Source organism: Lytechinus variegatus, chromosome 6, assembly GCF_018143015.1.
Source record: "Lytechinus variegatus isolate NC3 chromosome 6, Lvar_3.0, whole genome shotgun sequence".
Classification (NCBI taxonomy): domain Eukaryota; kingdom Metazoa; phylum Echinodermata; class Echinoidea; order Temnopleuroida; family Toxopneustidae; genus Lytechinus; species Lytechinus variegatus.
Window position 1 is genome coordinate 18,128,497 of NC_054745.1, and position 72,089 is coordinate 18,200,585.

General features: G+C 37.1%; 1 protein-coding gene and 1 pseudogene across 1 annotated transcript; both read right to left on the bottom strand.

The window, feature by feature from the left end:
• Positions 1-1,359: 1,359 nt before the first annotated feature.
• LOC121417120 (dual specificity protein phosphatase 3-like) lies at positions 1,360-20,200 on the bottom strand. The gene is made up of 5 exons (XM_041610701.1): positions 20,113-20,200; positions 14,533-14,677; positions 13,621-13,732; positions 3,876-3,990; positions 1,360-2,736 (listed from the first exon to the last, which is right to left on the bottom strand). The coding sequence occupies exons 2-5, from the start codon at positions 14,655-14,657 to the stop codon at positions 2,546-2,548; spliced, it is 543 nt and encodes a 180-aa protein (XP_041466635.1). The 5' UTR covers positions 14,658-14,677; positions 20,113-20,200; the 3' UTR covers positions 1,360-2,545.
• A 39,436-nt stretch (positions 20,201-59,636) lies between these two features.
• LOC121417121 lies at positions 59,637-65,606 on the bottom strand (annotated as a pseudogene).
• Positions 65,607-72,089: the final 6,483 nt, after the last annotated feature.

A 72,089-nucleotide genomic window follows, 5' to 3' on the forward strand; every position in this document is an offset into this window, starting at 1 on the left:
ACCTGAAACGCGCACAGGATGTTCAGTGATACTTGATTACTCTAATGTCCAAGTTTAATGAGCTAGACCAATAAACTTTCAAAGTTATGATGGTACTTCAAAAGACACCCCCAATTCGGCCAAAGTTCATTGACCCTAAATGACCTTTGACCTTGGTCATGTGACGTGAAACTCATGCAGGATGTTCAGTGATACTTGATTAACCTTATGTCCAAGTTTCATGAACTAGGTCCATATATTTTCTAAGTTATGATGACATTTCAAAAACTTAACCTCAGGTTAAGATTTCGATGTTGATTCCTCCAACATGGTCTAAGTTCATTGACCCTAAATGACCTTGACCTTGGTCATGTGACATGAAACTCTAATAGGATGTTCAGTAATACTTGATTAACCTTATGGCCAAGTTTTATTAACTAGGTCCATATACTTTCTAAGTTATGACGTCATTTCAAAAACTTAACCTCAGGTTAAAATTTGATGTTGACGCCGTCGGAAAAGCGGCGCCTATAGTCTCACTCTGATTCGCAGGTGAGACAAAAAGGAGGACAGAAAACTTTCAAGAAATAAATGAATGCAAGAGTATATCATAGAAAATATTTTGAACAAACATGGCATAATAGATGTTGCTGGCTATCCATAGTTGTGATTGATCGGATCAATCTCAACTCTATGTAAGACGGGGCCCTGATCTAGCAATTAGTACCTATGAGGGGCAACAAGGGCCCATTCTTACAAAGAGCTGTGATTGATCCGATTAACCCCATATATATATGGAAGTCCATCAATGCCATAATTTATCATACAAAAAAATGGCACAATGTCCATTTTAAATATAGAGAAGCATACTGAATTGCCAGAACAATGATGCACGCTTAATATATTTCATATTAAAGCTTGTGTATAGTTTTGGTAAATCCACCAAAATGCACCTATCACTGTTCCAATTCATTGCTAGCTAATATGAATGGATATGCCCTATAACAGTTATGATGTGGAGGATATGAAATGAAAATGTGTTTTACAGGATAAATTTTGCGATTTTACATGGAAATTTAACTTGATCGGGTCACCCGATCAAATTAAAATATCTGTGTGTTTTTGTCTTCCAATTAAATCCTATTCCAAATCATGGAATGGGCTGAAACTTTCAAGATATGTTCTTTGTAACTTTTGGATATCTAATCACTAAATTTATAAGATAAGTGCTTGAATGCCCATTTTTTAATTTAAACAAGCATCGCCGAGAGGGCGCTATATATCCAAGATTTGAATATTTGAAATTTTCTCAGAGAAGTGCAGTTGGAAAAATATCTAACGGTCTCTACGCTTCAGTAAGACTGTCATATTAGATATTCGATTATCAATCACATTATTGACCCTTAACCAAAGCTATACACAGGCTTTAAGAAAAATGTTTTTAACAGAACTTTGCATTTTTAGATGATGGCGTTGCTGGCTTTCCATAGTGGTGGTTGATCGGATCGATCGTAACTGTTTGTAAGGAGGGACCCAGTTGTGTGTAAACTTGTGCCTAGCTTATGAACAGTTTATGAAACACATTCCAGGAGAGCATAAAATGATGACTTGCTGGACGTTACATCTGACAAGTCATGTTTTATCTGAGTTACCATAGCAACAGTACTTCTTGGTCTTAGCCAATCAAAATCAAGGACAAAATTTTCTATGAAATGCTCCCTGAGTATGTTAATTGTAGTCAGTTCACGAAGGGGTGGGGCTGATAATAGTCCCCCCCCACTGGTTGGAATCCCAAGGCAAGACAGCATATTAGAAGGCAAGGTATTTGCACAAAATTCCCAAGTTATTGTCGATAATAACGTCTACTGAAGAAATGTTCAAATTTCTTGAGATTTCTTTGTCATTTTAAATCACTTTGTCATAATCGCTTTATCATAATGGGCTTGCTATACTATGATGTAAAATATAAATTGTTTTTTTCCATGATTTTTATTTGTAAAGGACAACAAAACATTCTATTGTACTTTGGCAAAAGGAAGCATGTTACAATAGTATCAATTGCTGTAAATTGGCAATGTGCGCTTGTCATTTACACAGGCCTCAATGAAATTTAACAGCGCATTTTCTCCAATATCTTTCCATAGATGTCACTGTGGCCTTGACCTTTGACCTTTTGGCCTAAAAATTGATATGCTTCCTGGGATTCATGCTAGTATCATACATCAGGCAGCCTAGGTTAAGTTAAACTGAAGTAACAGATGGACGGACATCGATCGTGATACCCTAATACGTCCCATCTAGGACGGTCATTTAAAATTTTAGTTAACATCTCCAGACAGTGATGAATGAATTAAGCACCAAATATGCTGCTATTGCGAATTTGAATTTCTTCTCTTTAAGACTTTTGGCATGATTGGCAATCCAACTTTCGACCATGCTTACGAAATCTGATTTCAGAATACATGCCACTTCATATACACATGACTTGCAAGTTGCTGTCTGACCATCTTTTTCCCCATTTAATATTACAAAAGTGAATAAAAAAATGACAGATTTCCTCTTACATCTAAAGTGGATACAGCTTTGTGTTAAGCTGACATAATTGTTTTAAGAAACCTTCATTCGGTCCGATGGGTCGTTTCCTTCGGACAGTCCTTGTGGCTTCCTGAGCGGTCATTCCTCGTCTGATCATGAGGTACGCTATGGCCACCGTCGCTGACCGACTGAAACCAGCTACACAATGGACAAGAACCTTGCCTAAGGAATGACACATAGAGGAGGATCGAGTTAAAGATAATTATTACCAAGTCTTACTGGCATATACACGTATACCTAAATTTGTTATCATTATAGACATAATAAATAATAATAATATAGCATTTGTATAGCGCACTTAGCCACCTTGCTAGGTGCTCAAGGCGTTCCTACATTACCCCGGCTTAGCTGGTCTACAGCTTTTTGAGGAATCACTTCCTACCGGTACCCATTCACCTCACCTGGGTTGAGTGCAGCACAGTGTGGGTGTATTTCTTGCTGAAGGAAAACTTGCCATGGCTTGGAATCGAACCCACGTCCTTTAGATTGAAAGACGAGAGTCTTAACGACTAGGCCACAGGCAAAACAAAAAAAATTGTATACATAGGCTTCTGCATTGGTTGATATTTTAAGCCTTTGGTGAATGTGAATTTCTTTACTTTAGTGATCAATCAGTCTCCATTGAAATATCATGGCTGGTCACCATTCATAAAAAATAAAATGTAATTGCCTAAATTCACAAAAGTGGTTTTTAAAAACATCTGTTGATCCCATGGGTAATGCAGATTTCCTGTATACATTACCGGTAGGCTTATTTACTGCGTACATAAAAAAAATGTCCAATGCTGATACGCGATTTTGTCACAGTGCGCAAAAGTGATGCCTGTTGCCATGGTTATCCACGTTTTTTTATGAGTCCACTGTTTTGAAGTAATGAGTCCATTCTTCAAACAGTGGACTCATGAATAAAATACATGTAGCATACTTAGTCTTAACAACAGGCATCAATTTGGCGCACTGTGACAGAAGCACGTATCAGCATTGGACATTTTTAATAGTACGTGGAAATTTATATAGGAAATCTACATAAACCATGGGTTTAACCAGCTTTGTAAATTCGGGCCAATGTCTTTGTGCGACTAAATCCTCAGTCTGATCCCCTCTTAACTCTTTCTATGCTTTATTAAGCATCCAACCATTTGTACATTTTCATGGGAGATCCATATTGTTAAAGCATTGCTTTTGGTGAAACTCCTTTTATTCCATATGCTTTCTTTTTACTGTACTTTTCTTAAAAATTGCATACTTTGCACTAGCTCTGACTGGAAACGAAATAAATAGAAAAGAATTTTGAAAAATACCATTTTCTTGTTTGAGGGCTTGATCAATGAAGCTGACTGCTTCTTTAAAATGTTTCTTGATGTTTGCTTCAGGTTCATCATTCACTGGAAGGCCACAGTACTTGATGTTGACATCCTGAAAGAGAAGGAATAATAATAACAATAATAGTCAGTTCTTGCAAAGTCACATAATCACATCATTGGCGGCGGAAGCCAATAAATTTAGGGGGTGTCCACCTGAAATTTTGGGATGGACACATGTAAAAAATAGGACAAGCGGCCAAAAAATTTTGACAAGCAAAAAAAAAAAAAGGTCATCAACCTAAATTTTAGGGGGGGACAACACACGTTTCAGGTGGGGCCACGTGAATTTAGGGGGGGATGCAGGAAAAAATTGACAAGCAAAAAAAAAAAAAAAAAGGTTATCCAAAAAAAAATTTAGGGGGGACACGTCCCCCCCCCCCCCCCCGCTTCCGCCGCCTATGAATCACATTATGAATAACGTCTCTATGCTCTTCCAAAGGATATTATTACCCTGGCTGTAGCTCAAGCGGCTTTCACGCACTCGGCATTTCAAGGAATAAAGTCCTGCCAGGTACCCATTCACCTCACCTGGGTTGAGTGCAGCACAATGTGGATTAGTTCCTTGCTGAAGGAAACTACGCTATGGCTGGGATTTGAACCTACGACCCTCTGTTTCAAAGTCCAGAGACTAATCCACTGGGAACACAGCTCTGGGACGATTAGATTGGAATGTTGCACTAGATTAGACGAGGGCCCCGTCTTCCAAAGAATTGCATTTGATGCGGTCAACTCTATGGAAAGCAACGTAACCTTCCAACATGCATGTTTATTCACAATATTTTCTTGATTAGAGGTATACATTGCTTTCTTGACAATTAAGTGAGGTACACTGTACTGCTTACCGTATCTTTCTTCTCAAAGTACATTGTGCAAATTTTCTGTAGAAAAAAATTAGGACTTGACGGATTTTCACATTGTTGAAATCGATCGGATCAATCGTAACTCTTTGCAAGATGGGGCAGTGATTAGATGAGATTAAATGGGGGAAAGGCATACAATGTAGATGGGATTTGTTAGATTCAATTGCTTTGATAGAATCATCAATCATAATAGTTTGATTTTTTTAATTGATAAATAGGATGTGAAACAATAGATTAGAGTACCAGATGGACTTGATTTGATTGCTTTGATATACCGCTTTTGTACATGTAGTTATCTTCAAAGGGCGCTGCAGCCTATCTTGGAGATGAAACTGCAAAAAACTAAGATGCAAGGATTTTCTTCTTTTTTTTGGGGGGGGTGGGGGGTGGGTAGGAGGTTCCTTTCCACATCATCTTCTTACATGTACATCTGCAAAATTTGATAGCTTTAGCATCACAGTGAATGGGGATTTTCAGAGACTCTTTTGTCATTTTTTAAAGCATTTCAGGAGCAAAACCGGTCCAAGCCCCTATGTAATTTTTTCCCTGATGTACATTATATGGAGTGAGGGGTATTGTCTAAGTTGTTTCACAAGAAAATTTCAAGCTGTCAAGCGAAACTGCCTTTATTATGATTTGGGAGTTTATTCCATTCAGGGATGGATCGCTGGGAAAAGGCAAACTTGACGATATTACCTCTTGGAAGGTATGTCTAAAAGCTTGTGATTTTTCCTGGTGACAGTGGTGCTTACTACTACTTTTAATAGTATAACATCATAGATATTACGACCCTTTTTCATACATATTAAATACACAAGGAGCCTGTTGCATAAAACTTTTTACCTGAGAAAACTCTGGTAAAAAATGAAAACTAAGGTTAGTCTGATTTCCGCCATTGACTTTAGCACAGGCCAACAACTCCGGTAAAAACAACCTGAGTTTTCTCAGGTAAAAAAGTTTTATGCAACGGGCCCAAGGTGACAAAAAATACAGATTCAAATTTTTTAACAATGAATGAAAAGAAAAGGGAGTCTGTCTGTCAGATCTTGGGACTGAAATTCCCAGTCTGGTAATAGATTTGGTTCTGTTTGAAATGAAAGTAGTTACCACTTGCAATAATCACACAATCATTCAATATCTATATGTAACATAAATTTAATTCAGAGCGACCAGCTCTATAGATGTACATATAATTAAAGAAATTGAATAATCAGAATTAAATCATGAATCACATGCATATCAACATAACATCAAACTGTATTCAGCAGTTAACATCAGCATGAATTAACCTATACTGAATATGTTGCAATAGGTATCTAATGAGAGTGATTTATTTATATTTAATCAAGGCCTAATAATTCGGCATCCAAACGTGACAATATTCTTGGTTATTAATTCCACCAATTAAGTTTCATCAAAAGAGGGTTTATACTTGGATGAATACCTACACTGGACCGTAGTATATCTAATCTGGTTATAATTTAAATAGTTCAGAATAAGGACCCCTTCGACATCGTCAATGACTATCGTTGGTCCGATGAATATAGTCGTCTAAGAGCGAGCTGCGGTGGCTTCGACGACGCGAAGTAAAGCGAGCGAACTCTCAACGAAAAGCCAGTCCAGAATCGCGGACGAAATGATGAGGGCTGAGAGCCACAGTACGAAGATTGCTACGATGAATCACTAGTCACGAACTCTGAGTTCAAGGATGAAGTACGAGCCCAGCTCGTCCAGTTCTTTGGAACAGTCGTGCTTGGTGAGATGAGGGCAGATGTGGTGGCTTTACCTGGCCTGTGCTGCCTGGATCCAGCCTGCCAACGATGGGGATTAAGACTCCGCTGTGCCTGCACTACACAGCCTGCAACATACACCCAAAGTAATGGCCTACGAGAACCACACCCTCACACTCCGAGTTAAGACCAAATGTGGAAGGGTCTTCCTCTCCCGAGAATCAAACGATTTCTGATTTGCTTTTACTCAAACACCACTCCATCTTGACTCTCACAAAGACAAAGTCATTAACATTCTCAATATTCCTCTGCTTTACTCTTCCACGCTGAACATATCCAATTAAAACTACTTAACTATCCAAGCTTTAATTTCACCTATTCAAAACTCCCATCTCAAACATTCTCAACAATCTTTTCCTCTCATACATAAAAACAAACATCTATAGAATTTTAGAGACCCATTGAACTTAACAAAATATATCAAGTTAAATGACCCAATGCTCATGACCTAAGCTTGTCAAGAAGTCAAAATAAAATTCTAATCCTTACACCCCAGCGGGTTTGATCACTTACTTAAAGATACAGTTGATTGACTCTGGGACTATGGCAAGAGTCAACCACCCAAATTCCTTTTATTATATACAAGCTGAATGGTTACTAGGGGTTAACACTAAATAGACTTACAGTCACATTGTGACATATCTCCCCTTCCTTCAAGAAATTTCTATAATTTTTGGAGTGAGTTTCTCCGAACCTGGAAGGAAAATCAAACAATTAATATATATATACAAATATAACTGTATTTACAAGAAAACCAAAAACACTCATCCTGGTTTCTGCTTCATGTAGAATCATTATCCGGTATCCTACTTAGGTAGTCTGCACCGACGTTCTCTACACTTTTGATCGCTGTGATGGTGAACCGGAACGGCTGTAGTAGCAGAGCCCATCTCAGGATCCTTGCGTTTGCCACCTTCGACTTGGCAATACATTTCAGAGGTTGGTGATCCGTTTCTAGGTGGAAGTGCTTGCCATAGAGATACGGTTCAAACTTCAGAACTCCCCATACAACCGCTAAGCACTCACGTTCCATGACTGAGTAGCCTTGCTCTCTTGGAAGTAGCTTCTTGCTGGCATAGGCGATCGGAAACTTCTTACCTTCTGTTTCCTGAAGCAAGATTGCCCCGAGGCCATTATCTGAAGCATCGGTCCTCAAGATGAAAGGGTGATCTAGGTCTGGAAGATGGAGGATGGGTTCTCTAGCGAGCTTCATCTTCAAGGTATTGAAGGCTGCCTCTTCTGCATCTCCCCATTTCACGAGAAGTGGTTCCCCCTTCTTCGTTCGATCAGTCAAGGGTACTGCTATGGCTGCAAAATTCGGAATGAATCGCCTGTAATAACCTACAAGACCTAGAAAGGATCGAAGTTGCTTTTTGGTCTTCGGTCTTTGAGCTTCTTGCACTGCTTCGACTTTGTCTTGCACTGGCAGAAGCTCTCCTTGACCTACTCGATGACCAAGAAATTCGATACTTACACATCCGATTGTACACTTCGTTGGTCTGGCCGTCAAGTTGGCCTTCTTCAGTCTCTCGAATACCTCCCGGAGGGTATCCAAATGTTCCTCAAAACTTACCGTGTGAATCAAAATATCATCAATGAAGTTGTCTACATACTTCAATCCACGGAGTAGATCTCTCATAATCCGACTAAAACTTGCTGGAGCGTTAACTAGCCCAAAAGGCATGCTTCGAAATTGGTACAAACCTTCTGGTGTCACAAATGCCGTCAACTCCTTGGCTTCTTCTGTTAGGGGTACCTGCCAATAACCTTTGGTTAAATCAATTTTAGTGAAATACTTGGCCCTAGACAATTTAGCAAATATTTCTTCCTGATCGGGAATTGGTTCTGCATCAGTTATGGTGACTTGGTTTAATTTGCGATAATCACAACAAAACCTAATAGACCCATCTTTCTTTTTTACCATAACAACAGGGGATGCGTAAGGGGAATTGGACGGTTCCACTATCCCTAAATCCATCATCTTTTGAACCTCTTCGTTCACCTTACCTCGCAGAGCATGTGGCAATGGATACGGCTTACTCTTAATGGGCTCCTTAGTGACAAGTTTAATGTCGTGCTTACCTAGGTTTGTCGATCCCGGCATATCTGTCAAGACTTCTTCATACTCATGTAAAAGAGAGTTGACTTTCTCTTGCTGGTCATCATCCAGTTGTGGACTGATTTGCACATCGTTGAGTGATTCTGTAGGGTTAAGATTAGGGAGATGAAGAATGTCTTTTCTTACCGAAGGGTCCACATCTTCACTCTCTCCTTCACAATCCTGGGATACGTCCTCGTCCACTACAGAGACACAAACAACATCAAACACTCCCGCACTTACCTCTTCTCTCCTGTAATATTTCTTCAGAAGGTTTGCGTGAAATGTCTTCGTCTTCCCGTCCAAATCGATTTTGTAGTCGAGAGGTCCTACCTTCTGCACCACCTTGAAAGGTCCTTTCCAGTGCATCAACAACTTGTTGTTGTCGCTTGGAAGTAGAAGAAGAACTTCGTCGTCGACTTCAAATTTTCGCTCCTTGGCTTTCTTGTTGTACTGTCTTCTGTATGTCTCTGCTGATTTGCTGAGATTCTGCTGGGCAAGTTGACACGTTGACTCCAGCCTCTCCTTCAGATCCAGTACGTATTGGTAAGTAGTCTTGGTATCTGGCTCGTCAACCTCACCCGTCCAGAGCTCTTGAAGAATAGCAAGAGGGCCTCGAACTGCTCTCCCATACAGGAGTTCAAAGGGTGAGAAGCCTGTGCTCTCCTGCACTGAATCTCTGTAAGCAAACAAGAGGGGGTTAAGATACCTTTCCCAATCCTTGGGTCTTTCTTCACACATTTTGCGGAGCATGGACTTCAAGGTACCATTGAAGCGTTCAACTAGCCCATTGCAAGCAGGATGATAGGGTGTAGTAGTCATCTGCCGGATGGAGAGTAGACGACTCACTTCCTTCATCAGCTCTGATGTGAATTGGCTGCCACGGTCTGTCAACACCTCTCGTGGTATCCCTACCCTGGAGTAGATGTCCATCAGTGCCTCCGCAACCGTCTGTGCGTCAATACGGCGAAGCGCTACTGCTTCTGGGTAACGAGTAGCATAATCTACAACAGTTAGTATGAATCGGTTACCTTTACCACTAGCCGGCTCTATCGGTCCAACCAAGTCCATCGCCACACGTCTGAAAGGTTCATCGATGAGAGGGGTTGATCCCAGAGGTACCTTCGTGACCTTTCCCTTCGGCGAAGTACGTTGACATGGCCCACATGACCGACAATACCGGACTACATCTGCATGCATACCTGGCCAGAAGAAATGCATCAAGATCTTTTCACAGGTCTTCTTATTCCCTAGATGACCACCTAGAATCGACTCATGAGCCAGTTTTAAGACTTGATTTCTGAACTTGGTGGGCACGACAACTTGTAACAGAACATCTGACCCTGGGGTTGCATCCATGTATTCCCTATAGAGTACATCCTTCTTAAAGAAAAAGCAAGATGAATTTCCACCCTTACTTATCTTCTTTTCTCCTTTCTCAGCGGCTTTCCTAGAGGCATCCAACGAGCTGTCTTCCTTCTGGGCCTGGATGAGATTATCCACTGACACAATGTCTTCTAGTGGCTTGGGTACAGGAAGAGGAGGCCTTGTCCGTCCCGCCTGCCGCTTCTGCCCTCTTGTCTCCACTGCACTGCCTTGATGATCTCCTGGCGTCCAGTCTCCGTCTGGATCAGCTGGTTGCCTCGCTCCAGGAATATTACCTAATACAAGATCATAAACAGGGGTTGGTACACATAGAGCTTCTACCTTACCCTTGAAGTATGGAGTATCTATGTCGATTTTGGCACGTCGGAAGTTTCTCAGCGTCCGGTCGACGAGCAAACACGTCAGCCTATCTCCAAAGAACTGCTCTTCACGCACCAACTCATATCGGACGATGACTGTTGTGCAACCACTGTCGCGAAGAACATCCACGGGCTTCCCATTCACCAATCCATCGACGACTGGCATCTCCACTTCTGATCCACTCGCCACTGCCGATAGTACCGGTAGAATGTCACCAGATGCCAACTTCACTCCGCTTCCATCTTCTGTGAGATTCTCCTGCACGATTAGACTCAAACTCTTGTGGTTGAAGTGTCCGGCCATCTCTCTAGTGTCGGTAGGTCCTGCTGCAGCATCATCTCCAGCTGATGTGTCTTCTGCTGACCTGCCTGCGACAACACTGGCTCCCATCTCTCGACGACCTTTCTTGTTTGGACAATTAAAAGAGATATGTCCAAATTTATTACAATTGAAACACTTCTTGTCATCAAATTTGGACTTACCTGGTTTTTCAACCTTAGTGTGATTAATTGCATTGTTATTACTCTTATTCACATTAGGATTTCCATTTTTAGAACTGGACTGATGGGCTTTATTCATTCTCCTCATTCTCATATCTGCATGGGCTTCATTGAATTGATCAGCTAGGGAGGGGAGGGGCGGAATACTAGGCTTATGTGAATGCCCTGCACGTGAAACATTTTCTGTCCCATTATTTTTCCTTAACTCTTCAAGTTTAATCCGTTTATCTAATAACTCTGATTCTTTTTTCCTAGCTTCATCCCGTTGAGCTATTATATAAGATTCTGCCTTCCTAGCTTCAATCTCGGCATTCCTAGCTGCAACCTCAGCACTCCTTGCTGCTGCTCTTTCATCTCTAGCTTCTCGCACACATCCATCAACATATGCTCTCAATTTATCACCCTCTAAACCAAACTTCTCTCCTTGTGCAATGAACTTGTCTCTCTCCATACTGTAGGCCACTCCACAGGTTTAGTTACAAACTTACCATATGCAGACAGTTACGCAGCGCAATGAAGTCCCGATGCACACAGCACTGGCACATACAGGCGTACACGCAGTAAAGCCTCCTTGCCCTGACCTCCACATGCACCACTGTCTTTCACAACCTTGGACCTACAACAACTTTGTAAAAACAACCAAATGGAAAAGAGATCAAAATATCATTATCAGATCTACATACAAGTATAATTACAATCAATGATAACAATCATTTCATTATTAACCTAACCTATCAAATGGACAAGAGGGTCCCATCGTGGTCGCCAAAATGTCAGATCTTGGGACTGAAATTCCCAGTCTGGTAATAGATTTGGTTCTGTTTGAAATGAAAGTAGTTACCACTTGCAATAATCACACAATCATTCAATATCTATATGTAACATAAATTTAATTCAGAGCGACCAGCTCTATAGATGTACATATAATTAAAGAAATTGAATAATCAGAATTAAATCATGAATCACATGCATATCAACATAACATCAAACTGTATTCAGCAGTTAACATCAGCATGAATTAACCTATATTGAATATGTTGCAATAGGTATCTAATGAGAGTGATTTATATTTAATCAAGGCCTAATAATTCGGCATCCAAACGTGACAATATTCTTGGTTATTAATTCCACCAATTAAGTTTCATCAAAAGAGGGTTTATACTTGGATGAATACCTACACTGGACCGTAGTATATCTAATCTGGTTATAATTTAAATAGTTCAGAATAAGGACCCCTTCGACATCGTCAATGACTATCGTTGGTCCGATGAATATAGTCGTCTAAGAGCGAGCTGCGGTGGCTTCGACGACGCGAAGTAAAGCGAGCGAACTCTCAACGAAAAGCCAGTCCAGAATCGCGGACGAAATGATGAGGGCTGAGAGCCACAGTACGAAGATTGCTACGATGAATCACTAGTCACGAACTCTGAGTTCAAGGATGAAGTACGAGCCCAGCTCGTCCAGTTCTTTGGAACAGTCGTGCCTGGTGAGATGAGGGCAGATGTGGTGGCTTTACCTGGCCTGTGCTGCCTGGATCCAGCCTGCCAACGATGGGGATTAAGACTCCGCTGTGCCTGCACTACACAGCCTGCAACATACACCCAAAGTAATGGCCTACGAGAACCACACCCTCACACTCCGAGTTAAGACCAAATGTGGAAGGGTCTTCCTCTCCCGAGAATCAAACGATTTCTGATTTGCTTTTACTCAAACACCACTCCATCTTGACTCTCACAAAGACAAAGTCATTAACATTCTCAATATTCCTCTGCTTTACTCTTCCACGCTGAACATATCCAATTAAAACTACTTAACTATCCAAGCTTTAATTTCACCTATTCAAAACTCCCATCTCAAACATTCTCAACAATCTTTTCCTCTCATACATAAAAACAAACATCTATAGAATTTTAGAGACCCATTGAACTTAACAAAATATATCAAGTTAAATGACCCAATGCTCATGACCTAAGCTTGTCGAGAAGTCAAAATAAAATTCTAATCCTTACACCCCAGCGGTTTTGATCACTTACTTAAAGATACAGTTGATTGACTCTGGGACTATGGCAAGAGTCAACCACCCAAATTCCTTTTATTATATACAAGCTGAATGGTTACTAGGGGTTAACACTAAATAGACTTACAGTCACATTGTGACACTGTCAACAAGCCCTCCAATACAGGTAAACCCGGTGCTCATGAGTAAATGAACAAAATGCACTTCACTCCCTCATGCTGAATGTAGACACTGATATCTCCGTTTTCAAACTCTATCGAAATGGACCAATTTGAACAGAGGATTGTACTACATGTATGATTATGTTTCGGGCAACATCATTAGATGCCTGTTAAGGTGGTCGCTGATGTCTCCATTTTCAAACTCTATCATAATGGACCAACTTGAACAGAGGCTGGTTTTATGATTATGTTTCAGGCAACACCATTAGAATCATAAATAGCTCGAGCTGCTAGATGAGCTTGGTGCATTCATGGAATAACTCCTGCTGGTACCCATTCACCTTACCTGGGTTGAGCGCAGCACAATGTAGGTACTGTAAATTTCTTGCTGAAGGAAAAGATGTAATGATTGGGATTCGAACCCACGTCCCTCTGGTTGATAGACGAGGGTTGTAACCACCTGACCACGGCCCATCCACACAGAAAGAAGAGTAATATTTGAATTCAAACCTGATAATATCTTTGATCTGTATCTACATTGAAGACCTCAATCCCTTGGGCACAATTCAAAACATGGGTGATACCTAAAGCTTTTAGTTTATCCTTGTCTGTGGCTGTCTGGCTGGAGAAAAAAATATGAAAAAAAAATGAACTGGGTATCATCATTGTGGTATTATTCAGAATTTCAGAGGTTGAAGAATGTAGTTGCAGCAAAGTCATTGAAATCTAGGTTAATTGTCACCCTATTATCATAAATCTTGATCTGATAACATTTTAAACTGAAATCTTAGCTGAACACTGACAATACTTATAATTACAAACACAGAAAAGCAAGTATAAACTTGAAATTGTATTAAACTTGCCCGAAAAATGCCTGACAATTATTAAAAGGAATTCTGTGTTTATTTTGCTAATATCTCAGCAATTACACATTTTCTTCCAGAGCCGCACGTGGTACATATTTTTAATAATACATAATACATACAATGTAGCAAAGTCAGAAAATGGAAACTGGGGGGGGGGTGTTTCACAAAGATTTATTAAATTTGACTTACATGTACATGTAGATGCCAAGTTGCATACATCATAAAAGGCATGACTGCATTGGTCAGATCATGCCAAAAGAATGCGCACTAAATACCTCGGTCACATTTGCTCTATGGCGGTCATACGGCAAGTCGAAAACAAGACGTTTTAACAATTTCTGTACCTGCTACATAATTATAGGTGGTTTGAATAAAAATGAATAAAATGGCCGTTTTCAACTCGCCGTACGGCCGCCGTAGAGCAAATGTGACTGAGGCATAAATACTGTGTATTGATCAATACGATTGCGCGTTGCATATACGCATCAGTATTTAAGTGCAACTCTAAACTTATACATATATCTTTGTGAAATACTAAAATGCTAAGAAAACGTACCGTCCTCCAACGAACACACGGTCATAGACTTCATCTTCATTGTTGGTTGGGAAACTGAATGCACCTTTTCGGTCTTCACAGATCAATATGAGCTCTCGAGGCGTACAAGACACCTTGCTACCCATTACTAGAGCACTCCAAAACCCTGTAAAACAAGAGATCGGTCAGATATCACTATCTGTTTTAGAGGCACAGATGACACTTTACTAACCATTAAAAGAGCTACATGTATCCACAACTCTGTTAAAAAAAAAGATTGGTCAGATACATGTATCAGTATCTGTTTTAGAGTTATGGATGAGACCTTGGCCTTGCTACCCATTACTAGAGCACTCCACAACCATGTAAAACAAGATTGGTCGGATATCAGTACAGAGAAATGCATGACACTGTTGTATAATGCAATTTAATGTAATTACATCTGGATATAAGACTACACCTCACCAGATACGATACTGGGTTGTGTGGTAATAAAATGGTTTCACGTATAACAATCCTCAATGCGTCTTCTGTTGGCTTACCAAGTTTACAGTGAAAGAAAGGACGTTTACCCAAACACCTTGCTACCTTTTAAAAGAGCTCTCCACAACCCTGTAAAACAGGAGACTGGTCAGATATCAGTATCTATTTTAGAGGCATGCATGACACCTAACTCCCCATTATTATGACAAGAGCTCTCCAAGACCGAACCCAGGGAGCTTTATGAATTGCACTTGCCTCGAATGTATGGATGGTGCATCGCGACAAAGAATCCTGACATCGAGGCACAAACTGGACCATCAAAATAAAGGAAAAGTTCTGTCACGTTCGTTCTCCTTCTTTAAAAATTGAAAACAAAATGGCCAATCGATACCGAGCGCAAACGCGATAGAGGTCTGACTTTTCCTTTTTTTGTTGGTCCCATTTGTGCCTCAATGTCAGTGTTCTGTGTCACAATAGAACTTCATGAGGCTTCATCCATATAATTGAGGTAAGTGCATAATCTATATTCCCCCAATTTATTTGGAGTGCTATTGCGACCCCATTCTACCCCATTTTGGAGAATACCATGTGTGCCTAGTAGGCCTGGGACGATTGTCATTTTTAGTTTTTTACCATTCGATTATTTCCTGAAAAAATGATCGAATTATTTGATTGTCAGGAATCACGTCTTTTAAGTCACATTAGTTGACCTACTTTATGGTGACCCCCCCTGAAGAAATCTCCATCAAGTCACATGTTTAGAATAAATGAAAGTAGGCCCTTTTCCCCCTTTTCCATGATATTTATATCATGAGATTAAAACTTTCGGTTTATTGTTCCAATGAAAATCTTTCCTAAATCAATGCTGGTACTCTGGTATTATGCATGCATCCTTCCAAGTGCCACACCCCTGCATATGAATGAATCAGCCAAGATCAGCCGAGTCCAAAGTCCTAAGCCCAAAGATGTAAATATCTCATTCATAAGGTGTTCTTTGAGACTGACCCCAGGTGGAGCATTTCACTTGAACAATTTCATCCCTCGCCCACACCATGTCCCCGCCCCCACTTGTGGCACTGCCCACGATGCTACGCATGTATTTAAAAAAAATATTTTGCAAAACATTTAATTTGAAATACCTTTCAAAATTACGATTTTTTTTATCATTTGAACCTACATGTACATGTATAACTGGGTCTATTTTTGGAGATTAGTCGAGAAAGTACTGGTGAAGACGGGCGCATGTTGGAATGTAGTTTTCATTGTGTGAGGGGGATATAAAAAAGGTTGCATTATTGTTTTGAAACATGAAAGGAATTCTCTGGCTCCCACCCCTATCTTTCTCTCTCCCTCTCTCTCTCTCTCTCCCTCACACACACAGATGGGGGAGGGGTCAATTTATTTCTGAAGTCATGACCTTCAGAGATGCCAACTTTTGGAAATCAGAATTAGGGAGGATTTGCAACTGCGACCAAATTATGTGCGCGTTGCCTTGCGGCCGGGGTCCTAGATGCTCTCTGACCCTTATTTTGAGGCATTTCACATGTTTTTAAATAAACAGTGTTCCCACTTTTTTAACATAAAAAATATCAAATATGCATTTTTACATTAAAAAAAAATAATGAGGGGACAAAAGAAGTACCTGTTCAACAATAATAATGAGGAATTATCACTATCAGCTATAGGAAGGTTATGTTCCACTATAAATCCAGTAAAGAAAAGCTCAGCGCTGGTCCCTTGCTTGGTGAAATAAAGACAACAGGGTACTAGTGGAGCTCGAAGATCTTGTCTTCGCAATGTCCGTAGGCCTATGCCATGTATGCCGTTTGCTCCCGAATGTTAAGTGCTTCCGAATTATCATCACGACCTCCGTGCTCAACTGAAATATCCACGCTGCAAATTGTGCAAAATGCATGGTAAATTCCTCTTTCCGACTTCCGAACACCCAGGTACTTCTGAGACCATTTCTTGGTCTTCTTTTGTTGATTTTCCGCCATTTCGTGTCAATATCAACCCATCAATACGCCGAAATCACACACCGATATTCCACCGCACGACTCGACAAATCCAGCGGCCGCGAACGCACACGCCTCGCGAAGCTAGCCGGGCCTACCGGCCTGGTGCACAGTGGACTCCCGTTGGTCATATCACATGCACCAGCTTTTCGCTGCTCCTTATTTGTCTACCTTTCACACAGAATTTAGTAGCAGCGAACGTAATGGAGTTACTACATGCTAAAGTTAGCAGACGATACATGTCCTTCCAATCCAATTTGATCAATGCAAAAAAATTGTAATTTCGGGAGGATAAGGATGGTAATCGTAAGGGCGGGAGTTGGGATGTATTTTCGGGAGCCTCCCGATGAAATTGGGAGGGTTGGCATCTCTGGACCTTTCCTGATAAGGGAACCACGTGCCTTCTTCTTTGCTTCCCAAAAAGTTTCATTGGCTATCCGAAGGTCCAATCAGCTCAAGTGAGCTGGTTGTGTGTTCACTTATTGTTTTGTGCACGCAGATGATGAACTTATTTTGTGCATCGAGGGCAAGGTCGGGTGGGATTAAAATTTTCGGAGCGCTTTCATGTTGGTGTGTAACTGTGAATGTGATACAATCATTGATAATTTTTGAAAAATTACCTCGGTAACATAATTTTTAAAACTGTATGAAGTATTCAAAAACCGTTGTCATCATTGTTTTCTTGTCATTTTGTTATTACTTGAGTATTCGAGTTATCCCAATGTCATAATCGTAATCTGCCGAACTTTCGATTAGTGTAAATTTTCCTAAACAATTGGTGATTGGTGCATGCCAATCGAACCATTCGATCAATCGATGTTTACTCCCAGGCCTAGTGCCTAGTATCACACGGACGAGTCCTGGGCTCCCTGGGTTAATCAAGACCGAGCAAAATAAAGAGATTTGTCACAGAAAAGTGTCAGTTCTTGAGGCATGCACAATTAACACCTACATGATAACTACCCATTACAAGAGCTCGCTAGAACTCTGTAAAATGAGAAATTGTTCACAGACAAACTGTTCACAGACCTTCTGTGTTAGTAGCTAAAATTAAGCTATGACACGCATGTAGTGGGCGGTAATATCATGCCGCCCTCTATATGCCTGTCATAGCTTAGCTTAAACCTTGAAATAAGCGGGCGCTGAGCGCAAATTCGCGCTCATAAAGCCATCAATTGCGCCCATAAAGCCCAAAAATTTTGACGACTGGGCGCAAATATTTTCCTGGTAATTGCACCCGCCGTGAGTGAACAGTGAAGCCATATCATACATGTAATTTAAATATCTGAAAAGCCAAAATCAAGTAACTTTCAATTTACGATAAGCACAGTTTCAAATTGCCAAGTGCGTCTTTTTTTCAGTACCATAAAAAGTGAGCTACGTCCGTCTTTTTTTTCTGTAATACATGTACGCGCGTGCTTCCGGTAGTGATAACAGTTTTCCATATACTTCCCCATGTGCGATTTCTAATGCACACATTTCCAGTTGGGATATCACAATTCTGTGATATAGTAATTCAAATTGCGCAGGAGATAAATCCCTGTTCACAGCACATACCATGTGCGAGTCTTTTATCCTCACGGTCGCCGACTTTGCTTGTCAAAACGGAGCCTTAACAATCCAAAATCACTTAGCTTATAGTTATTTAGCTTTTTAATTTCTTTTAGCTAAAAAAAATGTAAACATCAGTAAGTTACATCCCATCTTCTCATAATTTATGGATTTGGCAAAGTATGGTACTAGTGTGACCCAATTCACGCGTGAGCTAATTTTACACACTGGCGAATAACCTCAATTATCTAATTAATATTTTGAAAAACTGATATCACCAAGAGAAAGAGCGACTTCAAATTACCCAGTGTTAATTCTTTTTTTAATGTTTAATGACAATATTATTATTGGCAAAACATTGGCAAATTCATTACCTTCTCGACAAGCATCAAGAATTCGCCAGTTTGCAAGCGGAAGTCTCCAAATAGTAAGTAAAATGTGATACCAACCAAACATATGGCATTTTAACCTCCATTGGCATTGCGTACAATTATGGTTACCTTTGTCTGCTTGATTTTTTTCTAAAGCCTTGCAAAACTAGTCTTGAGGACTTCATGAGCAAATTTTTTATGATTTTGATATTGTTATTTACTCACGGAGTCTTGTCAAGACTCTGTGATAAGAGCGAAGTTGGCTCAGTCTGTAACGCGTCTGCCATCGAACCAAAGATCATGGGTTCGTGTCCACCCCAGGTGGCCGGATGCGTTGTGTGTAAACGTCTCTCCCCTGTTCCAGACCATAGATGCAGACTATGTTACAAGGAAAACACTCCGTCCCTCGGATAGGACGTTAAATGGAGAGTCACCACCTTTGCACGTTAAGAACCCACTGCACTATTCAAATAAGAGTAGCCTAGGGGAAACCCTGGTTTAGTGCCTAGTGGTCCACCTGCAACCCCCAATTGAATCAGGTATCGAGAGCTGGTGAGCAGATCTTTCTCCATGACCATGCCATCAACACATGCGCAATTCCTGCCCGTTAGGCTCTTCTTACTGTGGGGCGTTGGGCAGTACCAAAAGAATAAGGGCTGAAGGCATCCTATCTGAGTGTGGAGAAGTGTTAGTCCAGAAGTCGAGGAAAATTCCCTGGCTTCAGTTCAACTTCTTATTATTAACATTAAAAGTCTAATGCCAATGGTCCATTTACAGACCAAAATTTTATACTTAACGGCAACGCTAGGCTTATGCGTGTCTGTAAGGGACTAGTTCCCACCCCCCAAAAAAAAATATATATATATATATATTTAGGCTAAGACTAGGCCTATGAGCTATGAGTGGTCGGGATCGGGGGGTCGTCTACTCACGCCACGCCAAGCGCGCCGTATTGCAAAGAACGGGGTCGCGATCAAATTCAGCGGGGCATGCAGGGCTGGCTGAACAAGACCTCCCGTCACCGATCACTCGGCCGAGATTTGCCGAATGGAAGCACCGACTCCGGAGAGCAGGCCGCAGGCGAGATAAAACTAGATCTAGATAACTTATTGACCATGTTGACTGCATATCTTTATCCTAAGATGTCATCTCTCAATAGAAACTCACCAGGCACCACTCACCTTTTTACTTAAGAAAAATTCAATGTCAGATCATAATGAGGTGCGAAAGAAGTCCTCGTGAGCAAGATCAAAAAACTATTGCTCTATCGTAAACGTCAGACACTTATAATCGATTATCAATGTCTGCCAGTTGTCTGCTCTGGGGTCCGTTGCAGAAAGAATTGCGTTTAAACGCAAGTCAAAAAATCAATCGCAAGTCCCAAATGCGCGCTGTTGATTGGTTGAAAATCAAGTTTCGCATGATTTTTAGAGTTGCGATTGATTGCAACTCTTTCTGCAACGGGCCCCCGTAAAGACGGGTTCTCGTATAAATCATTCGTAGTTTAATTTAGATTTTATAGAATTAGGAGTGGGCTATAAATGGGTGATTTTTGGTTTTACCGTGGGAAAAGTTTTTTTGTGTTCCTTTTACCTTATCTCAACATGAAATGGCAATATTTTTTGTCTCGGGTCCGAGAAAAAAGTGTGCCGGGCCAAAATCCAAAATGGCCGCAAAATCCCAGGACCAAAATCCAGTTGAAACCAATTAGAGCAAAACCAATTGAAACCAGTTGACCAACTGGTTTCAATAGGGAAATTGGAACAACTGGTTCCAATTGAAAACCAGTTGCCAACTGGTTCCAGTTAAAACCAATGTGTGCAACTGGAACCAGTTGGCTATTGGTTTCAATTGGTTTTCAATTGGTTCCAGTTGTTCCAATTTCCCTATTAAAACCAGTTGAATCCAATTGGAGGCAACTGGTTTCAATTGGTTCCAGTTGAAACCAATTGGAGGCAACTGGTTTTCAACTGGAACCAGTTGAAACCAATTGGTTTCCAACTGGATCCAATTGGAACTTCCAGTTGGAATGAACTTAATTAGTTACAAATTAATTAGCATTTGCACTAACTATTGCTCATGCCAACACAGAAGCAGTGTTATTTGTCTATTAATACCAAATAGTGTAAAGGGCATTGATAAAATACAGACTTCCATATGTATATATTCATATTGGAGTTCTTCAAATATATGTATTTTTATTTGATGTAATTTGGTAACAGTTAGTGGTGTACTAATTATCTTTGAATCTGTTTTAATTATAATCTATAACATTTATGAACATGGTTTTCACTGCTAAGTATTGGAAACACTTATCTGAAAAAAGTGTGGAACTTCAAATTGAAAAAAATTAAATAGATACATTGTAAATTACGATGAATCTGATAAAACATTGATCTGTGCACACTGGCAGAAAATATGCAAATTAATTGGATCAAATCAATTGGATCCAGTTGGGTAACTGGAAAATTTCCAATTGGAAATCATTTCCAGTTACCCAACTGGATCCAGTTAGGATTTCCAGTTACCCAACTGGTTCCAGTTTTATTTCCAGTTACCCAACTGGTTCCAATTAGAATTCAGTTACCCATCTTTCCAGTTACCCAACTGGTTCCATTTAGGATTTCCAGTTACCCAACTGGTTCCAGTTAGAAATCATTTCCAGTTGGAAGTCATTTCCAGTTACCCAACTGGTTCCAGTTAGGATTTCCAGTTGCCCAACTGGTTCCAGTTAGGATTTCCAGTTACCCAACTGGTTCCAGTTAGAAATCATTTCCAGTTGGAAGTCATTTCCAGTTACCCAACTGGTTCCAGTTAGGATTTCCAGTTACCCAACTGGTTCCAGTTAGAAATCATTTCCAGTTGGAAGTCATTTCCAGTTACGCAACTGGTTCCAGTTAGGATTTCCAGTTGCCCAACTGGATCCAGTTAGGATTTCCAGTTACCCAACTGGTTCCAGTTAGAAATCATTTCCAGTTGGAAGTCATTTCCAGTTACCCAACTGGTTCCAGTTAGGATTTCCAGTTGCCCAACTGGATCCAGTTAGGATTTCCAGTTACCCAACTGGTTCAAGTTAGAAATCATTTCCAGTTGGAAGTCATATCCATTTACCCAACTGGTTCCAGTTAGGATTTCCAGTTACCCAACTGGTTCCAGTTAGAAATCATTTCCAGTTGGAAGTCATTTCCAGTTACCCAACTGGTTCCAGTTAGGATTTCCAGTTGCCCAACTGGATCCAGTTAGGATTTCCAGTTACCCAACTGGTTCAAGTTAGAAATCATTTCCAGTTGGAAGTCATATCCATTTACCCAACTGGTTCCAGTTAGGATTTCCAGTTGCCCAACTGGTTTCAATTGGTTTCAACTGGAAATTGTTAAATTCCAGTTAAAACCAATTGAAACCAGTTGGAAATCCAACTGGTTTCAATTGGATTTTGGTCCTGGGAAACCCCCCCAAAATCACAGTTATGGCCACAACTTCTTTATTTGGTGGTCTTTTTCTGTGGTTTTGGTGTCTATTCGTATGTTTTAGGGGGCAGGCAATTTGTTTTTCCTATAATTAGCACTTTTAAACCATTATTTGTAGAGTTAAAAGGTAATTATACCTAAATTTTCCAATTTTTATAGCCTTTTTTCAGCCAAATGTAGGTTTTATCGTCCCAGAGTTCTTGGATATTAGATGGTACGAGGTCAACAATAGCAAGCAGCTTTATAGAGCTATATTGCTTTTATTCCTCTACTATGGGTTTTACGGATATTTGTGAAATATATCTTATTAAATAAAAATGTTAATTATCCATAGGGGCAATACAGTATACAATGTACTGTTACTGTACACACTACACTGCATATTTCCATGCATTGACCACCATGACATATGACAAGGCCTGTATATAAACTATAGTGTCATAGAAATAAGCTCTTAAGGTTTAAAATTAGATTGTGAATTGTGAATTTGATTGCTTGTCAGCTGATGTACATGATGAAACCAACAACGTAAATTGCACATAAAATATCACATACATGTATCATACGTACATCACATATCTACATGTAGCTATATCTTCTTCATTTGGAGGCTTTTTTACCTGGTTGTGTCTAACTGGCCTATGTTTATGGGGTCAGGCAACTATATAATCATGATAACGTTGATCAACAGCCAATCAGAACCAAGGATTCCATGTAAGTTACCATTAAGTTAACATAATGGTAAATTTATGCAACAGGGCCCAGAATATCTACAGTTTAAATGCCATGATGTGGGGTTAATTAGCTTTCTCCGCCCCCTGAATTAGCATATTTGACAAAACATGTCCTCAGTTTCCGTGAGACAAAACATATCTTCAATTCCTGAGGCATCTAATTCTAAACCTAAGAGCTCATTTCTACATGTATAACACTATAGTTTATACATGCCTTGTCATGGTGGCCAATGCATGTATGCAGTGCAGTATGTACAGTACATTGTATACTGTATAGCCCCTATGGATAATTAACATTTTTTTAAATTTAAGATATATTTCACAAATATCCGTAAAACCCATAGTAGAGGAATAAAAGCGATATAGCTCTATGAAGCTGCTTGCTATTGTTGACCTCGTACCATCTAATATCCAAGAACCCCATGACGATAAAATCTACTTTTTGGCTGAAAAAAGGCTATAAAAATTGAAAAATTTAGGTATAATTACCTTTTAACTCTACAAATAATGGTTTAAAAGTACTAATTATAGGAAAAACAAATTGCCTGCCCCCAAATACATATGAATAGACACCAAAACCAAAGAAAAAGACCACCAAATAAAGAAGTTGTGGCCAAAACTGTGATTTTGGGTGGTTTTGGCGGCCATTTTGGATTTTGGCCCGGCACACTTTTTTCTCGGACCCGAGACAAAAAATATTGTCATTTCATGTTGAGATACATTACAAGGAATAAAAAAAAACTGTTCCCATATTGAAATTACAAAAAAAGTATTTTTGACCCATGTATAGCCCACTCCTAATATAATTGTCAAATTAAATTTAGAATTATTGAATAGAAGTACCGGTACTCTATTGACAGGCATTTTTAAGATCTATATGACACTGAAATTCAATTACTTCTTATTATTTAATAATTTTATGTTTAAAAAAATCACCTTTTAGAGGTAGAGTAAAGTTTCTGCATATTGGACAAATTTTGATCTTGTAGTTATGTACGAGTCTTGTGCTGTGAAACTATAGAGCTAATAGCTGTATGGTAAAACGACATGTCACAAGTTGTTGTTACAGGTGCTTTAGACGGGATCTATGTCCAGTGCTAGTCAAATAGGATCATAGTAAGAAACGGCTTATGTCGAAAGGGTGGGTGCTGTCGCGTTAGGGTGCGTCAACGCGAACGCGAAGATTCGTCCAAAGCCCCCCCCCCCCCCCGGTTTGGCCGAAAGGGTGCGTTGGGAGCGCCACGTCGCGTCGCGTTCACTGGAACGCGCCCTTTCGTCCAAAGCCCCCCCCCCCCCGGTTTGGACGAAAGGGTGTGATTAATAATAATGAATAATTAAATACAAATATTTATAAGAAAGCTGAATATAAGGTATTTTGTCAAACATTGCCAATTTGCACGTAAAATAGTGGATTTTCAATCATTTAAAGCATTTACAATTTGAGGAAAAGAAAGAAAAGTTCAACTAAGAATAATAATGATAATAATAATAATAATAATAATGATAATAAAATCAGATACCCACCCTTGCAATAAGCCACTTGGCGTGAAAATTATTATCATTATTATAAGTATTATTATTATTATTGTTATTATTTTTATTATTATAAGTATTATTATTATTATTACTAGTATACAAACAACACGCACATATTATTATTATTATTATACACACAACACGCACACATGCACAACAGACACATCTCACAAAATATACTGAGGCAGGGTCTCAAGTGTAAAATATAGTAAGGTAGGGTCTGAAGAGTTAAACGTTGTGAATGCTGACCCGACATCAATTTTGGCCTTGCCTTTCCAGGACACATCTGCCGTAAGTTTTATAATTTGGGGGACACCAAATATCTCCAGGTATACTAATGTTTTCCTTTGTAATAAATACACACCTGCTAAATATAAAATTGAAGGTAAGTTACTTTTATTTATTTGAAAGAACCTTGAAATCAGTCATAATTTTTACATGTATCAATATTATACCATAAAACATTTCCACCGAAAAAATCCTCATGCAGCATGCCGTCATTGTTTTTTTTACCTTAAAAAGAATGTTTATGCCATATGATGATTTATGTTCCTATGCAAATTTCACATATCACTCGTCTTTTTTGTTTGTTCAGCTTTCTTATAAATATTTGTATTTATTTATTCATTATTATTAATCACACCCTTTCGTCCAAACCGGGGGGGGCTTTGGACGAAAGGGCGCGTTCCAGTGAACGCGACGCGACGTGGCGCCCCCAACGCACCCTTTCGGCCAAACCGGGGGGGCTTTGGACGAATCTTCGCGTTCGCGTTGACGCACCCTAACGCGACAGCACCCACCCTTTCGAAATAAGCCGTACGAAACTAATCGCCGGAATGTTACCGCCGATAGGATCCCCAGTCACAGAGTCACTGATCCCGCGGGGGAGGGGGCTCATACCATGAAAATATTTGTTGGAGGTTTTCTCCGACTCAATTCCAAGTTCATCCAAATCTGGCGGAATACCACTTACACATTTTGTGCATACTATAGTTAGCTATCATTTAATGATGACACGTGTTAGCTTATTATTGCTATAGCACATTTAAGTAAAGCATATTTTATTCATTAGTGTTAGTTGAAAATCTGGGCAACACCAATAGAGATGAATACTAATTTCTCTATGGCAACACCATATTCAATTAGTGTAATTTTTCATTAGATAATGAAATTTTTAGCATTTTTCTCTGTGAATTTTATTATAGTACTTATTTAGACATAAATATTCTCTGCCCGGAGTATCTCTTTATAATTCAGATCGCAACGAATCCGCGTGCCTGCACTGGGCTTTACACGTTAGCGATTGTTGTTTTATAAAAACGTATCAAGATCGTCGTTGAATGCGCATTTTGCTCAATATACTGACTACAAACCAATCAGAATTGTTCTTTCATATAGGAAAATGTAAAAAAAACTCACAAAAGTATGGTTGATCGATCAAGAAAATTCACTCAATTTTTAATCGATCATCAACTCAACAAACTATACTATAGGAAGGCAGGTTCTAGCATAGTTTGATTTAGATTTTACACTATCAATAGGCTTGTTCCAATACGATTTAAATGGAAAATAAATTCGCAATGGTTTTTATGCACACTATCTGATTATTGGCCTTCATTTTTGGAAAAAAACTATTGATAAAAAAATTACCTGTTATTATTTAATAAAGTTCCGTATATTAAAAATATACATCCCTCTTAGCCTCACATTTGTCTGACAAATCATCGCGATTTGGAAATTTTGACTACGACTCCTTTCTTTCAATTGCGAGCCGTTATTACCTCCTTTGGTTGATTTGCACAAGTGACTTCTCCATATTATTAGGTCTCACGGGCCTATTAACATCGGGAAAGCAAGAGATATTCATTCGAGCCAACCCATTGCTATTTTCTTTATTTTAATATGGCTGATTGACAAAGTGGATGCATATGATTGTCCATCTAACACTGATTCTATTTTTGGTAATTACTGAACTTCCTTTTCCCAAATTGGGAAGAAATATCACCAATTTTGGACTATATTTCGACTGGCGGAAGGATTAGGGCTATTTTGCTGTTTGAGGTGATGAATCTGCTCCCCCCGACGGTGTCTTCAAACACGCCAATTTATTTTTAAAATGAGCCGGTCGAGGGACCGTTTTCTGGTCAGATATGGATTGCCAGATATATATCCTATCCACTGGTAGTAAACATTCGACCCCCGAATTTCATCCTTATTTTTTATGATTTTTTTAAAGTGCCAATTTAACACACGAGTCTATGGGGAATGAATTAGGCCTGTGAGACCATTAGGCCAATATCAAAGTTTTACATAGCAAGATGAAGAAATTGAATAGACGAAATATTGTTATCTTACGTTTTAAGGCGCGTATCATTCAAGTATGAATATTCACGCGTAATTCGTGTTTATTGTGTGCGTGTATTTGAGTTTTGTCAGACGTGTATCAATCAGATATGATCATTTACGTCTGGGACCGACCATTAACGTCACCATCCGAAAGACGTGACCAGGGCTCGAACCTCTGCATCAAATAGAATTGTGTTTCATAAACCTATTCGTAATTTCTTACTAACATTTAATGGTGAATTGAACATTTAAAGGTCAAGTCCATCTCAAAAAAATGCGATTTGAATCAAAAGAGAAAACTCAGAGAAGCACAATGCTGAAAATTTCATCAAAATCGGATGTAAAATAAGACAGTTATGACATTTCAAAGTTTCGCTTATTTCAAACAAAAAAGTTATGAACGAAGCAGTTACATCCATATGAGAGAGTCGATGATGTCACTCACTCACTATTTCTTTTGTTTTTTATTGTTTGAATTATACAATATTAAAATTTTACGACTCTGATGATTAGGACCTCCTTGCCTGAAGCACAAAATGTTAAAATAATGGAATTCCACGTGTTCAGGGAGGAATGAAACTTTATTTCACATGACAATGACGAGAAAATAAAAATAATTCATATGTCATATAACAAAATACAAAATAAATAGTGAGTGATGTCATCAGTTCCTCATTTGCATACCGACCGGATGTGCGTATAACAGTTATAGGAAATTAAGCGAAATTCTAAAATGTCATAACTTTCTTAGTTTACATGCGACTTTGACGAAATTTTCAGTGTTATGCTTGTTGAATTTTTCTCTTTTTATTCAAATCATTTTATTTTTGTTGGGGTGGACTTTTCCTTTAAACTGGGATTGTATTAAAAGGGGATTTAACTCCTCCTTTACTATTCCAAGGCACACCTCTTTGCCTGGCCTCAATTGCCGGTACTGCTGCCTCCACTGTCGCCTTTACTACTCTTTCCACCAAAGCCCCTATTTTCTCCTTATCACCTCCTGCCAAGACAATCACGAAGATGTTTATTAATATCAAAGTCTATAAACATGCCCCCTTCTCGCACTGGGCGTTGTAGCGTGCGCCTCAGTGTAATCCAAGCTATGTATATGTGGGGGAAGTTACAAATTGATGCAGAGGTTCGAGGTTCGAGCCCTGGTCACGTCTTTCGGATGGTGACGTTAAAGGTAGGTCCCAGACGTAAATAATCATATCTGATTGATACACGTCTGACAAAACTCAAATACACAAATACATTGGTACTACAGATGCCATTCGCTGCATCTCCGTTTAATACCTTGTGGTCAATGTCTTTGTCAACCACAAATGAGCGTCGAGGGGATCAGCTAATAACAATTACATTGCAGGATTATCTCGTCATTATAATGTAATCTTTCCAATCTTAGGAGCGCATTTGAAGAGCTGCTGCTTCTAAAAGTATCCAGAAAATTCATTTCGCTGCCCGGTGTATCCCTTTCAAATTCGGATCGCCACGAATCGTATAGCGTGCGTGCACCGGGCTTGACACAAAGGCTAGCGATTATTGTTTTATAAAATGTATCAAGGTCATCGTTGCATAGTGCATGCGCATTTTGCTCTATATACTGACTACGAACCAATCAGAATCGTTCTTTCAAAGAAAAAATTTTTAACAAAACAAAAAAAACACCCTCAACCACAAGGTGGATCGATCAAGAAAATTTGCTCAATTTTTAATCGATCATTACCTCTTTAAAAAGATGTTATTCAAAATGCAGGTTCGTAAGCATTGTTTGATTTACATTTTACACTATCAGTTAATTTGTGCCCTTTTTCTGCAAAAATAGTAAATTTATGAAAAATAATTATTAATATCTGATTGTTGGTTTTTTTTTTCATAAAAAAAAAATTAAAAGAGCTTACCTATTATTATTGAATAATAATTGTAAATATTGCTAATTCACTCTTATAACAATTCGGGTACAACACAGCGAAAACACTGTCAAAATGACAGAAAATTTTGTCCACGACTTGCTCCTTTGAATTGCGAGTCGTCACTCCTCCATGGGCTATTGTGCCCAAGTGATTACTTACCTCCCTTATCATGTAAAGCCGATATCTAAGGTATGTCAAGCAGGCCTTACGTAGCAGGATGAAAAAATTGAATAAACGAAATAGAATTGCTGTTCGTTATTTATTACACACTAACATTTAATGGTGAATGGAATATTTAATCATGGAGCTAACAGAGATAGCTCTATGATTTACTGGTAAATATCATTTACCACTGGTTATTTTTTTTAATAAACACGAAATTTGCAAAAGGTCAATTGACTTGCCTAATATAATACGTCCGTCATGAGCGCCCGTCGGACTAATGCGATAAAAGTTCGGACAGCACGAATTTGACCGAACTCGTGATGGTTATTAGTCTCCTGTCGATGCCCTGTCGGCTGCTTTCCCAGCAAACATGGCGAAGCAAGGGATATATGAAGCAAAGCGCCACGAGGCCTTAAAGGTTAATGCCAGTTTTGGTAACGATATCAAACTGAGTTCATACAGAATCCAATGAAATTCTGGAAGAAATAATATTGTGTAATTGCTGAGAAATCAGCAAATAGGATTCCGGTCAAAGCGTCGGGCCCGACATTCAGAGCAATAATTATACATATCCCACGTGCGCTTATCTGTGTTGGTGATCTTCAGCGTGAACATTTTTCAGCGTAGATTTCAAGATTTCACAAAATTCAGTTTATGTACAGTAACTGTACCAGATCTAGATCCTCGATGATATACTGACAACCAAGCCTTGTTTTACAGACTTTCTCATGAAATCATTGTTAACTGCAACTACTGGCATTTCTCTTTAATTCGATCGCTTTGCGAAGCAGCCGCCAGGGCCTCGACAAGAGGCTAAATGGTTATTTACCCGTTGGGCGTTGTGGCGTGCGCCTGTAATCCAAGCTGTGGGGAAGTTACAAATTGATGCAGAGTTTCGAGGTTCGAGCCCTGGTCACGTCTTTCGGATGGTGACGTTAAAGGTCGGTCCCAGACGTAAATAATCATATCTGATTGATACACGTCTGACAATAAATTCAAATACACACACACCTCTGGTCGTCGCAGTTCTAGTTTCCTACAATCACAATTCCTAGACTCTTAGCAGGTCTCTTGATTGCTAGCCGAAATAAATGTACCTCGATCTGTGAAGTTATATGTTTCAAAGTGAAATCATAATAGCTCTATATGGTGAAATCACGCAGTTTACTTCTGGTTGGTTAGTCTACTAACTATCGATCACCGATGAGAGACCTCCCAGACATGCCGGCGTCTATTACATAACATCCCAGGCATGCAGCCAAGTGAAATACTTGAATCCTTTGAGTTTAGTCTTAATTTCCCCACGATGTTGTGATTTGTCAATGGAAGGTCGCTTTAGAGGCGCTCTTGACTCACAAACAGCTTTAAAAACGACCCATGTGACTAGAATAGCACACCAATGAAGTCTGTGATCAAAGGTTTTTAATTGTTGCATTACTACTTTGATTGCATTTACACGTTGTAACACTGCATGCATGGCCAACTGTGAAATACTAGGCGCTAGTTGAACGCATTGTTGTTGGTTTTTTTTGGGGGGTGGATCTAATGAAAAACGCAATTCAGAAGAATTATATATTAATACTCAGGACATCAAAGTTGGTGCTTATTTCACTAAATATCAAACCATCATATCACTTTTGTACCAATTAATGACCTTCTCTACTGATTATGCGCAGAGTGGAACTACGAGATGTATCTCTCAGCAGAACAGCGATTTGCCGCTATTTTTTTTTTATTTTACTGATTTAACTCAATTAATATCATCTTGTTAATATTGCTATAATAATGTAAAATATAATGTGGTATGTGACATCATCAGCCCTTTTATGAATATTCATGACGACGTGTAAATAATTATTGTTTTCGCAATAACATTGCTAAATTTTAACATTCGATTACTTCGCTATTTGTCATCAGATTTGATGAAATTTCAAGCATTTTGCTGTGTGAATTTTGCTCTATTTATTATTATCAAGTTTATCTGGTGATAAAATACATTTATAATCAAGATGAGTCTCGCTCGTTGACTCCTTTAGCTCTAAACAATTTTAAATGAATTTTAACCGTACCGTACTTTCCCGTGCGTGCGTAGGCTTAGCCGATGAAATAGCTGGACATGACTTTTACCATCGCTTAGAACTAACTCATATAAACGAGCTACGCTTTGGCCATACGTTCTTTGAATCGATTATAAATCCCCTCAAATGCCTTAACTATTACAGTTACTGTAATGAGATAATTGAGGGTATAGTTTTACTTAATAATATTGCAGTGATTGAGTATTGCATTTATTATTTCAAAATACACAAAAAAATTATTTTAACAAAAAACTACTAAAAATATATCATGTAATAAGTGTTGTTTAAAAAATAAAAATACTTTTACAGCACTGTTGATCTTAAATGAAATATTTTGTAAAGACTGTTTCCCTTCCTCTCACCAGTTCGCATGTCCTATCGTAGCAACGTCATGTATGCTCACTAAGGACTTTTTGCCCGAGACTTTCGAATTTCGTTCAAGTCTCTAACTTTTCGTTTAATTAAATGAGGCAATAGACGGGGCCACTTTAATGACAACTGGAATTGCACTTAATATTTCACTGACTTTCGTGAAGTCTGATATTTTTGGCAAATGAAGTTAGAGAACATCAGCATGTCTATCATGTGATGTGAGTGGACATCCTTTGTTATTTGAAACATGTGGGGTAGCAAGTTTTTACTATACAATGACATATATCTAACTGATGCAAATTGCAAGTAGTGTATTAGGAATTTGTTAAATATATACTAAATTTGATATAAAGAGGATCAGAGGGAGTTCTCTGAGAGTTCGTAATTACACGTATTGCTCTAGTACATACACCTTAAAGGTATTATTTAACTTTGTGAGCAGCCGATTTAAAAAAAAATTTCAAACCAAGATGAAACATGTGTACAAGTGCATGTATTAGGACTAATAATCCATGAAAACAACCATTATTGAGAATGAAAAGCTAAAACTACAAGGCAAGCCCCGATTTTGTAAATAAGCATCTTATAGAAATAAATAAATAGATAGTACATATGAGTGTATGGGATGAAATTAAGATGGTGTTTCCGGTCACTTTATACTTCAATTTTTGAAATTTTTGAACGCAATTTTTTCTGGGCTTCATTTTTGTAACATATCACAGACACAGGTGACAAGGGTGACCTTCTAGCTCAGATTTTTTAAAAGTCAAACCAATGTTAACCAATCACAGTTGTAGCACAGCGTCCCCTAGTCAAACTACAATCAGAAGATGAGGAAGAATAATATCATCATCATTAAAGGGGAATGAAACCTTTGGAACAAATAGGCTTGTGTAGAAACAGAAAAATCAAAGAATAAGAATAAAGAAAGTTTTAGAAAAATCGGGCAAAGAATGAGAAAGTTATGAGCATTTTAATATTGCAATCACTAATGCTATGGAGATCCTCCCACTGGCAATGCAACATGGATGCGTGATGTCACTGATGAACAACTTTCCCTTTGGTAGACTATAAAATACCCTCAAAATGTCTCTTTTTGCTTTTTCTTATGATGATACAAACTCTCTATCCATGATGTATTCTTAAAAAATACGTATTACATGCCCTCATGTAGAAAGAACACATGATCTATGGATAGATGTGATAAAAGAGGCAATTCAAGTGATATATACTAAATAGTCTCGATGATCGGTGCAAAAAATAGCAAGAATTGTTCAGATTATGATAAAAGCATGAAATTTGGCTGACAGGTATAGAAAATCGTGCTGAACATTTTTAGCAGGGGGTGCCAACCTGACCTCTTCTCGTATAGCAACAGTTGCTAGGTAACACATTTACCTTGACAACCACCATTTTTGGGGTGTTATCTACATTTCAAAAACTATATTTTGACTTAGAAGTTCCCATTTTACAATCACATATCAAGAAACATTCCAACCACGTATAGCAACAGTTGCTAAGCAACACATTTTCAATAGCAACTATAGATGATTACTTAACACAACGTGTGGACATAATGTTTGAATGAAAGTGATTAGAAAATTGGTCAATGTGTGACTCTGGAGTGAAAAAAAATATACGAGATCCCTAAAAAGTTCAGAAACAGTCCAAATAGTTATATCATTATTATTATTATTTTATTTGGCATTCAAAAAACAAATAATACAAACAGATCAAAGACAAGATCAATCGAACTTGTACATGATAGAGAAGATAAGACCTGGATGAGAGTTGGAGAGGCTGCCTGGGTATGGAAAATGCTAACTTAATAGCCATAACCCACAGGTCTAATGCCTGCAGGCCTAGTCTTATCTAGGTAACAAACCTAATTTCGATATACATAATTTTACTTTTTTTGCATACTTTTTACTCACACATGACAAAGCTAACACACAGACAAAAAAAAATCATCATTGGGCCATCGAATGTGCAGATAGGATCTCTTTTGTTATGAAACTGAAACAGGGTATCGCAGTAGATGTAGCATGGAACACTCGGAAAAAACCGAACCTAGAGGTAAAAGGGAAGCCGAAATTTTATTGACACTAACTAATCGCTCCCAATTAAATGACAAACCTTCTTGGGAAGTAATGGCGAGTAATGCATACGCACTTGTCAGTAAAATTGACTGACTTAAATATATATGTACAGTAGACCTGAAACAGTCTCAAGAATCATTTCCTGTATATGCACTGTAGAGCATGTACAGTAGACCTGAAACAGCCTCAAGAACCATTTCCTGTACATGCTCTGCAGAGCCTGGAAACAGAACTGATGGTCGGGACAAATCAACTCTTGGGAGATATTTCACGTAATGATAAATCCTGAATCTGAAAGTCTGATTCAGGTCAAAACACAAGAGAAGGGACAGGTCTAAATCAACTTCTGCAGGATTGAGTCATGTTAGATCAATCATGTAACTACAGGATCCGGCCAACATGACTAGAAAAGGAACTGATAGGTCAAAATCAACTTTAGCATGCAGGATCTTTCACGTCATGATAGATCACAGAGCTGCAGGATTGATCCAAGTCAGAACACCTGGAGATGGAATTGACAAGTCAAAATCAACTCCTGCACATGGCATTAGGTCCGGAAACGGTATGGAAAGCTAATATGATCTTCATTGCAGGCTTCGAAATAGAGGGGATAAACCAAGGCTGAGTTTGTTGGCTTACATGAGAACGACTACTGTTAGCTAGAGATAAAGTGGTATCCAAGCACTCATTCGAAAATTACTTTCTGGCATTCAATGATAAATGGGTAACTAAATTATATAGTAATAACAGACATTAACAAAGTAACCTTTGCTAACATGCAGCAAGCATTACTATACCAATAATATGGAACTCATAGACATCGTCTTTGGAAATATGAACCATATCATGAGGTAGTTAATTTGTGCAAGATTTTACGCCAATCAATAATTATCTATCAATAATCTTGCCGTAAGACCTTTAATCATTAGTTGCTACAGAAAACATGTTACATCATCTGGTTTTTTTGCATTGGCTTGTATACATGGTATAATAGTTCCTGGGTTGTTGTGATTAATGTATAAATTCTTTAATAGAAAAGATATGGTTCAATTGAATTATGATCATGAAAAAATACGGTATTGGTTACTGTGGAAAAAATGTTACCTAGCAACCGTTGCTATGGTGCTTATTAGGTATTCCTAAGGAAAAATTAATCACATGAGGAATCTATGGGCCAGAGTTAATTTCTGAGCTCTTCTGAGTAAATCATATAGATCATATTCATCTGAACAATGATAAACAAATTGTTGCTATGGAAATGGTCCCTTAGCAGCCGTTGATGTGAATAAATGGACCAAAACTGTTGTGATACAAAGGAACATGCTTTAGATTAAAACTCATGCAACACATCGCTCATGAAAATGTTACTTAAGCCCAATAAAGCTCAGTTACTAAGGTAAATATGTTACCTAGCAACCGTTGCTATGTTTGGCAAATTCACGTTGGCACCCCCTGCTAAAAGTGATTAGAATAACTTACTCTACCTCTATGCCAATTTTCATGCTTTTACCATTTTCTGAACATTTTTTTCACCAATCACCTAGACTAAAAGTAACGGGGAGAGTTGTTCACCAGTGACCAAATTGCTATCTCCATAGCAGTGATCGCAATATTCAAATGCTCATAACTTTCTCATTATTTCTCCGATTTTTCTCAAACTTTTGTTGATCTGTTTCTTTGATTTTTCTGTTTTCACACAAGCTATCTTGTTCCAATGGTTTCATTCTCCTTTAAGTAATATTTTCAGAGGAATTGAATGTCGCATTCTGTATAATATGCCAACTGGATACGAGATCTTCCGCAGCATAGCATTAATGTGAGGAGTAAGATGATCATCAATTGTCACTCCAAGAAATGTGGTATTTGACACCTGTTGTACATGAAAATTGTTAATTGTAACGTTTACAAATTTGTGCAGATAGCTTTTTATTATATTCCTTGTTCGAATGTCATTTTTTTCTTCAGAATTGTCAAATAATTTGTTGGTCCAAAACACAGCTCCAATCTTAAAATTTCAGAATCGATTGTTGGTATTTTATTTTTGCCCAGTCCAAAAAGATTAGTGTCATCAGCGAATATGATTGGACAAAACTTTTGACTTGTATATTGCATATCGTTAACCTAAAATAGAAAAATAAAGGGTCAAATACTCCTCTTTCAACGACTTAGCCGATTTAATGACTGGACCTTCAACAATGTTTAGAACACCAACGAGCCACATTCTGGCCGTGTGTTCTTGGAAACGATTATCAATCCACTTTATTACCGATTCAACTCGAACAGTTTTTTTAGATAAAATATTGACGGTATATTTTACTTTTAAGACTGTAGTGATTAATTACTATATTTATATATGTATTCTATTTCAACTCAAGCATCAAAATTATATTTACAAGAAATTACTATTTTTTGTTCTTCTCTGAAGCGCCTTGAGCATCTAATCAAAATGGAAAACTCACTTTATAAATCTTAAGGAATTAATATTATTCTTATTACTATTTAATCATTGTTGTTATTATTACTCTTCTTGTTATTATTATTCTCGTTAACATTATTATAATTATCATTCGTATTATTGCGCCCAATTCTTGTCTATGGTTCCTAGACATTTGCAAATGATCGCAAGTCATGCATTTATCTGCAAATTCTCAATATTGTTTTGTTGGCCAGTTTATTGTATGAAGAAATAACTTGATTTGCTCTAATGTAATTTAACTGATTTATGAAATGAAAATTCGTATCAGGAATTTGCTCTGATTTGAAATATTTTCTTGCAAGATCACCATAGGGCCGGCCATAGAGTCTTGCTTATGATTAATTAATTCAATTCCGTGATGCCAACGGCCGGGTACAAGCTATTTAATGCGTAATATATGATTGAAGGAGACACGGTGGTACTCTTAGTACGAATGATCTGGGGCCCGTCTTACAAAGAGTTGCGATTGATCCAATCAATAGTAACTCTATGGAAATCCACCAGGGTAATATTTTTTTCTACAGGAAATTTGTACTATGTCCTTTGTAACCAAAAAGAATCACAGTGAATTTTCAAGGAAACAATGAATGCATGAATATACATCATAGCTAGAAAACGTTCTGAACAAATATGAATAATAGATGTTGACCTTGCTGGTCGTCCATAGATGCGATTGATCGGATCAATGGCAACTCTTTGTAAGACGGGGCCACGATCAACGCGGTGAGGCATTATACCGCACGCAAATAGTATCTTCGTGATAAGTTTTGGTTTTGCTTTCTTATTTATTTTCTACCTCACACAATCTTCTCTTTCTATTGTCTAATCATATCCCCCTCTTTTTTTTTCTTTCTCTCCATCTACAAGTCCACTCCAACAAAAAGTTGATTTGAATTTTAAAAAAGAAAAATTCAACCCAGGACCAAAATCAAACTGGTTCAAACTGGATTTTGGTCCTTGGTTGATTTTTTCTTGTTTTACTTTTTCAACTGGTTTCAATTTTTCTTCAAGATTCTGATCGATCGCGGATCCTTGAATCGATTATTATACAGAAATTATCATTATACTCTACAATTGCTGATTTTTTTACTTTTATGAAGTATAGTTGATATATATAATAATAAACAAATAAAAAAATACATGTTTTTAACCAGAAATTGTAGAAAAATATGACAACTTGAATTAATCTAATTATAATAAAATAATTTGAATTATTCTGCTGTCTTTAAAAAACATATATTTTATTATATTAATTTTTATTCACACTAATCGTCGTGATACGCGTACTCGTCAGCTGATTTTCGCACGTGAAGTGCGTAACCTCTTTTTGCCCAAGACTTGACTATGTCCAAGTCTTTATGAAATACAAAAGCAGTGATCCCATGGACACGGGACCTCCATCCCCGTAGTGCAGAAAATATGAGGAAGGAAGTCTGGCTGCTTTTTTGGAATCATTATAGGAATTGTCCGTTACCATTAACGGGAATTGTCAATTTCTGAATATGATAGTCTTTCACAAAATTAATGGATTTTTGTCAATCAAAATGTCATAACAAGTTTTAATAAACTTTGCCAAATACCAGGGGTGGATCCAGGATTTTCCAAAAGGAGGGGGGGGGTTGGTAAAAATTTTCGGAGGAAAATTTTGACAGTCCCCCCCCCCAAAAAAAAAAAAAGGTTTTCAACCACAAATTAAGGCTATTTCGCACAAGAAAATATTGACAAGCAAAAATAAAATGATAAAAGGTTTTCAACTACACATTTAGGGTATTTCGTGCCCGAAAAAAAATGACAAGCAAAAAAATAATAATTTTACTTTTCAAAGGGGGGGGGGCGTGCCCCCTGGATTACACACGTAGAATATATGAGTATAAATAGCAAGCATTCTTAATCACTACATATTAATACATGTTTAAGTACATAGAAAACGGAAAAGTGGAGGAAACCTTAGAAGCAGAATGCTTGTAGATAAGGTTCACTTTTTTTCATACCATTTTATACATTTCACTCATGGGGAAGCAATATTTCCATATTGAAGAAAATTTCTCGAATTTTGAGAATTCCGGCTCATATTCAGGTAGTTTCCGGGAAATAAAAAAAAAATCCAGGAAATCCCGAGAAATCAGAACATTAAAATTACTGAGCTAGAATTAAACGAGACAAGTTTCAATATTCATGTTACAAAAGAATTGTTGACCTCATATGTAGATAACAATTTTCTGCTCGCGCTCCGCGAAATAAAATAAAAGTTTGATGTCTTTACAAATTGATGAATACCTTGACAACTCATAATTTTTTTCCTTAAAGAGAAATTCTAGTAGTTGCAGTAAACTCTGAGTTCATGAGAAAGTCTGTAAAACAAGGCTTAATTGTCAGTGTACCATCGAGGATCTAGATCTGGTACAGTTACATTAACTGAACTTTGTGAAATCTTGAAATCTATCAGCTGAAAAACATTCACACCGAAGATCCCCAACACGGATAAGCGCACGTGGGACAATGTATAATCATTGCTTAGAGCGTCGGGCTCTACCCGAATCCTGTGCTTATTTGCTGATTTATCAGCAATTACACAATTTCTTCCAGAATCCTTTGGCACATGCGTTTTATTTATACATACAGACACTTTGGTGGTCATTTCATTGTATTCTGTACGAACTCATTTTGACATCGTTACCAAAACTAGCATTTACCTTTAAATGTTACAATAAACAGTGTATGAGATATCTTCCAATATATAATTATAAACAGAATTGATGGTATAGTAATATGCATGAAGAATAAACTTCTACAATAAATTCAACATAATCAATACTTTTTTCCAATACATAATTATGAATTATATTGATAATAATGATATGTATTAAGAATAAAACTTCTACTATAAATTCAACGTATTGAATTTTTCCAGTGTCAAATATTATTTTAAAAAAAAGATTTTCCGAATGCACAAAATAAATCATTGATAAAACCTAAACGAATTTAAGCCATCAGCAAATAAAAAAAAAACCCCATAGCCTCGGCCTCTTCACTCAGATAAATCCAATCTAAAAAAACAAACTCAGCCCTGGACCCCCCCCCCCCCCGACCCTCCCTAAAACACCACCATCTCCTATTCGGTGGAGAACTGGATCTGGGCCCCACTAAATGGTCTAATGTTCAACCTTTCCCATTTAGAGAAATGGATTGTAAGAGTCCCCCTCTTTGTTGCTAATTTCCTTTTTTTCTCTTTCATCCCTGTCTAATACTATTTTTGTTAATTTCATTTAATGAAGGAGTTTTTTTTATTATTATCCGTTTTTGCAAATAAGATATCTAGCTAAAATCAAAACATGATTAATTAATTGATATTTACCTTTACTTCTCTCCTGCTTCCCGGAAAGAATTATCTGCCAACTAAATCTATTTATTTCAAAATTCAAACTCATTGCATCCAGATCCCTAAGTGATTTTGAAAATTCACAAGTAAAAAATAGTTGTCCAGACTTTTCTTCCTTTTCACAAAATGAATATAAATTAGTCGAAACAAGACCAAAACGGAAAGGGGTGGCTAGTGTATACAATATTATGCAAGAGTTTATACTGAAAGTCCCTTAATCGACTATTCAGTGTGCAATATCTTAGTATTAAAATTATACTTTCTATTTCGTTTTTGGTATACTTTCTATTTGGTTTTTGGTAAGAAGGATTTCTTCAAGATTCTGATCGATCGCGGATCATTGAATCGATCATCAAACACGCAATTATCTGTTATCGGTGAAGGTGCCGTGGTCGAGTGGTCTAAGGTGCCTAACTATAAAAGTATGGAAAGTCCGGGGTTCGATCCCTGGCCACGGCAACGGCACCTATGCCCGTGAGCAAGGCATTTAATCTACAACGCTCTTTTATCCTGATTTCAAATAAATGGAAATGCTATATGCATTATTGGTAACTAGGTGTGCGCTTGTTTTTGTTTTTTCCTTTATTATATTCCACAATTAACCTTTCCTTTAACTTTCAAAAAGTACGATAAACCTCTATAACATTAAGAAATTGTTCAAATAAAATCAACAAGATTGTTGAAAAAAATGGAAAATTTCCATCATTGTCATTGAAATGAAATAATCTAAATTATTTTCACTGTATACTATAAATACAATTTTTTTATTTATACATACTCACACTTTCTTCCGTACCAGTTCGCTATATATCGCAATTTGTGCGGTTACCATTTTTGACCAAGACTTGAACTTTTACCAAGTCTTTACTAAAGCAAGGACAGTCAAGCGGTACTTTTTTTCTCCCGGCATCCAAGAACTCTGGGAATCTTGGCTTTTACCTGGGAATCATTTCGGGATTTTTTCCGGGAAGTTATCATTTACGGGAATTGTTATTATTTAAATTCAATTGTTTTATTTTCCACTCTCAATTTCATATTTACAATTATGATACAATTGACATAGTAACTATAATCACATTTGAAGTACATACAAGAAATAAATAACATTCTAAAATTACAATAGACAATCATCAAATCGAGATATATAAATAATTGAAAGGGAGGGAGGGCCAACTGAAAAGCAGAGCTTGTAAAATGAAGCCCCCCCCCCCTTAATGTTGTAATTACGTGTTTATAGCAACTGAATTGCTTTTTTGTAAAAACAAACAAAAAACATAACAGTAATTACATTATGTAATATATACATTATAATACAAATCATATGCATCATATTAAAAAAATTTATATATACTAATATTATGTCAAAATTATTGGATCTTTGTTAATCAAAATGTTACAAGTTTTAATAAAATCTTTAAAAAAATTCCCATATGTTCTGAGAAGAAGAAGAATATCTTTAATCATGTAATATTAGAAATTGAAACTTATGCATTTCGTATCACGTAACATATGAGGCTATTGCTCATAATGACGTCACAAATAGATAACAATTCTAATAATTTTCTTAATTCCCACTGAATTTTCCTAAAACCTTCATCAACATTTTTTTTTCTTCCTACTATTTTTCAACGACAAGCTTTTCGTCAGGGTGAATTTCCACTTTAACGGCAGTTTATAAATCGAAATATCATAATGACGTCACAAATAAAATGAAATATATAAACTTTTTTAATTCCCATTGGATTTTCCTAAAACCTTCGTCAATATTTCCATTCTTTTTCTTCTTGTTTCAACGACAAACTTCTCGTCACAGTGAATTTCTCCTTTAATAACTGCTAAATAAATCGAAATATCATTATGACATCACAAAAAGATAAAATTCTATTAACTTTCGCAATCCCCCAGCCATTGGATTTTTCTAAAACCTTCATCAATGTATATTTTTTTGTATTTTAACTACAAACTTTTCATGAGGGTGAACTTCTCCTTATAATGACCGCTTATAAATTAAAATATTCCAATTAATTTTTGATTAAGCATAAAGAATATTTTTTTAGAAAACATTTTTCCAGACTTAAATCTTTAGTTCAGATCCCTCATTCTTATTTTCTTACTTTGTTATGTTATATATATATTGTAAATACGTTTTTTATTACTTTTTCCCATTTTGCCAACGTCTTTATCTTAAGTCAACTCAGTTTTTTCTTTTCCTGTATCATATTTACATGTATATATATATATATATATATATATATATATACATATATTGTAAAGAAATGGATGAAGAGAACAATGGTAGGCGTAGCTTAAATCAAGGTTCCCCAGAGCTATCTTTTTCCAATTTTTCCAGAGGGTAGATAGCTCTGGGGAACCAATATTTAAGTAAAAAGAGTTGCCAAAAGCTGTTGTACATGTATAACTTTACACACACACACACACGCACACACACACACACACACACACACATATATATATATATATATATATATATATATATATATATATATATATATATATATATATATATATATATATATATATATATATTTATATATACAGCGCGTCCCAAAAAAAACTATACACTTTTGAAATGGCCGCCAAATAACAAATCTAGCACTTTGGTAAAAAGACTCACATATATGGAAAGCCAATGAAGTCAACTTTCAAATGACACCAAAAAGTTGGAAAACTATTCATGCTTGAGCGAGCACTGCCCACTGAAACAAAGGGTATGAAAATTAGGGTGGGCTGGAATTAGCCTTCCAATTTTCGTCAGTTGTTCAATGTTGAGAGGCAAATCCTTTCGAACTTGCAAAGTTAAGGGTGTTGTGATAAATTAATGATCAACCGTGACCAGTTTTGGATGCTTAAGCAAATTCCATAAGTTATCGAATGAACTTTAATGCATGAATGAACACAAATTACACTTTGGGGGCAGCATTTCAACTTTATCATTTGGATCTCTTTTGGAGCAGCATTTCAACTTTATCATGGGGATCTCAGCAATGTGTTCATGGGAGTCGGCCAGTCGGGAGAATAGGGGGTGAGATAGGGCTTAAGTGGGAGAAGTAGGTTGATGAAATAAGGGTCAACAGAACATTCAGCCCCCTCCCCTCCTTCTTTCCCGCCCTCCCTCCGGTTGAGAGACTGATGGCTGTTGTCATGTAAGCAAAGTCCAGAGCAGAATGTTGGTTTAATGATTAATTATGAATTAGGCATCAACTTTTTTCCTATCAATCATTTAATCAACAATTTATTAGTAAATCAACTCATTCAATGTGCAATGTGATCAAACAAACATTCATTTTTTCCAATACATTATTTCATTAATCATCATAATCATTAAATTTTTTGGTAATCATTCAAACTGACCATCAGCCACCGGTCACTTGGCAGTTAAGTTTTGAAAGGCTACAATCCAGGAGGTGAGACAGAGAGAGAGGGGGTGGGGTTTTGGATGTGGCGGTGAAGAGGGGAAGGTACATATGACTATTAATTTGTAAAAGGACAAAAAGAAGAGGAATGCCCTTTTATCCAAGTCTTAGCATATCTCGCCCTCTTGCTTGTAACAGGTACATGTACCATCACATTACTCTGACTCTCACGAACACACTTCTGATGTCCACAAGATGAATATGCTACACTAAAATTACAATTCCTGTTCACTCATGCATTACATTTCAATTTAGTAATTCATGAAATATGCCTATTAAAATCAAACTTATCTTACTCATGAATAGCATAACACCCTTAGCTTTGTAAGTTCCAAAGGACTAACCTCTCAAAAAAATGTATGTCTAATTCCTGCCCAGCCTAGCCAAGGTTAGTCTCTCAGGAGTAGAGAAGTGGGGGGAGGGGTAGAGATGGAGGGAGGGGTTGCAAATGTTTTGTTGACCTTAAGCCCTTCAACTTACTTCACCTACCTAAGTCATATTATCCCCTCTTCTCCTGACCGTCATGAACACATTGTTGAGATCCACATGATCCATATGATAAAGCTGCACTAAAAATTGCAATTCATGATCACTCATGCATTAAATTTCAAGTTAATAATGTATGAAATTTTCACAAAGAACAAACTGATCACATCTGATCTTTAATTCACCAAATAACCTTCAACTTTGCAAGTACCAAACAAAAAATCTAAAAGAAATTGGAAGGCTAATTCCAGCCCACCCTAATTTGCATACCCTTTGTTTCAGTGGGCAGTGCTCGCTCAAGCATGAATAATTTCCCAACTTTTTGTGTCATTTGAAAGCTGATTTTATTGGCTTTCCATATCTATAAGTCTTTTCCCCAAAAGTGCTTCATTTCTTATTTGGCAGCCATTTCAAAAGTGTATAGTTTTTTTTGGGACGCACTGTATATATATATGTATATGTATATATATATATGTGTAAGGGTCCCCTCTGTAAAATAGTGTTGATATGTTATCAACGCATCAACGGTGAGTAGGGTAATCCCTCCGTCTTTTTAATGATCATTTCTTTGTAATTGTAAATATATCTTTCATTATTATTATTAAGAAATACAATATCTACGTCATCTAATTTCGCATTACGCGTGGTGTTTGGGGTATGTTCATGACCTGGGGAGCGTTTCATGAAAAGACGCGTCGGACGTTTTATCCGACAGTTACTATAGTAACAGTGCTTCTCAGCCAATCAGAATCAATGAAAGATGTCAGATCTGACAACTTATCGGACAAAAATGTTGATGAAACACTCCCCTGATTCAAGCTTGAGGTATCTTGGCTTAGTGTTCTAAGGGGCCCGATTACACCGTGAAAGTTCGGGGTTCGAATCCACGGAAGGCCCTTGACCAAGTCATTTTCATCTTCCTTGCATCAAATAAATGAATATTCGTCATGCGTTATTGATACCAACGTGTACACCTTTTTTCATCTTTTTTTCTTAGTATGCATAATGTCAGCGTGTTTGATGCCTCGTTCTAAAACTTACAGTCCATTCACTATCTGGTGCGAGGTAGGTGGTTGGTCTTATAATCGATCCTAATCAAATTCTCTAAAGCCACTCCACTATTTATAAATCATAGCGAGCAAAATATAAATACTCACAGTCAATACATCTTTTTATAAGTAAACTAAATATGTTTAATATATTAAATTTTGAACAAAACATTTCGATCTGTAAATGATGTTATCACTTGTTCAACTTATATATTTTGCTGTACTACCTGTCATTTAAAAATAAAATTTTTGTACAAATTTGATTATCTGCACCATCTAATTAGAGGGCGCGAGCTACTTTTGTCACAGCTGAACGATTTATATTCGTACATTTTTGACCAAGACTTGAGCTATGACCAAGTCTTCATCAACCCATATACCATTCCTAATGAAGGATGGACAGTACGGGGACGGGGTGAAGAGAGGGGGGGGGGGGGGGGCTGATTTATGACTTCTTCACATATCCACTACCCCCCTCCTACACACTTTTCTAACCGCATCGCTCGCTCAGTTTTTCGCGCCATCTTCTGAGATCAAAATCCGCTTTCCAATTACGCCATCATTTCGGTAGCGAATTCAGGCTCAAAACTTGAATTCGTGTACAAATCCAATGCAAATAGTGTTCGCACCCAAATTCCAAAAGGTTTCATCATTTTTCCTTTTACTGATTTAATTTAAGATAGAGTTTCCGACAATTTCCATGGAAAAAAAAATAAAAAGTCGCATTACGAAGAAATACAAAAGAAATTCATAGGGAAAATAAATGCATTGATGAATTTCTTTTTATGTTTCCTTTTACGTTTGATCAATTTCCTATAAGTAGTCTGTGAACTAGTCTGTGAACATTATAGGAGCATTATTTGGTTTATTGGAGAAAAATGTGGATTTACGCATCAATGAGCATAAATAATTAGCAGTGGGAATTTTTCGCACAATTTGATCTTATAGCTTCATATGCCATGGGTAACACGCAGGCCAATTTTCTTTTTAGGTTTAAACATTTAGTTAATCGAAAGTTATTTTATAATGTTTTTTGCACACAGGATGATGAAAAGACGTTCATGTATAGAAATGTATACGTGCGCATCGACAGTCGCACGAACGTAACGGTGCTCCGGGATGAAAGTATTTCAATCAAAATGAATAAAGTAAAATTCGCCGAGCTAGATGCTAAAAACTTCTTCAAAATCTGATCACATACATGTATAAGAAATTATTAGAATTTGGATTTTAGCAACATTTTGTGAAATCAGTTAAATATGAACGTTGTAATTGACTGTGATCTGCCAATAATCCACGTTAGATGCAACATCAAATCGTTTTAGAATGAAATATCAGTGAGTTTGTTTCTACCTAGTACTCGATTTGTTTGAAGAACCACTTCTTGATTTTCAACCAATCAACAGCGCGCATTTTGGACTTGCGATTGTATTTTTGACTTGCGTTTAAACTCAACTCTTTCAGCAACGGACCCCTTATCTACGCTATGAATGGAGTGCTTCCGTTATATATCTCGCCAGGGTCCTGTAAAACAAAGGTTAGCGATTGATTGTACGCTTGTATTTCACGATTGATTGTACACCGTAGTCAATGCAATCAATCGTCGAAAAATGTTCTGCGATCATTGCTAAGTTTTGTGTTACGTGCTCCTGGTACTGGAGTCTCTTCCAAAATCAACTGGCGCCGCAGTGGTCCGCTCGCACCATTGTCACGAACACATTGTTACAAAGCTAGAGATTGGCAAGTTGGAATGAATTTAATTGTCAATCTCGCTCATGAGCGCGTATGGTAACGTTGTACGTAATTGGTTTCCTATGTGGACTTCCATCATACTCGATGGAAGTCTAATCAAAATTTGACTATTTCAATAGATTTGTACTACGACATTTATTAGCGAAATTGCGTTCATATCATTAAAAAAGTACATTTTTTAACAGTGACGCATACAAATTACTTAATTATGATATTTTTAATCAATGCAACAAAAATAATTTAGAAAGTACGCTTTTTTTAATTTATGCGGTCATCATGAAATAATGTTATCAAAACAATTACAAATTCTTTGTGATCATTCTGTTTTAAAAGAACAAGTTAAATTGAAATCGATTATCAATATGATTTTAATATCTTGTGTTCTTGTGTTAGTAGATATCTCTAAACCAGAATAACAGAATCGATGATTAGATAACTAAACAAAATTAATGATTCTCTGTTCCTGAGTTTAATCATTTCCACATTTCTATTTACATTTTTAACTTAATATCCACCGCACAAATAAAATCACAATTTTTCGAGTAAATTTGATATTGGGGGAATGTATATCACACGTTAGGGGAGCTGCTCGTCTCTGACGTCAAAACAAATCTTTTTTCTTAGACAGATTTTAAATCAAACCTCTCCCAAAGTTTTTTTCCCTTTCCCATCGAAACTTAATTTTCATGAGGTTGAAGAAAAATTTCATCCCCCCCCCGAATTTATATCCTTTATCATACTAGTATAGGCCTAATGTCTTGTCAGTCGCCTCTTAAGCATTCCATATCATCATGGCGAGTTGGAAAAAAATCTATTTCTGATAGGAAGAGTTTAAAAAAATCCGTTTTCTAACATTTGATCTATTTTTAATGAATTATTTTCATCAATAAATTCATGTGATCTTTACTTACGCCTGTCCGGCATGCTTTGCGCGCAGATGAATTACTCTCGTGTGCCCTAAAGGGAAGATGACACAGAAATTTGGGAGGGATATTTTGGTCTTCTAATATTTCGGCCAAGTCGACTTACAAACACTACGCAAACACTGTTTGACGTAAATTTGAATATGTTATTTAGAAAAGTCGACTAATAATGATAATAATAATGATAGTAATATTAATAACAAAAATGATAATAATAGTAACAATAATAATATAATAATAATAATAATAATAATAATGATAAATAATAATATTAATAATAATAATAATGATAATAATAATGATAGTAATAATAATAATAATGAATAATCCACTTTTATTTTTATTTATTTTATTTCCAGGCAAAAGACATCAAGAATAAGTACAAGAAGAAGAAATTACCACCGACTAGTGCCAGAGGATGACTAAAAAGAAAAATAGTTTCAGTTATGAAGTTCTCCTCACTAGTCGTGGTTTACAAATATACAAAAATAAAATCGGTATAAAATGATAATATATGTTTAGAAACATTACTTATCAAAACAAAAACCTTGTTTGTTTTCATGTGTAATTATAATACCAGTCAATATGGAATGTTCGTGTATTTTTTTAAATAAACAATTATCAGATAGTAAAGCCTGAGGAGGTGGAGTTGCTTAATATATTGTAAAACGTAAATGTTACCATATCAGAAAATAAACAATAGACGAACTTGACAATAATTTTCATGCTACAAAGTAACACAAAAAGCGCTGAATACATTGGAACGAGTCTAAGCCATAGAGATGTATCTCTATGGTCTGAGTGCTCTACATATATTTTCATTGCCCCGGTCATCGGATTCAATCAGTCATTACCGCACATTATTGTGTACACACCCTCCGACCCTCGCCCCCTTTTATCTCGCAATGTCGACATCATGCTACTTTGTCGGCAAGGAAACATATCTCGCCGATTCTTTAAGATGAAATTCGGTTACACGTAATTGCGAAGGTTCTTTCGAAGGTTCGTAATTCCGAAACACGTAATCTGCCTATGCCTCGAGGTTCGTTAATCCGAAAACGAAATATGGTTCGTTAGTTCAAAGGTTCGTTTATCCGAAAAATGAAATAATCTGTGGCGAAGTTTAGAAAACCCGAAGGGCAAGCGTGGTGGAGAGGGGGTTAAAAACATTTCATTTTCAGCTGTTATGAAGATGGTCAGGCAGGGGCGCGGCCAAACGTATTTTCCAGAGGGGGGGGGGGGGGCTAAGCCAATAACTGTATCAACATTTCTCTATATGTTATGCACCTTATACGATATAAAGCTCTTTAAATAGAAACCAGAATATGAAGGGCTTATCGTAACTATTATCATTATTAATTCAAGTTATGTTTATGTGTAGGCACATAACTGTACATTATAGTAACAATAATTGTCCTCCCCCCCCCCTCCGCCAGACATAGGTGCACTTAAATTAGCAAATGTGTGCCTTTTCAATACAGTACCATGTGTAAAGTCAGACCCCTTTGTATAAAAGTTACCATGATGGTATATATCTTTACTATCATGTGGTATCTTCCCTGAATTTCTTGATTTTGATGGAGGTTGCACGGGCCTAATCGCAACTGGCAGGCCAAAGATATTCATTCGAGCCAACCTTTTGCTCAATTTTTAAATTTGATATTGCTGATTGACAAAAATGAATGAATATGACTGACAATCTAACACTGATTCTAGGGAGGGTACCTACTGAACTTACTTTTTCCAAATTGGAAAGAGATAACACCACTATGGAACTATATTTTTACCGGCGGAAGAATTAGGGTCATTTTACTCTCTCAAGTGACGAATTTGTGTGTGTGTGTATTTCGAGTTTTGTCAGACGTGTATCAATCAGATATGATTATTTACGTCTGGGATCCGACCGACCTTTAACGTCACCATCCGAAAGACGTGACCAGGGCTCGAACCTCGAACCTCTGCATCAATTTGTAACTTACCCTACAGCTTGGATTACAGGCGCACGCCACAACGCCCAGTTAGTCCCGTCAGGTGTAGTCTTCATAAATGCTGATTTATTTTAAAAATGAGCCGGTTGAGGTACCCTTTTTTGGTCAGATATGGAATGTCAGACATTTATCCTATCCACTGGTAGCAAACATTCAACCCTCGAATTTTCTCCTTATTTTTTTATGAATTCTTTTTAAGTGCCACTTTAAAACATGAGTCTAAGGGAAATGAATTAGGCCTGTGAGCCCTTGACGATTGATCAGCGTTGCCATGGTAGTTACCATAGGAGGGCAAAGTTACTATTTAATAGTAGTTAATAGTAACTTTTATGCAACAGTAAAAGGGAAGTGGGGAGGCCAAAAGGTGGGGGTCAAAATGAGTGTAGTCCTTGAAAGAACTGTCAGTCAGAAAAAGTGTAAAAGCTGAATTAGACGAACTGGTGTTTAGACGAAGTGGATTTTCGATGAAATGTTAATGGATAGAGTGGCATAAGACGAAATGAAGCTATACCTTAGATGGGTGGACGAAGCGGCAGTAGGCGAATTTACCGCTTTCCCATCGTAGTTTTGAGTAGATTTCAGCTTCAGATACCGATGTATCTGAGCTTGCCCAAAAAAATATGTTAAACTCTTGTAACGTCATTACATACACAGGAGATGTAAACATATATATCTTAATAAACTATCAATTATGCGGTTAAAATTAGTATTATCTTTAAAAAATTACTATATTTTATATATGTTATAGTATTCGACATATACTCTAATTATTAAAATTATTAGCTTAAATGCATTCTTAATGCAATTGTTTGTGTTATTTTCTTTGAAGTAATGAAAAAATAGATTTGATTTGCAATCCGTCTTAATCGATTACAATGGTATTTCCCTTTCCCCTCGTATTGTAATCAACTGTATGGTCATGATGGTAGAAGATCCATATTTGCGAGTAGCTCTCTCATGTATATAAATTCAGGGGGGAACAAGAAACATGGTGTATAAAAAAATTGTGGGATGTGGTAAGGAGGTTTGAAATGATACGTCTGATAATAAATTCCCCCCCACAAACAAAATCGCTATCAATTTTTCGACAAATTTTGATTTGGGGGAATTATGACATAATATAAATTTTTAAGTGCCACTTTAACACATGAGTCTATGGGAAATGAATTAGGCCTGTGAGCCCTTGACGGTTGATCAGCCTTACCATGGTAGTTACCATCGGAGGGCAAAGTTACCATATTATTTTTTATGCAACGGTAAAAGGGAAATGGGGAGGCCAAAAGGTGGGGGTTAAAATGAGTGTAGTCCTTGAAAGAACTGTCAGTCAGAAAAAGTGTAAAAGCTGAATTAGACGAACTGGTGTTTAGACGAAGTGGATTTTCGACGAAATGTTAATGGACAGAGTGGCATAAGACGAAATGAAGCTATACCTTAGATGGGTGGACGAAGTGGCAGTAGACGAATTTACCGCTTTCCCATCGTAGTTTTGAGTAGGTTTTAAGCTTCAGATACCGATGTATCTTAGCTTGCCAAAAAATATGTTTAATTCATTTGACGTCATTACATCTACAGAAGATGTAAAAATATATATATCTTAATAAACTATTAATTATGCGATTAAAACTAGTATTATCTTTGAAAAATTACTATATTTTGTAAAGATTATAAGTATTCGACATGTTTCCTAATTATCAAAATTATTAGCTTAAATACATTTTTAATGCAATTGTTTGTGTTATTTTCTTTGAAGTAATGAAAAAATAGATTTGATTTGCAATCCGTCTTAATCGATTACAATGGTATTTCCCTTTCCCCTCGTATTGTAATCAACTGTATGGTCATGATGGTAGAAGATCCTTATTTGTGAGTAGCTCTCTCATGTATATAAATTCAGGGGGGTTAAGGAACATGGTGTATAAAAAAATGTGGGATGTGGGGTGGAGGTTTGAAATGATACGTCTGATAATAAATTCCCCCCACAAACAAAATCGCTATCAATTTTTCGACAAATTTTGATTTGGGGGAATTATGACATAATATACTGGGGATGCTCGTCTACAACATCACTAAATCAAAATGACATTAAAGAAATCTTTTTTTATTTATTATTGACAAGTATTGATCATGCTTCCGCCACAATTTTATTATTTACTTTTTAAACCTACTTTTTATAAGGGTGAACTTGTTCTTTTTTTCTGCATTTTTTTGTCCAGAATCTTTATCCCTTATTCGATTACACTATGTACAGAGCAAGGTGCCGTGGCCGAGTGGTCTAAGGCGCCTGGCTATACATGGAAAGTCAGGGGTTCGTGAGCTAGGCATTTACTCTACAATGCTCTTTTATCCTGTTTTCAAATAAATGGAAATACTATATGCATTATTGGTAACTAGGGGTGCACTTGTTTTTGTTTTTTAATATATATGTATATATATATAGAGAGAGAGAGAGAGAGAGAGAGAGAGGATCAACTAGCAAAAATAAGATAATATACGTAATTGCAAAATTTACAGTTTAAATGTATGGTTAGGATGAAATATATGTGAAGCAGTGCAATGCAGTGATATGCTTTCAGGTTATTTTAACTTCAGACCATACATGATTGTTGATTAGTGGCGGATCTGGGGAGAGGGACCGGCCCGTACCCCCCCCCCCCCCCTTGAAACCTTTTCAAATTTTCTGCAGACAATCGGGAAAATGTGCCTCCCTCTATTCTTGATATCCCAAAATAATTATGATGTTACGAGTAGTTCTCTACATTTCGCTAAATTTACCAGGTTTTTGCCTGTTACTAAAATATGAATTAATGAGATTTGGAAGAGAAATCCAACCTGGGTCACACAATAAATAAATAAATGAATAAATAAATAAATGAATAAAAATAAATAAATAAAAATAAATAAATAATAATATTGATAATAACAATAACGATAAAAATAGTAATGATAACATAGAGTATTTCTCAAGCGCCGAATCCACATGAATTATGTGCTCAAGGCGCTGAAAAAAAATATGCGAGAGAGAGGAAGATAGGTAAAACAGAATTGTGAAAGTTTGAAAGATATCGGGCGAGTGTTCAGAAAGTTACCGCTGTTTAAAAATTGAGATCTCTAAGAGTATGTAAATTTCAAAATGACAACTAGGTAAGTGAACTATGAAAAGTGGGAGGGGCAACTGTCGCGTTGGCCATTTGATTAATTTTCAGAGATTAATTATGTAGGCAGTTAATATATTGAATTTCGGCTGGCTATAATAATAAATAATAATAAAAGGGATTTATATAGCACCATCCATCTATCTAGAAATATTCTTTTCCGAGGCGCGTTGTTATTATCATTATTACCCCGGCTTTAGCTGGAACTGCCTTTCAGCGCTCATGCATTCAAGGAATTAATCCTGCCGGGTATACCCATTCACCTCACCTGGGTCGAGTGCAGCATAATATGGATAAATTTCTTGCTGAAGGAAATTACGCCATGGCTGGGATTCGAACCCACGACCCTCTGTTTCAAAGTCAGAAGACTTATCCACTGGGCCACAACACTCCATTGTATTACTGCATTACTGTCCAATGTTCGTTTGAAAAACAAATTGTGGACTCCAGTAAATGTCACTGAAAATATCGGGGTTCGGTTTCGGGTAATTTATTTTTGAGTTGTGAGAACACTTCGCACAAATGTTAGTGATCGATTGGATGCAATTGTTTAAAACTGAAATTGTATCTCTATTCGAGACGAATGATTACCATCGAAATGTAGACATATGTATTGAGATGTAGAAATTAGAATTATGAGTATGTATGAGTAAAATATATTGCCTTTTGAACAAAATCATCCCCAAAGGAGTCGATTTCTTTTTTTTTTTTTTAGAGAGAGAGATATTTACAAGTCTTGATTTAAAAAAAAATGCAATGAAATTATGATCGAGGCTTGTAAATTAAAACTAAATGAAGTAAAATAATTAAAACAAATTCGGAACACATACGACATCAGTAGTGAATCTCGCGATTTTCGTTATAACCTTGGCGATTTTAAACCTCAAATTCGCGATTTTCGGTGCAAACTCGGCAATTTTTATTCACGAATGTCGCATATTACCGATCAAGAAGTAGAATGTTTAGTCCACTGTTCACAACGTGAATGGCGACATTGTATGCCGTGCAGCATGCGCAAAATCACTTGTTAGCGACAGCGAGAAATGACCAGTTTTCCGTCCTGAATTTTAGGACTTTCAATATCAGGGAAGAAAGCTCTCTCCTACAAACAAACTTTTTAACAATCGATTCCAGCTATTAGTCGTTAAAATTAAAGGAATCGAGTTCTAAAGAATTTTTTTCAGCAATTTCTGTCGTAGTCTAAAAAAATATTTTTTAATTTTTTATGACTTAATTATTAATTTTTTAACTTCCCTTGACATAATCGTCATAATTTAAAAGAATTCGCAATACCCACTGTTTTAAATATACAATATTCTTTAAAGAACAATCTAACAATACCACATGAGTTGTGAAGATAATTCGAAATTGTAATTTTATCAAATTTTAGCGTGGGCTACCATCATGGTTGAAAGTCCATTGATTCACACGTTCCAAAAAAAATCAAAGTGTACTTAAATTTTAGCACAAATGTGCCACCAGTGTTTCCACTTTTAAGGATATTTCCTTGTTTTAGGGAATTTTAAGGTTTTTTGACTCCACAAGAATTTTTTAAAGGAGTTTTGACAATTCAAGGAATTACAAGGAAGAATGAAAAAAGTCAAGGAATATCCTAGAAAATCTGAGAATTCAAGGAAATTGATTGAATTTCGAGGAAAATAAAGAAAAAAATAATGATGAATCTTAAAAATGTTTAATTTCTCACACAATAAACGACTGGATGTCAGACTACTAAATCCACATTTATTTAAATTTTCTTATATGCTGCCTGGTGTGCTATACTTTCTTTTTCCTTGGCATTCTGAGACATGTATTTATGTGCGCACAAAGTGATAACTACAGTGCGTAAAAAAAACGGGACAGATTTGAAAAGTCTATAAAATTTTTGTTTCAAATTATGATCTCTATATTTTGGTGTCAATACGTTCTCTGGAGTCTTATCCTTCTAATGCCATTTAAATAATTTAGTTTCGTTCATGCTTGAGTGAACACGGAATGTTTTTGTCTGGGGTAAAAAGGAGGCTTGCGCCAAAATGGCATAAATGATAAATATGATGGTCAGACTTCGTGCTAATCAGCAAACTTCCTCTGAACCTTTTCATTATCTTTGCCATAATTTTCGAATTATGCTGTCAAAATTCATTTCAAAATCTACTTATTTGCTTGAATAGTTCTTTTGTTGTTCCTTTTTAATATGTTCTCTCTTAGCTTTGAATATTTCTAGGCAAGAACATTAAAAAAAAAAAAGTATGGGAGAGCGTGTTTTTTTTTCTTCAAATCCTTTCATTGTGTGCTACAAAGGTTATGGTGTCTTTGAACAGTGGCATACTGAGGGGTGGGGGCTCAGGGTGCTCCCCCAAATAAAATATAATGACCAAGGAAGAAAAAGTGGAAAGGAAAATAACAGAAAACATAGAAAGTGAAATATGATCATTTTTTCTCAATATTATGTCAAAATCACAAAATTCAATATTTAATAAAAAAAGTGGAATTTTTTGGTTGCTCGCTTCACAACTTTTTAAAACATTTTACCAGATCTGCCACATCGTGCTCCTTCAAAATTTACTCAATACACCATTGCCATTGAAAGACACGAATCCTTTCCTGTTTGTTCCGTGAAGCACATAATTAAACTTGGTGAAAGATTCAATAACCTCTTGAAAATAGAATTCATGTCTTTTATAGGTACCGTAACATAATTTGTTTCACATAATAATTATTAAAGGTACCATAACGTAATTTGTTTCACATAATAAAAGGATTTGAATAATTACAAATTTTCGCAATTAATAATGCAAATCTTCTTCCTTGGGTTGACAAAAAGTCTCTTTTCTTACTTATGAAGGAAAATTCAAAGGTAAAAGAAGTTTAAATTTAATGAAATACAATATAATTCAGGTAAATAAATAAATTTGTAAATGAAATTTGACAGCATAATTCGAAAATTATGGCAAAGATAATAAAAAGATTAAGAGGAAGTCTGCTGATTAGCCAAAAGTCAAATCATCAAATTTCTCATTTCTGCCATTTTGGCGCAAGCCTCTTTTTGATCCCCCGACAAAAACGTCCCGTGTTTGCTCAAGCATGAACAAAATTTATTTTTTTTAAAATGGCATTTCAAAGATAAGATTTTAGAGCATTTATGAACATCAAAATAAAGATATAATAATTTGAAACAAAATTTTCATAGAATTTTCAAAACTGTCCCGTTTTTTGATACGCACTGTATAGCTATATGTCCTGCTGCATTTGCGCGGATCTACCTTCTCTGTGACGTATCATACCAGTGCTTCCACTCTTCATGGAATCCAGGAAATTCCAGGAAGTTAAATTGCTATTTTCCAGGATTATTCCAGGAAGTGAGAAATCATCCAGGAAGTTTTCCAGGAAGTGAGAAATTCCAGGAAGTTTTCCAGGAAGTATTTTTAAGAATGATATCATATTATCTGAATTATGTTGTCAAAATCTATCACAAGATTGGATCTTTTTTATTAAAATGTCAAACTTTTTTGCTCGCTCGCTTCGCTCACTCGCAAATCTTTATGAACTTTGCCCGTTACATTATGTTTCGCCCCTCAATTTTTTTTACTCAATTACGGCAGTGGGCCCTATATTTCATTTTTTGTGTGTATAGAAGAGAATTATAACTGGAGAACCATTCAAAAAATTCCAGGATATTTTGCAATGCTTTCAAAGTAAATTCCAGGAAGTTCCGTTTTGGAAAGTGGAAGCACTGGATCATACAGCAACTATTCTTTAAGTTGTGGAAGCACTGATGCCCCCACCCCCTTGAAACCCTGGTTCTTCTTCTCACATTTCCGCAGACGATCGGGAAAATGTGCCCCCCCCCCCCCTTTATTCTAGATATCGCAGAAATATAATGTTCTCTTTACGTTTCGCTAAATTTACCGATTTTCCAGTTACCATAATCATGATAATATGAAGGTATGGGATTTTGAAGAGAAATTCAATCTGGGTCACATAATAATAATGATAATAATAAAAGTAATAATAATGATAAATACAATAATAATGATAATAATAATAATAGTATTAATAATAATAATAAGAAGAAGAATAATAATAACTTATCCATCCATCCCTCCCTCAACACTTCATCCATCCACCATTCCTCAATACATCCATTCAGTCATCCATCCATCCACCATTCCCTCCACACGTTCATTATCCCATACATCCATTTATTCATCCATCCATCCCTCCCTCAACACTTCATCCATCCACCAATCCATCTATTCGTTCATCAATTTATCGATCCATCCATCCATCATCCATCCACCACTCACTCCGCACGTTCATTATCCCATACATCCATTTATTCATCCATCCATCCCTCCCTCAACACTTCATCCATCCACCAATCCATCTAATCATTCATCAATTCATTCATCCATCCATCCATCATCCATCCACCACTCACTCCGCACGTTCATTAGTCCATACATCAATCCATTTATCCATCCATCCATCCCTCCTTTAACAATTTATCGATCCATCTATTCATTCATTAAAACATCAATTCATTCACCCATCCATCTACCAATCCCTTCGCACGTTCATTATTCCACCAGTAATCCATCCATCCCTCCCTCAACACTTCATCTATCAATACATCAATAATCCATCATCCATCACTCCATCTATCCATCCATCGCTCTATCCATCCATCCATCAATCCATCCATCCATCGCTCTATCCATTCATCCATACATCGCTCTATCCATCCATCCGTCTATCTCTTCATCCATTAAACTATCCCTCCTTCCTCCATCTATACAATCATTAATAACAGAATACTAAAAAAGCACAGGCTCAGACACTGTTATTTTATTATTATTTTATTAGGTATAATAAGTGTAACTATATACATCTATGTATCCTAAACAAAACACGCAATATCGCAGCTAGAAATCAATTAAAGACCCCCCCCCCCCCCCCGGTAAAAAATGTACTATTGAAAGAAGAAAAGAATCAAGGAAAATGTCGATTTAGCAGAATTACATATTTTCGCTATATTCAGTGTTTATATCTATAAAAAAAATACAGACTAAGCATTTGGTTTATGTATTGGAGTCATATTCCGTTTGTCATAGCCTATAGGAATATTTTAAAACAATATATGATAATGATAGGTAAATGCCAGTTTTGGTAACGATATCAAAATGAGTTCGTACAGAATCCAATGAAATGACCACCAAAGTTTCTGTTTGTATGAATAAAGAATATGTGCCAAAGGATTCTGGAAGAAATTGTGTAATTACTGAGAAATTAGCAAATACGCACAGGATTCGGGTAGAGCGTCGGGCCCGACATTCAAAGCAATAATTATACACTGTCCCACGTGCGCTCATCTGTGTTGGGGATCTTCAGCGTGAACATTTTTCAGCGTAGATTTCAAGATTTCACAAAGTTCAGTATAAATCGCAACTTAATTCTCAGTTGCATGCCGCATATAACGCATCACCGCATTGGTCAAAATATTCAGAGGATGCGCGCTACCGCAGACCCCACCAATGAGATAGCGCGTTATATAACATGTGCGCGCTGGCACTTAAACATGATTGTAAACAACTCGTAGGCTTTTTCAGATCTTAGCAAAACATCACATTAATTAATCAAACCGGATTGTGGAATTTAAATAATCAATTAAATATAATTTTGGTCCAAGGAAAAACAACGTTATCAAAACATTTAATAATGCAAGTTTTCACAATACAAACATAACGCACTAACCAAGGCGCGCAGTTAAACTGCACATTTATTTGCATAATAGTTTTACGCTGAAATCACGGCGGCCATTTTTATTTATATATACAATAATAAAAGCATAAAGATACATACACAAGTTTGCCACTTCTAATACAATGAACCTTTTTTAAGACATGAGTACAATATTATTTTCTCTAGTTTATAGCTAGTTCAGCATATTTAAAGATCGACAAACTAGGTAAGAATTATTTATTTGTTAACGTTCATACATGAATAAATGTAAACAAAACCATCGGAAAAAATTGAAAAACACAAATCGTTGAAAATTTGTATTTTACTGATTAAACGAATAATGTCCATATCTGAGTTTACTTGCATGCGAAGATGGAGCAATATTATACTAAAACACTTAGGAATGAGTGGCCATTGTGAAAAAAAAGTCGATCATTATTTTGGTCACAAGTCTTGGATATTTGGTTGAGGCACTACAGGCGACAAGTCGGAGTGTGTGTTTCTGGGCGGCAAATATACCACCAAATACCTGAACCCCACTAGTTTTAGACGATTGACAAAACCGCAAGTCATACAGTCCATGGGTCATATGGCTCACGAGCTAGCGACCCACGAGCAAGATACGAGTCATGAAGCTCAAAGAATTCACAATCTTGAGGTCCTATTCTCAACGAGCCTCTGATTCATGATTGTAGTCCAAGAACCATTCAGCCAAATATTCGTTCAGCTCACGAGTCACACGATTCACGAACTAGACGCCCACGAGTAAGGCAGTCCACGAGTGAAACAGTAGTACTCATTCTGCCCACGAGTTGTTCAACTCGCGAAGTAGGGATCCACGAGCAAGACCCGAGTCCAACAGTTAAGGATCTTTCTTTGTAGAAATCTTACTCTCCACGACCTAAATAGCCTACGAGTTATGCAGTCCAAGTATCGTTCGGCCCACGAGTCAATCGGCATACCACGAGTCAAACCTCCAAACGGTCTTACAGCTACGAGACTCAAGACCAAAACGCGATCCCGGGTCTACGGGCTTCATACAAATTCGTGTTCCTCGCAACTGGACACTGTTTGGTGGCCCTACAACTCACGAGCATTTGTTATTTTGCTCGTGGGCCGTTTGATCCTTGGATGCTTGCTTGGTAAAGAGAAAACGACATATTTATCAGGCAACGATTATCAAAATTTTCACTTCCTTTTTGAAACTGTTAGATTTTTTGTGATCCATACTACGGGATGTTTATTCACCCCCACCCCCCCCCAAAAAAAAAAATTGATATGGTAGAATAGCCCAGCAAATATCATAGCATGTGTATTATTACAAAGGAACAGAGTTACATAAACTGCGAGATTGTATGAGCTTAATCTGACATAGCAATAAATAATGCTTGTCGACAAGTCTCGCCATTTAAAAGTGTAACAATTCTTCAAAAGGTACCAATTAGAAACTGACAAGAGGTCCACAAATTTCAGCCTCTTTAAAACGTTACTTGATGGAACGATATACTTGAACAAAGAGCATTGATCATGTTTATTAGTTTTGTGTGTACTTGTTACAACACCTATAAGCATAGCACACAATAACCAAGTTAATTTTTACTTTTTTTCACACACAATACCTAACGAAGTCGTACCGTCTATTCGTATGATACACAATGATGAATCATCACTAAGATCACTTAAATGCAATATAATACACACTTCATATTTGTCAAAGAGAGCTGTGAAGTGGCTCAAGATTTGTAGGACGTGTAACAGATGAACATTTAATTTTGCCTCGTTTTGAAAAGGGATGTAGATTGGTATAGTATGGGACTGAATAAAAATGTGCCCATGCACATCCAATGGTTCAAGATCAATATTCTTTAGTTTCATTCACGCTCCATTCCTCGTTTTTATGATAGAAGGGTACACATTATCTTTGAAAGGACGGACCTTACAGAGTCCACAAATGTTCAGGATGTGACCGTTGACCTTTAATCCCATTTAGACCGAGCTCTCCTAACAGGTATTTCCCGGTTTTCCCTGTCGCGGTTTTTCCGTTGACGATCGCGAGGGCGCCTCCTTTGTTTCCTCTCCCGCCTCGTGTTGGTCTTGGCCGAGAGGGCGTCTCATCCGCCATGATCTGGTGTGTTGTAGGTACGCCATCGTTAACCGGAGTATTGGTCTGACCAACCAGCATAGCATCATCGGAAGGGGTAATTTCCTGCGGCTCTGTGTCCTGTGGGGCGACCTCCTCCGGTCGACCCTCCGTCGCCGTCTCCAGGCTCTCGCACATGCCCGGGTCTTCAAACCCCTTGATCGCGCGCCGGAAGTCGCGCGTCTTCACCCAGCTGTGGACGAAGGTCATGAACAACTTCCGGTTCTTTCTGCTGTCTCTGACGCCCATGACGAGAAGGTAGTTCCCACTGCGTTCTAGCATGTCACATTGGCAGTTGGCGCCCTCGCGGACGTAGAAGATAAGCTTTTGAAGATCTTTCGACTTGAGGGAACCCTGCTTCAGGATGTCGAGTTTTTCAGGGTTGGTATCGCCGATGTACTTTTTGCCATCTTTGGAGTCACGAATCGTTTTTATCTTCAACTTCAGAACTGAGCGGGGTGAGAGAAAAACAGAGAATGGTTTTGTTAGTTCATGAAATAATCATGACTTTGTATTGTGGTGAGGAATCTACTTATGGACCAGGGAGTTCAGATTGAATAAATATGTTTAGTGTAGTCATTGCATACACTATTATTTCCACGGTATGTACCAACTGGGAGTCAAAAATACTCCGAGTTAAATTGACTCCGATTCCAGTGAATTTGATTCGAAATGGTGTGGCATCCATTGAAAAAAATCACTCAATTTTGATTAAAAATTGATCAATTTGGAAACAGTTGACTTATCAGCTGGAGCTCTTCCAAGTAAAGGGCACACATGAGTATTACAGACCCCCATTCACTCACGTGTTATATCATAGCTCATCAAAAAATCATTAAAAATCAATCCCTCGATAGATTTTGCTTTAATTCACTGACATTAGTCACAATTAACAGTACATTAAGACTTGATATGTTAATCAGTACTTGACCAGCTCAATCAAAAGTTAAATGGCCTGAAATAAGACTAACCATAATTTCGGCCAGTTCATTGCCACAAAAACCAGAACTGCATTGTGGGTAATAATAATTAAAATGAAATACAAAAATGCAGTCTAGCCTCCCCAAACGCCTTGATTATGAAAGAATATGAACATAGCATTATGTCTATCGTTTTTCTTTTGATATACAAACATTTGATCTATTTTTAATGAATTATTTTAATCAATAAAGTCATGTGATCTTTACTTACGCCTGTCCGGCATGCTTTGCGCGCGGTTGAATTACTCTCATGTGCCCTATACTGTGGGTCAAATGACGAAAAGTTGAAAATTTTGGTCTCAAAAGAAAGAGTGGGTTCTCCTGAAGAGATTGATACCTTGCATTCAATACCTAATCTGACTCAACGTGTTAAAAGAAAAGAAAACGTCTCATTAGACACCCCTCATTTTAATGTAAAAATGCAGTGTTCCATTCATATATTTTGTGCGCTTCCTTTGGTATTGCAGCTACAAGTTCTACTTGCTTGATGTCCATCAATGGGCTAAATATGTATAGTGTGGATTTACAACTTTTTGTTTACATGTTTAATTTCGTTCGAGGTGATTTATTACCTATGTATTCGCATAAGAATAAACAAAGTAAATAAAAGAAAATTGATAACAAACAAAGAGTGTAAGCATTTCTTTTGCTCATTTCGCCTCTCTTCCCTATTATAACCATTAATTTGAAGGAAGAAGGGGGGGGGGGTTATAGGCATCAACCCCACCCTGCTTACAAGCCAGGAGGATGGGGGTATGTACCCCGACTCAGCACCCCCCCCCCCCTCCTGTAGCTTTCAACGAAGTGAATAGTATTCAAGTGCGCAATCTATGATGTTTTACATCTAACTGAGACAAGTTTATGTATTTTAATGTTTTGTTCATCTTTCTTTCTCTGCGTGCTCTAAATATTGAAAATAGGAATCCTGATGATAATTAGAAGTTCTTTATCATTTTGAAGTTCCTTCTAGTACTTGTTTCATTTCACACTCTCAAACCAACCAGATCTCCTATTGGCAGTAGAAACTCGCATTTCTGCATGATAAATGATAAGCATTGAATATACATTTGAAAGCGTCATTTCAGCATCGTAGTCGACAAATGCACTAAATGCCGAGTTACATACTTATCAAATGTTGTTAAACATAACCTATCACTTTGCATGAAACTGTTTGAAGCATTCTCACCACCGATTTCTAGCAGACGACGCCCAGCCATAGCAACGACAGTGTAGAAGTGTAGTCGCGATATAGGGCACACATGAGTATTACAGACCCCCATTCACTCACGTGTTATATCATAGCTCATCAAAAAATCATTAAAAATCAATCCCTCGATAGATTTTGCTTTAATTCACTGACATTAGTCACAATTAACAGTACATTAAGACTTGATATGTTAATCAGGTACTTGACCAGCTCAATCAAAAGTTAAATGGCCTGAAATAAGACTAACCATAATTTCGGCCAGTTCATTGCCACAAAAACCAGAACTGCATTGTGGGTAATAATAATTAAAATGAAATACAAAAATGCAGTCTAGCCTCCCCAAACGCCTTGATTATGAAAGAATATGAACATAGCATTATGTCTATCGTTTTTTTTTTGATATACAAACATTTGATCTATTTTTAATGAATTATTTTAATCAATAAAGTCATGTGATCTTTACTTACGCCTGTCCGGCATGCTTTGCGCGCGGTTGAATTACTCTCATGTGCCCTAAACCAAAAAATGTGTTGTTCATGCCGAGAGAGGGGGCTAGTCCAGTTCACGATGCACGCCGCGTTGAAAGATCGTGCACCTGCCAAAAGACGGCAAATACGGCAACAGTCCCAAACTATTGGCGAGACAGACAGCCAGCCCCTCCAAGCCAACAAAACCTTTTACATATTCACGACGATGCACTCGTCGATAAAAAGGGTGTCGGTTTTATGACGCAAAGATTATCAAATCAAGATTTCGTTATACTGGGAATAATCATTATTGTTATGATTGTTATTATGTGTGAAGACCTACCCAAAAATGAAAATTGGATAAAGATTTAAAACAAGAAGGAAAAGAATAACTGCCTATGATCTAGGGGCGGAACAAGAGGGGGAATGGGACCACCCCCCCCCCCTCCCCGATGATTTAATTTACAATTATTGAGAGAAAGGAGAAAACGAAGAAGAAAATTAGTAAGTAAAAACGACTGGTCCCTCATCCTTATCTTACTCAGAGGGGCACTTAAACAGATTAAAAGAATTTATATTCATTTAATGACTAGATATAATATATGAATAGAATTATATCACTTTCACTTCCAAATTACGTACTCCGCTTCACTTCTTTCAAAAACCCAGCCTTACATTTCTAGTAAGCAAAGAAAGCATGACAATCTCGTTTCATATTCATCATGATGATCACATCAGCGCTAACAACTAAGGATTCCTTATACTTCCAAAATTGTTTATTTACATGAGTAAAAGTTAAATGGGTTTTCCGAGTCGGTCTCAGTCGCACACAAAGACAATTCATCATCCCCGAACGACACCGCGATAGAAGCTAAGCACACACCGCTCAAAAATAGGTCAGTCATTTTGGCCGATAATTGGCTGTTTTTACGAATAAATCCCCTCAAATGGGGCCTTAAATCTCCATGGCAATGATTTTTGTTGTGATTGTGAAATGCCAGAGCGTGGATTGTGTTTACTATGACAATAAGCATTGGGTTCGAGGTGGTAAAACACAATGTCAGTTATGCCGACAGAAAGAACTGGTTTAGAGTTGAAAGCGGGATGACAAGTCTTCGTCTTGGTTCCAGATTCGCATTTCAGCAAAAAAAAAAAATCCTCCACAGAAATTCTGAGCATGGTGCTATTAGTTCCATGATTTTAGCATGAAAGAAGAAAATCACCCGAATTTTACAAGTATTGGTTTCATTTATTTATGAGATGTAGCGCCAAGCTTAAAATGTGACAATTTAATTATTATGATATTGATTTTTCACAATTTCCTCAAATCGACATTTTGCTGGGGTGGATTCAATTGACTTCTCATGTTAATCATTTTTTTTAAAGGAATTTTACTTTTCAACCGGTTTGCTTTGCCTTCCCATTATTTCATCATTATTAAGAAATTTCCAAGATTTCTGACTTGGATTTCGATTTCGTTTTCAAAAGCTGATACACGTGCAATTGAGAGGGTTACACTTCGTAATTCCGAAGGTTCGTAATTCCGAAACACGTAAATTGCCTTTACCTCGATGTTCGTTAATCCAAAAACGAAAAAGGGTTCGTTAATCCGAATATTTGTGGCGCATTTCCGAAGGTTCGTTAATCCGAAAAGAAAATGAGAGTCGTAATTCCGAAGGTTCGTTAGTCCGAAAACGAAATGAGGTTCGTAATTCCGAAAGTTCGTTAATCCGAAAACGATATGAGGTTCGTAATTCCGAAGGTTCGTTAGTCCGAAAACGAAATGAACAACGAACCTCATTTCGTTTTCGGATAAACGAACCTTCGGAATAACGAAGCTTCGGAATTACGAATGTATACGATTGAGAGAGTAGAATGATGTCACATGCAGATTTCTTTTGCATTTTTACGGAATGAAATTATATGATATTTCGATTTTTGAGGATTCGACGACGAGGGAGCTCTTTGGGCAAGCTTTGAGTTTATAACAACGATTCCAAATGTTCAACGTGTTTAACGTGAAGTCGATGTATATCCGGAGGAAACACTGAAATATTCCTTATTTCATTAAAGAAAGGAAATTTGTTATGTCATCAGTTCCTTCATTTGCATGCCACCAGTCTACCAGTGATGTGCATGTTATTGGGAGGGGGGAATACAAGGGAAACTTTGAAACTTTATTCCTTAAAGGTAAATGCCAGTTTTGGTAACGATCAAAATGAGTTCGTAAAGAATCCAATGAAATGACCACGAAAGCGTGTTTTTGTATAAATAAAGAATATGTGCTAAAGGATTCTGGAAGAAATCGTGTAATTGCTGAAAAATTAGCAAATAAGCACAGGATTTGGGTCAAGCGTCGGGCACGACATTCAAAGCAATAATAATACATTGTCCCACGTGCGCTTATCTGTGTTGGTGATCTTCAGTGTGAATATTTTTCAGCGTAGAATTCAAGATTTCACAAAGTTCAGTTTATGTGACTGTACCAGATCTAGATCCTCGATGATACTGACAATTAAGCCTGGTTTTACAGACTTTCTCATGAAATCAATGTTTACTGCAACTACTGGCATTTCTCTTTAAATCCCATTTTGATAAAATCTTCAGCGTTGTCGTTCATTTTCAAATTGCTCTAACTTTTGTGATTGGAGGAGGGAGTGGGGTTTGGTCTCGAACTAAATTTAAAAATTTACTCACCAAAATCAGAGTTGCAGAATTTTCTTAGTAACGTTTCTTCTGTGCTGTCAACATAGCATTGTGTAAACTGGGTCATGTAAGCCTCTTGCATTGCTGTGAAGAAAACAAAACAAAAAACGACTCAAGTAAGACAACATTACGAAAAGAACGCAACGATATTATTAAGTTAAGGACCAAAAAATGAAGAAAATAATACACAGTAACAAAACATAGCACGTTGTTCAAGCCTGTCTCTCTAACAAGTTGTCACTTTTTTGTGATTGTCTACACTTTTTAAACAACTTGTTTTAAAAAATTGAACAGTTGTTTAAAAGTTTGAACAGTCGTTTAAAAAGTTTAAGCAATAGTTGTTATATGGCTTAAACAACGTGCTAAAAATTGTGAGCATCGTTTTCACAGTGTAACATTCATGCCATTTGCGCAATCCATTGAAATTAAAGGTCAAGTCCACCCCAGCAAAATGTTCATTTGAATAAATAGAGAAAAATCAAAATAGCATAACGCTGACAATTTTATCAAAATCGGATGTAAAATAAGAAAGTTATATGGAATTTTAAAGTTTCGCTTATTTTTCACAAAACAGTGATATGAACAACTCGGTAACATGCAAAATGAGTCAGTTGATGATGTCCATCACTCACTATTTCTTTTGTTTTTTAATGTTTGAATTATACAATATTTCATTTTTTACAGATCTGACTATAGGGACTGACTTGACTGAACCATATAGTATTAAACGATGCTAACTACACATGTATAGGGAGGAATTGATCACTTTTTCACTTGACAATGAGGAGAAAATAAGAATATTTCATATTTCGTATAATAAAATACAAAATAGTGAGTGGATGATGTCATCAGTCTCCTCATTTGCATACTGACCAGGATGTGTTTTGTCAAATTAAGCGAAACTTTAAAATGTCATAACTTTCTTATTTTACATCAAATTTTGATGAAATTTTCAGTGTTATGTTTGTTGGATTTTTCTCTTTTCATTCAAATCAATTTTTGTTGGGGTGAACTTGTCCTTTAAACATGTTTTCTTTGTACCTCTGTGTAAACGGGGTATTTTATTCATCGTAATCGGCACAACATCACATTAATATCACAATACATTTAGGATGTTTAGCATTTAATCTGCTGTGTGGTACCTTCTTCACTGAGAATGATAAACCGAGCCGTACAAACAGTTCATGAATATTCATTAACTGGGTGAAAAATCACGCAAGTGAAATCCACTCTAATCTAGTGAATTTTATTCACTTCCTCCGATGATTTAATTATTAACCCTATTTTTAGACAGTAATTTTCACGCAAGGAGAACTCAAAAGATACGTGGTTTAGACTGACAACTCCGAATAAAAATACAGAAAAGAAGGAAAGAGAGATAGACAGATAATCAGAAACAAAAAGAAGAAACGAAAGGGGTATACCGAGGATATGAAAAGTGCAAGTGAACGGGCGTTAGTCCCTTTTAATCTCGATCCATGTCAAACGTGTAATGATAATAATATCAGAACAGCGATGAGGGGGTACATTCCAAACGTACCATTAATTTGACGTCACAATAGAAATTTTGTTCAAACCTCCATCTCTCTAACTTTGATATGTCGTGCATGATATTGTATGTGATATAAAAACAAAACATGTTTTATGCAAGACACGACTTCCTACATTTTTTATGTAAGACATGACTTTGCTTGTGCCATCATCGTCATTATTCTTGCCCATTGTCATCGCAATGGTCGTTGACATCATCATTTTTTTTTTAATTCATGTTTTATTGATCCTCTTCATCAAAATAAACATAACAAAACATACAGTTTATAAACAAAACAAAACATCCAAGATATAAGCATTACTAAACATCCAAGATACAACGGATCACATATTAATATTCAGATGACGTTGGCCTATGAAATAAAATAACATATCTAACATACAAAATAGTATAACATAAGAAAACATCTGTTTGTTTACAAAAAAAAAATCTGGCGCTTGGCCTATGAAGATAAAAGACATAACAAAAACAGCCTTCTGCTTTTAACGCCTGTTTATAGTATTCAAAATGATAGCACAGGCTTGCCCTCATGTTTGTCTAATTTGCATTTCCTTTGCGCTATGGTATGTTCAACAGTTTCAATGATAAAAGAAAAGTTACAAAAGAGGGAGGGGGGGGGGTAGGTTTTGTTTCGTCACAACGGCTTCTAAAAATATATTGTTTACCTGACAGATCATCATCATCACACCATCATCACCATCATCATACTCATCACAACCATCATCATCATTACCATCATTAAAACCACCATTATGATCCTCATCATCATTGTTATCATCCTCATCATCGTCAACCATCATCATCATCACCACCAACACCCCATTATCATCCTCCTCCTCCTCATCATCATATCCATCATCATCATCATCACAACCATCATCACCATCATCATCATCACCATCATCATCATCATCACAACCATCATCATCATCATCATCACCATCATCATCACCATGATCATCATCATCACAACCATCATCATCATCGTCATCATCATCATCACAACCATCACCATCACCATCATCATCACACCATCATCACCATCATCATCACAACCATCACCCCATCACCATCATAATCACCATCATCATCACCATCATCATCACCATCATCATCACAACCATCATCATAATCACCATCATCATCACCATCATCATCACAACCATCATCATCATCACCATCATCATCACCATCATCATCATCATCATACTCATCACAACTATCATCACCATTATCATCGTTAAAACCACCACAATGATCATCATAATTGTTATCATCATCATCAGCATCATCGTCATCATCATAATCATTGCCATCATCATCCTTGTCATCTTTGTCTCCATAATATTAATCATCATCATGGTCATCATGGTCGTCATCATCATCGTCATCATAAATTTGATTATGGTTCTAGATCGATTGATCATTGGACCAGAATTTTATGAAGTAGACGATCAAATGAACCTGTTACACGATGTTATTGATATTTTTAACCGCGATTAAATTGGACCAAATGGCACTTCCACATGTCAAGATCTACCGAAGTCGGTAGCAGAGTTCACGCACCCCCGGAGTTTGGCGGGTGCAGGAAGGTTGCGTGCCGGTGGAATTCCCAATCGACGAGCGATAGGGGGAATACGTAGGCACATGCACTATCACGACTATGGTAGGAATGTTGGTATCGAAATGATTTCTGTGAATGTGCGTGCCGATTGTAACTCCACCCGCATGCCAGTTTAAAGGTAGATATGTGAGTATATAAATGAAGGCCATAGCAGCTGAAATGCACAGTAGGCCTATTATACAACGAGTTCTTGCTGAAGGAAAACACGCCTTGGTTTGGGATTCGAACCTACGACCGAGAGTCAGAACCACTAGACCAAGATGCCCCAATACGATAAAGGTTGATCCAACTCAAACGGGAAGGTTTTTTAATATCATAACAATGCTTTGGTTTGAAGAGCATACAGACCATTAGCCCGTATTAAATAGCCCCACCTAAAGTCCTCGAGTTGCCTTATCTGGCCTGGTTCCTTGCCCACAATGCAACATTCTGAGAAGTGAAGTCATGTGACATAGACCCACTTCAATGAAAACACATTGATGCACAACGTCAAAGAATAACAGAGACAAAGATACGAATTTTAAAAGATAGACATATTGTGACGTCACAGACAGGCAGCTCCCCGTGTCGTGAGATATACATTAACCAAAATGCCATTTTCTCAACAGCAACAACAAAAAAAGTGAAGCTGACAGTAATTCTTTTTACGCAATGTATATCATCAGACACATCATTAATCCACCTTCAATTTGTATTCATAACATCCCATTTAAAACTGGAATTTACAGAATTCCTATAAAATGACACAAATCACAAGTCGCCTAACCTGATATTTTGACAATTAACATAATCTATTATTCATGGATGGATTTGTATCAAACCTATCTTCAGCAATGTATATTCTCAAATTTCTCCTCATATTACTTAAGGGCAATTCCATAAAATATGTACGTCCGAACCCCCTATATGCGGGACCTTTATCATGTTTATGCAATTTTCTGTCTCTAATTTCTTGTTCTTTTGACAGTCTGTAATATTCTCAAAGGACCATGACTTGGTCAGTTTATGAAGTGAAGTAAGTCAGAAAAATGGGGGTCGGATGTACAAAAAAGGTTGAATATTTCATGGAATTTCCCTTAAACGAAATTATCGTGGGGATTAACTACCCCCTTTAAACGAATCGTCTGGCGAACACGTCGGGTGGGTAATAGTTGATTTACACCAACATGACAGCTTCTATTGGTCTGTACTTGAACCCATTCCCAGCAACCCCTGAAGTCATGTGACCTCGGGTCAAAGGTTAACTGGCCCACACGTTTTACCCTGTTTCCCCAGGGCACACACACAGCACAGTTTATTTATCGCGATCCAACATTTCAGAGTGGTAGAATTAAGTTATACATCAACATTATTTTAATAAACCATTTCATTTTTAGATGAAATGGTTTCAAATCATGTGCATGTGGAGCGTTGTGGCCCAGTGGATTAGTCTTCGGGCTTTGAAACAGAGGGTCGTGGGTTCGAATCCCAGCCATGGCGTAATTTCCTTCAGCAAGAAACTGATCCACAATGTGCTGCACTCAACCCAGGTGAGGTAAAAGGGTACCGGTAGGAAGTAATTCCTTAAAAAGCTGTGTGCCCTATGAATGCCTAGCTTAATATAGGAGCGCCTTGAGCACCTAACAAGTGATATGTGCGCAATATAAATACCCTATATTATTATATAGTTAATCAAACTATCATTTTTTAGCTTTCCATACTCCTTCGGGACTCGCTCAAAAGACATCCGAACACAGTCTTGCTAAATCATGGTGCATGACCATGTTTAAATAGGGACTGGGCCAAGGTATTTATTATATTGGGGGCAAAACAATTTCACGGGAAATTTAAGTTTTGATAAAAACCCATGAAAGAATAGGAGAGTTATGGAATTTTTAAGTTTTTGTTTAGCATGCGAGCGGTTCCCCGAAATAATCATGTCATACATATTTCCTAAAGTCCAACATTTTCAATAAAAAATATTCATCTTATACAAGTTACAAGAGGTTATGAAATGATTGCCCAATATATCCACCGAAAAAATCACTCTCATATCTTGAGAAAATGGCAAGTTTGTGGAGTTTTAATCGTAAATATCACTATAGATGTTGGCATTATTTTCATTTTTTCACATTGTGATTGATAATATCAATTACAAATGTTTGTGAGACTGGACCCCACTTCAATCCATCTGTAGCAATCAAGGCAATGGTGGAAATAAGTCCCGGTGCATATTATGTGACCGTAAATTACGACCAAGTCCTGTTTATGGATGCTCAAATCCCGTTTGATAGGGCAATGAAACGAAGTCAACTGAAATACCACCAACCATTTATCACATCTCTTACGAGCCCTATGAGAATGCCAAAATGTACTGCAGCATATATAATACATGTACTAATATATATCTTTCAACTACAGATGAACACCACATAGGGATGGGTAAGACAGGGAACTCCCTGCTTAGGATAAGGAGTGGTTAGAGATAGAGACCCCCCCCCCCCTTCTAATAAAAAACATTAATAATAATAATGATAATAATAATAAAATAACAACAATGATAATACTCCCCAGGGAGTGGAGGATGTGCATACATTGTGTGCGGGAATGACTGATTGAATCCGATGACCGGGGTAATAATATATCTGTACAGCGCTTAGAAACGTCGTTCCGATGGATTAAGCGCTATATAAAAGCGGATTATTATTATTATTAATAATGATAATGAATTAATATCAACAATACAAAGGTTAATAATACCAATAATAATGATAAAATTAAAAACAGTAATGATAATGATAAATAAACTTCATGATGAGGAAAGGATATGTCACTGAACACAGAATTTAAGGCATGGTCACGTGACCGCCCGAGCGTTGTTGGAGCGGTCGTGGAGCGGTCGTGGAGCGGAGAGAAAAAAAAATCATCACCTCTCGCTACCGTTCACCATTTTCGATTCGAGTTGTTTTTTTTTTTCGATTTATGTTTTCGATTTTATCCCCAATTTTGTGAGCGAAATTCGGCCCTCTTTCCCTACCGCTCCACGACCGCTCCAACAACGCTCGGGCGGTGTGACTATGCCTTAAAGAATTCAAGGTCTAACACCCCCCCCCAAAAAAAAAAAAACGATAACAGGAACTGAGCGTTGCATGTTGGGTAGGCATACGTTTTGAAGACGCGATTTGAAAAGTGATTCCTCCGGTGGATTTCAAAAGTATCTACGTGAAAATTGAAGGATTTGTTGCACGGTAAGTTGAGAAGCACGTCCATAATGCAGCCCTTTTTTTTGCTAGTGAACATATGAGGCATGCGCCCCCCCCCCAAAAAAAAACGCACACACACATACTCTTGTCTTGCAAACAATGCATTGTTACATTTTATTGTCCTTATGCATTTCCTGTTGTGTGGAAAT

Excerpts from the sequence above, each read along its gene's own strand:
- LOC121417120 (XM_041610701.1), bottom strand. The coding sequence starts at position 14,657 with ATGGGTAGCAAGGTGTCTTGTACGCCTCGAGAGCTCATATTGATCTGT. Across the intron at positions 3,991-13,620 it reads CAGATCAAAGATATTATCAG|GATGTCAACATCAAGTACTG; the intron begins GTTTGAATTCAA and ends CTTCTCTTTCAG. Across the intron at positions 2,737-3,875 it reads AGCCCTCAAACAAGAAAATG|GCAAGGTTCTTGTCCATTGT; the intron begins GTATTTTTCAAA and ends GTCATTCCTTAG.